At 45.5% G+C, this 72,089-nt stretch overlaps 1 protein-coding gene and 2 long non-coding RNA genes across 5 annotated transcripts; 1 reads left to right on the top strand and 2 right to left on the bottom strand.

Annotated features, from left to right (window-relative positions):
• The first annotated feature begins 13,972 nt into the window (after positions 1–13,972).
• LOC124698450 (transcription factor MYB86-like) lies at positions 13,973–15,105 on the top strand. The gene is made up of 3 exons (XM_047230936.1): positions 13,973–14,105; positions 14,238–14,367; positions 14,454–15,105. Exons 1-3 carry the CDS (start codon positions 13,973–13,975, stop codon positions 15,103–15,105), a joined length of 915 nt encoding a protein of 304 aa, XP_047086892.1.
• A 5,813-nt stretch (positions 15,106–20,918) lies between these two features.
• LOC124702549 lies at positions 20,919–21,640 on the bottom strand. Its single transcript, XR_007002545.1, has 3 exons — positions 21,586–21,640; positions 21,437–21,496; positions 20,919–20,979 (listed from the first exon to the last, which is right to left on the bottom strand). It is a non-coding gene; the product is annotated as an uncharacterized LOC124702549 (long non-coding RNA).
• Positions 21,641–43,254: 21,614 nt separating this feature from the next.
• On the bottom strand, positions 43,255–49,771 carry LOC124702522. 3 transcript variants are annotated; one of them, XR_007002528.1, is made up of 7 exons: positions 49,201–49,771; positions 47,034–47,128; positions 46,819–46,878; positions 45,174–46,668; positions 44,448–44,540; positions 43,983–44,068; positions 43,255–43,522 (listed from the first exon to the last, which is right to left on the bottom strand). It is a non-coding gene; the product is annotated as an uncharacterized LOC124702522 (long non-coding RNA). The 3 variants fall into 3 exon arrangements; XR_007002530.1 differs by having other exon boundaries at positions 43,983–44,063; XR_007002529.1 differs by having other exon boundaries at positions 46,819–46,866.
• Between the last annotated feature and the right edge of the window lie 22,318 nt (positions 49,772–72,089).

The raw sequence follows: 72,089 nt of genomic DNA, 5'->3' as shown, positions 1-72,089 counted from the left end.
TGTCAAGATTTTGTGATATCATAGGTATTCCTACTGTTGGGACAACAAGGAAGATCAAGGACACTCCAACTGCTCTGTTGGAGCTCTACCGAGAGGTGACGAATGATGATGACCGCAGAGCCCAGCGTGGCAAGATAAGGAACATTCAACTCCCAGCTATTCGATACTTTACTTATTACCTTGCCACTAGTATTCTTCGTAGGGAAAACACTAGTAATATTTCTCATTATCACTTGGCTTTTCTAGCTACTGCACTCAATAATAGTACCAAGTACAACCTTGGTGCTCTTATTGCTCGTCGCTTATCTGCTAAAGGACCCATTTATGGGGGAATTATTGCTGCACATATTATAGCTGCTTTGGATGTTTCTATTGATCCAAATGATGTGTTGTTGGCACCACAAAGACTTGATCTTTCTACTATGAAATACCATCTATTTGTTACCGCTAACTCTTATGCAGGAGGACTGGTATACATAATTCTATTTACTGATGGAGATGAAAGGGAGGTTCCCTTGCCACAATCTAGTGCGTTTGGTGTTCACATGAAGTCATGTTCACGCTAAAAGGAGGAATTGGCGAGCAACTACGACTGCTTGGATTCCATGGGTAGCACCAGGAGGAGGAGGCGGTCACTGATGACTACGCCACGCATTACACCGAGGCATCCTCAAGTTCCTATCAGGACGAATGTGCTTCTTCGTCGTATTACAGTGGCAACACTTCTTACACTTCTTAGCCTTCCTAGGAGTGATCTCCAGTTAGGCTAAAATCCTAAGCTTGTGGGGAGGTATACCGACATCTCACTCACCGATACATCATATTCTATCGGAACTTTGTATATCCATGTTTCACTTTTTTTTTGTTCTTGTTTAGTTTATTTCAGTAATTTCTATTCTACTGAATATTGGAAGTTTTTACTGCTGTAATAACCTCTCCTTAGCCTATTTATTTTGTTTTTATACCAAGGATAGCCTCTAACAGGAAGGAGGTAAGAATTGGGGAAGTTGCTGCCCAAAAACAGATTCTGTGCTGTCACCAAAAAAATTCGTACTCCCAGCCAGAATTTTGAGCTTCCAAGTTTAGAGCATATGACCCATCGTTAGTTGAGAACTTTTCGACCTGAGCTACAGAACATTTTCAAAAAAATCGATCTTTGCCTGTTGTTCTGGGTTGGCAGATTTCTGCCACTACATGCATTTGCGTGTCTATGTTAGTTTTCTTTCTTTTTATTGTTCTTACTTTTGTTTCTACTTTCCAAAAAATAAAAATAATAAAAATATTTTTGTTGTTTCTCTTCATTTTCTTCTTAGTTTGTATCATTTTCTCATTATGGTTTGCTATTCGAAAATCCAAAAGATTTTGCTCTGTGTGTTGATTAAAAATCGAAAACCTAAAAATATTTGTTGTTCTTCTTTGGTTTTGTAAAGTTGCTGCAGGATTCAATGGTCTTCCGTGATTTCATTGGAGCTTGGTTATCATTTCATATTATTCAAGTAACACAATGAAGAGCAATAATGACGGCCACGATAATTCGAGTTGTGGTGAGAAGCTGGTATGAACTCTATTTGTTATCATTTTTGTACATATACTAATTTATGTGGACATGCTTAGTTTAGTTGTGTAAGATGTATGCTACTTAATGATGCTCAGTAGTTTATGCTCTCTCATGATTAGTACCAAGTTACTAATAGTAGGTAACATGTCATATAGATGTTTGCTTGCATTGCTTTATTCATATAACGGTATGACATTATGGTATCCTCCTCTGAATATTTCATTTGAATTAACTTGGAACATGCTCAAGCATGCATAAGATAAACAAAAGTTATTTAAGCCTTGATGATTTACCTTGCTTCTGAGTTCTTGTATTACTTTTACGCTTCCGTTAATTTTTTCCGTCGCAAGCATGATTATGACAGCTACTGCTTCTTGATTGTCGCTTCCCAGTCTATTGCTAGCCTTCACTTGTACTGAGTATAAGCTCTACTCATGTATCCAACCACTAAAAACCAAAGTGCCAATTGTGTCCACCATACATATCTATATGTGGTATCTCACTGCCACTCCAAAGTAAATTGCTTGTGTGCTACCTTTAAACCTTCAAAATTACCACATGTTTTGTTTTTTGTTTTAGCTCATGAGAAAGTATTGAGTGCTTTATTGTCCTTTCATGACTTCATACCGCAACTAGCATGCATAATGTGCTGGTCCATAATATTGCAAAAAGAGCTAGGCAACCCGGTGCCCATCCCAAATAAAATATAAAATGAACAAATAAACAAACACTGCTCCGCACATTATGTACTGGAGAGATCCTAAATAATTGTGTGCAATGGATAACTACATGGGAGCCGCTCTTGAGGTCACTATATGAAGGGAGGATAAATCCTTAATGCCAGTCGTTGACATAGACATGTGTGCTTCTCAAAATATATATTTTCAACACTCCTATTGCATTTGAAATGAAAAGCTCTAGCACATGAGTAATCTTGCTTTCCTCTGCACAGGGCCAATCTTTTACTTTTATGTTGAGTCACCATCCTTTCTTCGAGCACCTTCTCAAAAGCATGGCTGTCATTCTTAGTGTAATATGCTTGTCCCGGAATAAGATTAATTGTGGTATAACTGTGATGCTTGAATATTTCGATATTTTTACTTCAAGTCTTCTCTTGAACTTCAGAGGTGTCCTGGCATTTATGTTTTGCTCCACAAATAAGGGCAAGCGAGATACCACTTTATCATATCATAATATGAGCATTGCAATCCTGCAGATACTTATGTTTCATGTTGCTTATTATTGTATTGGTATCTTTTCATAGCCTGCATAAATATTGAGTAGCCTTAGTTGCATACTCCTTATTATGAATTTTGATCATGTAATGAGAATATACACATCATATGAAGCAAATAGGTTCGTGAAAGTTTCTTTTATCGCACATAGTTGTCACTGAATTGCTTGAGGACAAGCAATAAGCTAAGTTTGGGGGAGTTGATATGTATCTACTTTCCCGAACACTTTTGCTGTTGTTTGCCGTCTATCTTGTGTGTTTTGAATGCAACTAACATGGGATGACGTTGTTTTTAGCAGAATTGCTTTGGTGTATCGTTTTTGTGCAGAAATCCAACTTTCAGGAAAATTCCCGGAAAATATCGCAAAACTCATATTTCACCCGAAGACTCACGGGGCCAGAAGACGAGACGGAGGGGGGCCACGAGGGGCCCACACCTGCCCTAGGCGCTGGCCAGGCTTGGCCATGCCTAGGGGTGGTCTGGCCGCCTCGGCCACCCCTCGGCCTCTCCCCCCGACTATATTAAGCCCCATGACCTGAAAAACTAGTGGGGTTTGACGTTTTCCAGAAAGAGTTCCACTGCTCCACCGCCACCAGAAACCCCAATATGGGAACGAGAAACTCCGTTCTGGCACCCTGCCAGGACGGGAAATTGGAGGAGATCATCGACATCGCCATCACTGATGCCTCTCCATCAACCATCCATGATTCCCTCATCCATGTGTGAGTAATTCCCCGCTGTAGGCTATAGGGGATGGTAGGGATTGGATGAGATTGTTCATGTAATAGCTATAAGATTGTTATGGGCATAGTGCCTAGTATCCGTTGTTAGTATTTTTGACATTGTTGCAACTTGTTATGCTTAATGTTTGTCACTTTGGGCCCAAATGCCATGATCTCAGATCTAAACATGTTATTGATTCAGGAAGATAATTATTGTTTTTGATCATATCTGCAAGTTGTATACACATATTGTTGTCCGAAACCCGAGGTCCCAAAGTGACAGAAATTGGAATAACCGGAGGGGATGGCTAGATCACGTGTGTTCACGGAGTATTAATGCTTTGCTCCAGTACTCTATTAAAAGGAGTACCTTAATTACCAGTAGTTTTCCTTGAGGCCCTGCTGCAACGGGCTGGTAGGACAGAGGATGTCGTGCAAGTTTTCCATTGCGAGCACGCACGACTAAATAAAACACACACCTATGGTTATTTTATACTAGGATGTTTTTATCATTATTACTTGCAATTCCCACGTCTTGCTATTATATGAACTATCTCATTCATGCAGCGCCCGTTCATATATCCTAGTGCCTACAATATTTTAATCATGCTGTCTACTGCAATCATCGCTACTGTTTTTTATTATTTCATTACTGCTGCTACTTCACTACTACGACTTCTTTAAAACTGTTACTACTGATAAAATGTAGCGAGCAAGTCTATTTCCAGGTGCAGGTGAATTGTAAAATCAACTGTTAAATCTTATAAATATTCTATGGCTCCCGTTGTGTCAAAACAATAAAGTTGGGTTTTACCTCCTCGAAGACTGTTGCGATCCCCTATACTTGTGGGTTATCACCCAGGACGAGGGACCTTTAGTCTCGGTTTGTAACATATCCCGAGACTAAAGGCAATTTCATTTATTCTTTTATCCAATTCTTTCTAATTATGTTCCACTCCCTCTTTTTTTCTTGTTTTTTTTTCCAGAATTTCTAGTGTTTCAGTTATTTGACAAGTTTAATTTCTCACTACACTTAATCTCTAGTCATATTACTTACTTTTGGTCAAATTTCCCGCTCGGTCACCCGTCCTTCCACTATTCCAGCAATAGCACGCTTAACTTCCGAGTTCCTTCCCGTCCCGCGTCCAAGTGCTTCGCGCGCATGTTATTGATATGTATCATACCAATCCTATTGATTTCACACTTCTTTATTGTTTGAATTCCAAATAAGTATTTTCATCAATAAAATAATGATGTAACATAATAATAATATTTAATAAATAAATAAATAAGAAATAAATTTTTAAAGTTTTTTAAATTAATTATCTTTTTTTGAGAAAACCTAAAACCTAAAAATTTGAAAATCTAAAAATTGGCTAACCTTTATGGTTAAGTAATAGTAATCTTTATGCAGGAATCAATTATTAATTTAAAATATTTAAAGAACTAAAAATACAAATTCCTGAATTTCTTTCAAAAATAAAATATTTCTACTTTCATATTGCCATTAGGAATTTCGAGAATCTACAAAATGCCAACCGGGTAAGCCTTAGTGAATTCAGATGTAACTTTTCCCCACGATCATTTGGATATATTATATGTTTAATGCCATTTTACCTTTTTCTACTTTTTTTTTGCAAAAAAGTAGAAATTCAAATTTGTTAATTTCCCCTATGCGTAACATACAGAAATCTCAAAAGATTTTATTTTTAAATTTTTTATCATTTTATTTTGTATTTTACAAAGCTAAAAAGGCGATCCACCGGGCGGCGGGTGTGTGGGGAGCAAAAAAACCTAGAAAGCATTTAATCCCGGTTGGTATTGGTTGCACTAGTAGGAAAAGGCTCATCGGTGGCGCACAAAAAAGAATTCTGTGGCGCATGGGCGGTGCGCCACAGAATTCTCGCCACAGAAATAAGAATTATGTGGCGCACCTGCCCATGCGCCACAGAAAGTCTTATTTCTGTGGCGCACCGGGCGGTGGTGCGCCGCATAAATAGAAAGTCTTATTTCTGTGGCGCACCGGGCTGTGGTGCGCCACAGATTTTTTTTTTTTTTTTTGAAATTCAAAAAAAAAGGCGGCCAGATCTAGATCTAGATCTGGGGCCGCAATTTTTTTTATATTTTTGTTTGAAACTTCGCTGGGAAGGTCGTCGGAGGTGGGTGGGGTCGGTGGAGGAGGAGGAGGCCTGCCGGAGGAGGAGGTGGTGGTGGAGTAGGAGGAGGAGGTGGTGGTGGTGGAGGTGGTGAAGGTGGTGGTGGTGGAGGTGGTGGTGGAGAAGGTGGTGGTGGAGGAGGAGGTGGTGGTGGTGGTGGAGGAGGAGGAGAAGGAGAAGGTGGTGGTCACCGGAGGAGGTCGCCGGAGTAGGAGGAGGCCGGCCGGAGGAGGTGGTCGCCGGAGTAGGAGGAGGAGGAGGAGGCCGGCCGGAGAAGGTGGTCGCCGGAGTAGGAGGAGGAGGAGGCCGGCCGGAGGTGGTGGTGGTGGAGGAGAGGAGGAGGGGAAGTTGAGGAGGAGGGGAAGTGGAGGAGGAGAAGTTTGCATCCAAGGAGAAGTGGAGGAGAGGAGAAGTGTGGAGAAGTGAGGAGAAGTGGAGGAGGGCGGCAGGAAATTTAAATTTTGGAGCTTAATTCTGTGGTGCATGGGCCTTTGGTGCGCCACAGATTTTTTTTTAATTTTTTTCTATTTTGCAGCAAAAAATCTTTATTTTGCCGTAACTTTTTACTCTTTTCGAATTTGGGATTCTAAAAATTGTCCAACCGGGCAAACCCCGGAGAAATCGAATGTAGAATTTTCGTAGGAACATTTTGATATATTATACGTTTTTTTTCGAGTTCGTACGCAACCAGAAATCCAGTTTGATGATTTTCCCACGCAATTTTACAAAAAAATTCGAAATTTATTTTTGTTAATTTTCAGTGGTGCTAGATGACATAATACATGGGCAAGTCGAAGGATTTTATTTTTTAAATTTTCTATCTATTTCTTTTATTTTATACAGAGGTCAAAAAGGCGATCCACGAGGGGAGGGGGGGTGGAGTTGCGTGGGGAGCCAAAAAAATCTTCTGTGACGCTTGGAGATCATGTGCGTCACAGAAATATGCGTAGTTTCTGTGGCGCACCATCCTACGTGCGCCACAGAAAGCCATAATTCCGTGGCGCACCAGGACCAGTGCGCCACAGAATACCTTATTTCTGTGGCGCACCGAGACCGGTGCGCCACAGAAATAGCGAAACCAATGATTGGGGGTGGCAGGGTGTGGGCTCCACCTTATTTTTGTGGTGCATGGAGATGAGGTTCGCCACAAAAATAAGCTATTTTTGTGGCGAACCATGCCAGGTGCACCACAAAAACTATTTCTGTGTCGCATTTTTGGCTGGTGCACCACAGAACTAAGATCTCACCTGTAAGGTTTTTCCTACTAGTGTTGGTATTATTAAACAGGACTAAAGATTGTAAACGAACTAGGACTAGAGAGTTGTCGTGGCCCGCACCGTTCGAACCGGAACTAATGTGACCCATTATTCCCAGATTGTAATTGGACTGAACTAAAGTTCATAGGGGCTTTGGACGAAATCCCTGTTTTCTACTAGTGTGATCTATTATCGCTCATCGGCACATACACGGTTCTGAATAGACTTACCCTCACAATTGGAAGCATGCTCACATACCACATGTTGGCGAGTAACACATAGGGAAGCCTATAATCAACACTGATCTCATTATGCTGGGAGTCCAAACCCCCCCCCCCCCCCCCGCTGAGCCAATAGGCAAGACACACGGACAACGTACTGCTTATATATATGCTGTTTTGTTTTAATTTGTTGAGAATGTACCCAATCTTTTAAAAAATCCTTTCGATATTGAAAAGCTTAGCTAGTCCGGTATAGTACCTCTATATTATAACTATAGAAAAGGTAAGAGAGAGCATTCAAAAATGGTTAAAAGAGCTACACAAAAAATGGGAACTTTCTTGGCCCAGTCTCGTGAAGATGCTTATATAGCGGTTAAGTGTGCGTGCATAAATTTATATGAGTGAGTGTATGTACATATTTATGAGAGTTTGCGTGTGTGTTTCGCAACAAAAGTGTGTATTGTGCGTTCCCTGTAAATATATCACATAGCAAGATCGATCAATCAAGTACGTATGCATGGCTTAGGTTCAGGGTGGGCATAAAAACCGTGAAACCGAAAATCGAACCGAAGCCGAAACCGAACTAACCGAAATCTCGGTTTTTTCCATTAACCGCTATTTTTTCGGTTTCCATTTATACTAACCGAATTAAATTTGGTAGAATTCGGTTTTTAGCCCCACCAACCGAACAAGACCGAATAGACCGAATTGAGTAACCTACCATCAATTTGTGCATAAATCGATCATTCCAAAGAAGCCAAATTGCGCTTGATGTTCCAAAAATTGTTCATTCAATGTATGACTTTGGTCTTTGATGTACTAGCTTTTTCTGAATATAGCGTGAAGCCTGCATAATAGACACGTCGCTCGAAGTCTTAGCTACCCCTTTTAATCGCTCACGAGTGATGCACCTATACCACGAGTGCCGCAGCCTACCAAATAGCATCCCTCCATGATTGGTGCTCATTTGTCGATTTCTTGCGCAGATTGATGCTTTTTGTGTTGATATGTCAATCACTATTTGCTTTCTTCGGTGATGCCTACTATTTGTTCAAGTGAGTAGGTTCATTCGGTTTTAACCGAAAACCGAACCGAATTTGTCGGTTAACCGAATCTTCGGTTTCCTAAATTTTCATGCCAATTTCGGTTACCATTTTTGAAAACCGAATTTGTTCAAAAACCGCAAAAACCGAACCGAAATTTCGGTTAAAACCGAATGCCCACCCTGAGCTTAGGTGACGAACAACTTGCACGGGATCCGATTAAAGCAACAAGTATTACCGTTCATCCCCCCTCCCCCCCTCCCCGCGTCGCCCTCCTCTGGCGACAAGGGGGGAACCCTAGCCGCCGCCACACCTCGGCCCCCACCCCGTCTCTCCCCTGCTTCGCCGCCGCCGGAGGGGACCCGGCAAAGCCGCGCGCACCCTGGGGAAGGTGGCGGCGGGGCGGCTTCTTCCCTCCCGCGGCCCCTGGTGAGAGGGAGCTCACTTGGGCGCGGCGACGGGCGGCGGGCGAGGCGACGGACGGCAGGTGCGGCGACGCGTGCTGGCTGTGCGGGGTCGATGTGCTGCTGTTGCTAGCGGCGGGCGGTGCGGGCCATTCGGGCCCGATCTGGGCCGCGTTTTGGCAGCGCGGCGGGCTGTGCAGCGGAGGGCGGGCGCGGCGGCAGGGCGTTGTGTCTGGGGCGCGATGGATGGCCTCGCGTTGTGAGGTGCTGCGTCCCTGGCTCTGGCTCTGTCCCTCTCCGGCAGCGTGCGGGGACGGCCGGTGGTGCTGCCCAGGGCCGGGGCGGGTGCGGTGGCCACGGTGGAGATGGGGGATGAGGGTTGAAGGTGGGTCTGGCCAAAAGCATGAAGCAGGATGTCGCGACAAGCTCCGGGCTAATGCCTTGTCCTCGGTGGCTGGCCGGCCGGCAGCTGGCCGAGGCCGGCGATGGCGACGGCTTCGGGCGCCGCTTCCTTTTTGAAGGCATCGCCGAGGTGATGTTTTGCCATCCTGTCTGGGCAAGCTCCGGGGAAATCCCTAGATCCGCCCTGATCGGTCGATGGCGGCGCTCTTGTGTCGTCTTCCCTCCTGAGGGCATCGATTTGGAGCTGCTTAGGTCGGAGGGACCCGTGGAAGATGGTTGGTGTTGGTGTCGTGGGCTGAGTGGCAACGATGACAATGGTGAGCGGATCGGAGCTGCGGCATGTCCTTCGTCACCCCTGCCGTGATGGTGAAGTCGGAGCTGCGAGGCGACTTGTGGCAACGATGCTACTTGATTGGTGCTTGCGTCGGTGCAAGGCGTGCAACTTTCTCCTATGAAGGTCGCGGTTGAAGTCGGAGCTGCCTCCTCCTCGACGTGCTTGGGGGTCGACTGTTTGGCATGGGCTCACATGGGCTCCGATGTCGTTAGTGGCGAGGGTCTCGGTGGCGGTCGTCTAAGGTGAAGTCGGAATCGCTGGCTCGTGGAGGAGTGACGACGATGACGCTCGATGACATCCTCAACGAGGGTCTTTCTTCTCGATGACGTGTGTGCTTCGTGTGGGTAGCTAGGTTGGCCGGGGTGCTTAGTGTGTGTTGTTGATTTTCGCCCGATTTTCTCCTAAAAATTGGGCATTTTCTTCTTAATTAATGGATGAGGCAAAGCTTTTACCTCCGTTTCAAAAAAATAATAATTAAAGCAACAATTGCGCGCTGTGCGCGTAGCAATGCGTACTAGTTGTGTACATTTGCAACAATAATACAGGACAAATTTGTACTGCCATAGACTATTAATTTGCGCACGGTCGACTTATATAGGCACAGAGGGACACTAGCGGTACGTAATAGATACCCGCATCCCACGTAAATTAATTAGCCCTTTGGCCACCACGTACGAAGGAGTGTGCGTATACTCGAAGAGATGCAAATTAATCAGTAGACAGAGCATCCATGTACTTGTGATGCGTGTGATATTTATAACTGAGATAACCGTGCATATGACTTCTGACTTCTGAGCATGCTCACTCTCCCAACTGTAGAACCGTTGGATTTGCATTGCGATTCATGCATCCAATGAGTTGCAAGTCGGGTTACAATGAGGCTTTTCAGTTGAAAGTCGGGTGACAACAAAAAAAAATTCTTGTTCTAAATCAGGTTACAACGGAGATTTTTTAAGTTGAAATTTTTTGTAATAGAAAAAAGGTGGTTCATGCAGTATAGTATAAAATCATGGGTATAATTACATCACTTAACTGAGAATTAAGCTAAAAAATGTTCTTCCAAACGTCACTGTAAACACGAACTACGCCGATGACGCGGTTATATTCTTAAAGCCCGAGGCTCGGGATGTTGCTAACCTCAAGGCACTTCTTCAAAATTTCGGGGAGGTCACTCGATTGGTGACTAATGTGACAAAAAGTTCGGTGGCTCCTATTCGGTGCGATGATATCAACCTCACAGATGTCATGACAGGCTTCCCTGCCATACTCACCAATTTCCCCATCAAGTACTTGGGCCTGCCACTGACGCTTGGACGCCTACGTCGCGTGGACCTGATGGCTTACATAGACAAAGCTGCATCGCGCCTCAACCCATGGAAAGCCAAGTTCCTCAATCGCGCAGGCTGTGCTGCTCTGGTAAAATCTGTCTTGACGGCTCTGCCCATTTTCCTGCTAACTGCTCTCAAGGCTGACAAGGCCACCCTGAAGGCCTTCGACAAAATCAGGAGAGGGATGCTTTGGGCTTGCAGCACATCTGTCAGTGGAGGAAAATGCAAAGTCTGCTGGACAAAGGTCTGTCGTCCCAAGAACCTTGGTGGTTTGGGTATCCTGGACCTCGACAAGTTTGCGCGTGCACTGCGGCTACGATGGCTTTGGCTCGAATGGGTGGCTCCGGAGAAGCCCTGGGTGGGCCTCGAAACCCCAAATGATGAAACAAACAAGATCTTATTCAATGCAGCAACTAAGGTCTCTATCGGTGATGGCCGCAAAGCTTCCTTTTGGTCCAGCTCTTGGCTTAATGGCAAAACCCTCCAATCCATCGCGACTAAAATTTGTGAGGTCTCCAAAAGAAAGAAAGATGTGTTCAAGATGCGCTTGACCATGACAAATGGATTACAGACATTTAGGTCAACAACTTCACGGTGGAGCACATGTCCCAGTTCGTCGCCCTTTGGGGACTGATACATGACATTGTCCTCACCCCAGGAATCAACGACAGCATCTCTTGGACTCTCACTCCTAGCGGCTCCTACTCCACTCAATCGGCCTACAAAGCACAGTTCAGGGGATCAATTCCTTGCTCCTTCAAGAACATTGTTTGGAAGACATGGGCCCCCCCAAAATACCATTTTTTTGCTTGGCTTGCTGTCCAAAATAGGTTGTGGACCTCCGACCGCCTTGCAATCCGTGGATGGCCTCATCAACCTACTTGCCAGCTTTGCAAATGCCAGACGGAAACCGCAAGACACATTCTTTTTGAGTGCAGATACTCCAAGAGGGTTTGGCAGCACGCGGCCAACTGGCTCTCGTGCCCATCGTATGTCGGGGAGTATGTCGGGGCTCTTCCACCTCGGCCAATTAATTGAGGTTCTTTCTCTGCCAACCCTTATACATTACGGCTAAGATGCCTAGTGCCCATGGAGCTCGGCAAATTTACAGCTCGAGCAAATAAGCTTGAAAGAAAGTGTTTTTATTTAGTTTGAAATGAAAGAGGTCAGAAGTGATGCCTTGTTTGGCATGAAAGCAAAATGGTTTTTTTTTCTTATATATGGGCAAAACTTAAAAGGGATCGATGCACGACAGCACGACATGTCCATGTATACGCATGCACACGCATGAGTACAATCAAGTACTAACCTAGCTACACAACTGTCGATCTACCTATATATTGTACTAACCTATGCAGCTAGAAAAGTGAAGATTGAGTTTTGATTCGGTTGCCTGCAGGTGCAGGTACCAATGTACCATGGTTGCTTCTAATCAGAAGCGCTCACACGTACACGCTTGCTTCCATGCACAGTGATTTGAGGCCTCTACAAACACAGTCCTAGCAGCCCGGTTTCCTGTCCCATCCATATAACTGCCCAATACGTCTTTTTTCCCCTGTCCTGGTCATGGATGCATGAGTTTCTCGCTGCGTGCGTGCACTGGCCTCTGGTGATTTTATTAATTAGCTTCTGCAAGTCTTGTTGGATGACATGTCGACATGGATGTTACATTTGTCGAGGAGGACTAATGTTGAATCACATCCATCTACTATTTCCCTGGGAAAGAAGAGAGAGAAAGAAGGGGAGAGTAGTGATAAAGCAAAGTGAATGTCGGAAGAGAAGACTGTGAGCCACAGAAGCATGATCCATATGCATGCATGCATGGTGCCTTTTGGGCCAATCCCTTTCTCCAGGGGGGCGATGGAAGGTCGGTAACTTTGCTCGGAAAAAGATTGAGAACAACCATAAACCTAGTACGTACCCCCGGGCTGCAAAATCACATGCATATATGGGGATGAAAATTTAGTGGTACCACACAAGGCATATTGTCCCCACTCCTCCACAAGTTAATGTTCCCCACTTACTCAAAGAAGGAATGATGAAAGATTGAAAGGTGGAGCAAAGTACATGAAGAAAAATGTTTTATGGTACCACACTCGCCTGCAACTTAGAAGACGTGTTTTCTTACGGTTTTGCTAGTTCCCGGTCGATCAAAAATTTGCTTACAGCTCGATCAACTCAAGAACCTTTAAATTTGTATCGTGATTTGTGTGTCTTGTGAGTTGCAACTGAGTTTTTTCCGGTTGTATGCGTTGTAACTGATGAAAAGTAGTGTCCCTAACCATTTCATTTGCTTCATTATTCGTGTTGGCTGAGTATCAAGGGAGATGCAACTGACCGAGAACTAAGCCTTATTCTCGGTTGACCGAGAACCATTCTCTCCTATTTTCTTCTATGTTTGTTGAACATGTGATCCATGAGGATGACAAGGGGTGAATCGACACTTACATGCATGATGTGATTTCCAGCTGACTGACTGCAATAGATTGAAATGTTGAATCGGAATTGCTAATTCTCTGGCATCTGAGATTTAATATCTCAGTTGACTCCTTAGCCATTGGATTTACCTCACGATTCATGTTTATACGACAATTGCGAGTGGGTTGTAGCTCACGCGGTACAAAATAATTGTTCACGCGGTACAAAACAGTTGTTCACGCAGTACAAAATATTTGTTCATGAATTAAAAAAAATGTTATACAATTTTTTTGTTCAGGAGGTTAAAAAATGTTCATATTCCTCAAATAATATAGTTGATGTCACCGGAAGAGCTAAAGCTTAGTCGACTGAGCTCTAGGTGCGCCCGTGCAATATTTGTCAACAATAAACGTTTACTTAGTTACCTAAACAAGATGATTGGTGTAAGAAGAAGCTAGGAAGGAGAAAGTCTAGATTAGAGGGAAAGGGAGAAGAAAGAGGAAGAGGTCAACTGCCCCACCACAACAACTGTGAGGCCTATGAGCATGCACCACTGAAGATTTGCCCTTATCATGATCCATGACCTACACCCTTTATTTCCCGGCCGGGCGGGGAAGCTGCATGGCTATAGCTAGCTTGCACTGCACAGCTAGCAAAGTCCTGCGCAACCGTGCGCAGCAGCCAGCAAAGGGATAGGGGAGGGGCGCCCGGGTCAGTCAGGGCACTCTCCCACGCTGCACTGTCCATCACCTACCTGAGAGCGACGGCCCGGCCTCTTCCCTCCCGCGCCTCCTCCTCTTATACCTCCGCCTCTCCCTCTCTTCGCTGCCACCATCGTGCATATCCTTGTCCGGCCGTTAGTTTTCAATATAGACTAGCTCACGGCGTACCGGCCATGGCGAAGCAGTCATGCTGCCACAAGAAGAGGCTGAGGAGAGGGCTCTGGTCCCCGGAGGAAGACGATAAGCTCATGAACCACATTGCTAAGTACGGCCATGGCTGCTGGAGCTCGGTCCCTAAGCTTGCAGGTATCATCTTATGACCAGCCTTGACACATGCATATGTATGCATTATGTGCTGAATTCTAGTACTTAAGAGGCAATTTGGGAGAAGAATGAAGAACAGTTGCATTGATAAATTTTGTTGTTCGAATTATTTAGGACTTGAGAGGTGTGGCAAGAGCTGCAGGCTGAGGTGGATAAACTACCTGAGGCCGGACCTCAAACGGGGCACATTCTCACAAGAGGAGGAGGACCTCATCATACACCTCCATTCCATGCTAGGAAACAAGTAGGTTTACTACCTGCAACCTCGATCTCCCCTGTGTTCCAGTCTACCGAATTCCTAATTAACAACGAAGAAGAATTGTAATTCAGGTGGTCGCAGATTGCGGCACAGCTGCCTGGCCGGACAGACAACGAGGTCAAGAACTTCTGGAACTCGTACATCAAGAAGAAGCTCAGGGAGCGCGGCATAGACCCAGCCACCCACAAGCCGCTCGCCGAGGCCACCACCACCGCATGCCGCGCGGTCTTCAGCGACGCTGAGCTCATCCCGACGACGGCCACGACGACGCCGGTCCAGGACCCGGTGGAGCAAATGCTGGACGGCCTGAAGATGCCAATGGACTGGTCGGTCGCCCCCGTCCCCAGCAACGAGGTGCCAGAGTACTACCAGGTACCGAGCCTCCAGTCCTTCGACATGGGCGCACTGCAGCAGCACTGCGGCGCCTTCCCGTCAGCGTCAAGCTCCAGCACGGTGACCGGCCTGAGCCCCGCGGGAGCCGACGCCGGTGCCAACCTGCCGTGGCTCGAGCTCGGGCCGACAGACGCCGGCTCCGGCCACATCGTCGACCACTACGCGGGCCCGCTGGACGAGCTCAGGTGGTCGGACTACTTCGACGGCGCCTTCCACGCCGCCGCTCCGACGTGCCAGGGCGCCCTCCAGGGCCCGTGCGTCTACGACGGCGTCAAAGTCGACGACGACGCGGCGCAGTTCGACGTCCACGGGCTAAGCAACTGGTGCTAGCTATACACACATAAATCAATCAGCTAATCCATAAAAAAAAACTCGGCGAGCTGAAACTGGTGCTAGCTATACACACATAAATCAATTAGCTAAGCAACTGGTGTTAGCTGCGACACTGCATGGAAGATTAGAAGTTGATATGTACATGCAGGACAAAGATCGATGGATGGATACTGGCTGAGCCTGACTACCAAAATTACATATACTACAACTACACTTTACGTTATACTACTACAACAACTAGTACTAGGTTTCCATTATATTTGGTTCGGTGTTGAGTACGTTTGATCGTGTAAAGGACAGGTAACGGTGGTGGTACAGGCTGCCGACAGAAATGGGCCATACATGGTTAAATAGTGGATAAATAATTGGCGAGTAGTATGAAGCTCAGCAATTATATGCATGCTCATATGTATATTTGACTTTTATTTTGGGTCGGTCCCTTGATCTTTTTCGACACGAGGAGGGGTCCTCACGTCGTCGTTTCTTGATCTGTGCATTACTCCAAATTCTGGTCCCCTTCTTGAGTGAACTGTGTAATCTTCGTTTACCATTCACTACAACTGGAATTGATTAAGGAACCGTGATGCCGGAATAATGTTAAAGGTTCTCTTGCTTCCACGGGTTTACCTATACAAATCTACATAACTTTGTACTAGATTTAGATGTGCGCCTTGGCGCACGATCCCGTGGAATTTGCACCGGTTTACAGTTTGTATAAGAATGATAAAAATCGGGTGAAAATGAAAATACGATTTTTAGATTTGACAAAACAAAGTCGATAGGATGAAATGAGGACAAAGCACACGAAATCATGAAATGGAATAGCAAAACGCTTATATACAATCAAGGAAAAAGGAAATAGAGCAATATTTTGGGGCTTCCATGGCTCACGGGCCACGGTGAACAGTTTGTGAAGTGCTAATAAAACATCAAATGGAAAAAAAATCGATAGGTGAAACACTATGTAAACTGTCATTAGTATGACATGTCAAAGGTTGTTGGTTGTATAGTCGGACTTGTCCATCGGAATGATGTTTATGACATGTTGTCGGAGAGAATGTCCCTTCGCCCTTGGTGGGTATGGTGTTGTTAATAGCTTTGGAAACTGCGGACGGTGAGGGGCGCCTTGATCATCACCCTGGAATCCTAGATGGAATCTCACCAACATCCATAGCTTAAACCTGGTAAGAATGGACGGGAGATCATATTAGCTAAGGGTCAAAGGTATCAACATTGGCATATACATAGAGAACTTTTGTGAACCAGGAGCCCGATTTGGCATGCGTTCCCGTCTTTGGTAAAAGATTTGGAAATCGCTATATTAATCGTGCATAAAAATATATAACTGACGAAGCTATAAATGAAGAACACACATGACTTAGTCATTACAAAATGAAATATGAAAACAATCGGTATCCTTGGATTCAGTTCTTCAATGGTAATTAGAAAACAAAATGTAAATGAAAATGGTACACTCTCTTATTTTACAGATAGACATGTAACAGTTAATTTGTTTGCGGCTGTGTTTCTAAACCTATTGTATTTCTCCTATGCGTCTCTGAGCTCGCCCACAAATATATAGAGCATGTAGCAATTGATACTAAAACAAAATTGTTTTCTTTAGTCCACCCAAATAAATTTTTTGCTACAGATCTACAAACTCTACCAACAAACTAATCTACATAGACAGAGAACACGTTCACATAGGCAGAGAACACGTTCACACCCATGTTATGTGAATGAAGAACTCATCAAAGTAATAAAGCATCCTTTATCGGAAAAAAAATGTGAATGAAGAACTCGTAATGGTATAACTGGTTATATTGAGCTGGACAACCTTTTTTCATTTTATATTTCTTTAACTCAAGTTCATTTTTAATCCATAGCCAGCCTATTTGCCACAAGCTTGTGGTCGACATACCACTTTCCTATGCCCATAAGATATATTGATGTCGGTAAAGGATATGGAGAAGAGAACAAACCTGCTGAAATTAAGAAACCTAAGTAAATCCAAATGACTAATTAGTTGGGCTGCCTACCTCTACATAGTTTCCTTGTCATCCACCTGAAATTTTCCAGCGACTGGCAGACAACTAACTTTTTTTTAGTTCAAAAAGAGTGTAATGAATAGAATGCTAGCAGCTAATGTTTGACCTTGCTTTCCATCTTATGCAGCAATACATACATAGCTCATAAATACAATAATATGCAACTAAATCTGAAATTAATGAGCTACAATGGTAATAGAATAAAGATAATGGATTGCTTCATATTCAAGGCTGGTATTGATTTGAGCTGCATTTTTATTATAGTCTCAATGTATATCACATCTACTAATTAGGCCTCCTTTTGGTGCTCTGCAAATAAAGAATGGTGGAGGTTTAATGGAATTTGGCAACTTCTGTTCCGAGCAATGTACAAAATGAGCTTCATGGTGAAAAATCATGATTAGATTCTTGTAAAATTAGTGAATTATGGAGAAAACTAGGGGCAGAAATAACCAAGAATAATTAGAAAATATTGTAAAACATAAAAATTTAAAAGTTTAATATTTAGAAAATCTTGTAAAACATAAAAATTTAAAACTTTACTCTGTTGTTTTGATCTTAATAGAAGCTCATCAGGTTCTGATATCGTCAGAAACTTTACTTCATGTGTTTTGGAAAGTTTTTTGAATACCTCTTCATTGTATGAGGTACATAATGCCTTGACGGAAATATAATTTCACACCGATGCTGCACGAAACATCATTGAACTCTAATTAGCCAAACTTTATATCATCAAGAAGAAGGGAAGGCTTATTAAAGAACGCATGGCTAGTGTAGGCGTTGGTATTAACCAGATTAGATTCAGCCCAGCTTCTGCATTAGTTCAGAGAATGTAAAGTGATAGTTCAGGAGTGTAGGGGTGGTTGTTGGTGAACATCCTAATTTCATGCCAGCTTCAGGATTGCAAAGGACATCCTAGAAAATGTAATACACATCCCTGTTGCAGTGATTTTGTGTTGCTATTGTAGGCTACGCAGACCAAATCTTTTTTTCTCCCTGTTACTACATAAAACATCATGTATCCATCCTGTAGAGAGTAGTACATCAATGAGAAAAATTCCTAACTACTCGAAGCTTGCAAGAAACTAATAGTCAGACTTTCAGGTCAAGCATGTAATTAAGCTACCTAGACCTACTTGATACCATTATGTAAGTAGTTGATGACCAAAGATGTAACTGGTGTGCATGGGGGTCTCATCCAGCCGGTGTTACTCGCCTCATGTCTCTCAGCATCAGCCTCCACACCGCTTCAAGTTTTGTCTGGTAAAGATTTAAGATGTTCGAGGTTTACTTATAGGATTCACTAACAGTGTTGTGTAGACTATGTGTGCTTAACAACTAAATGGTACAAAAACATACTAATTTATTAAAATGCAATAAAGACTATTAACAGGGAAATGTGGTTCAGATGCAACCTGTGCCGTCGTCGGTACCAGCAGAGGAGGCTGCTGTCTCGGTATCCATCGATGGTCGCTTGGCAGTGATGATGTCAACAATTCCCGGTTCATTCTCCATGACATCTTGTGCAGAAAAAAATACAAAAGGAAGTGCAATATTTTCAATTCTGATTCAAGGACATAGAAACACGAATTCAGTTTGATTGATGAAATATTGGTGAAACTAAGAGAAAAAAATGCAGACTCAAATCACAGTGGAAGAGATTATTTAGGTAAGCGCTTCGTTAGTAAAGAAATGAAGATAATTAGATAAGCAGATGAAAAGAAAATTCATAGCTGAAACCACAATGTCCCAGAGAGCAAAATAAAAATTAGTTACTTCCTTTAAGTATGGACCTACTACACGGCCGCAAGTTCAAAGCAGGTCCTCCTAGAACTCCTACACTCCAAGCAATAGCATGCTCACGCCCACCGCAGAAATAGCAGATGCATGTGCTATGATTACAGATATGCAGAGCATGCCCAGAAAAAGGAACACATGCTCATCACATTGATCCAGAATTGCAGACAAAACACACACATATGTATACAACTTTCTATCTAACTGATTTCGACATTCACACACACGTATAACTTATCTGCAGACACATGCCTCGGAATCTAAGGCATACATCTCAGATGTTAATGGTACTACTGTAATATCAAGCAATATCCAGATGTTAGAAAGCAAGAGCAAGATCTTTTGCAAAGCTGGGAGCCCACAACAGACTATAGAGGGTCGTACAACTCATATAGCCATGGAAGACTTTTAAGCAGCATATTCCTCATGGAAAGAATATGCTGGTGGATAAGAATGAGACCCCTAAATCATTTATCATGGATAGGAATAAAATTCTCGGACGCATAATGCCTAGCTTGGCTGCTCTGCAGGCTGCAGCAACCTCTCTACCCTTACATGGTGCAATATCTCTTGAACAAAAACATCCCAAACATGCTAAATCAGTAAACTCCAGTTGTGGAGATAATTTAAAGAGCTTGATTTACACCAGCTATTACAGGCTAGGCTAAAGTGAAAAAAATAGCTCAGAATACTTGACACAGATAAAAAAAATAGTAGGGGCCATGTGTTGTAAGGTTCAACTTAGAAAAAGGTACGCATAAGATCTATGTTCGATAGACAAATAGAAATTCCTATCTATTAAGCAATGTTAAAGTCACAAAGAAGAAAATGTGAACGAACCAGCTATCAATCTTAAGGGGCAAATAAGAAACACCCTATTTGTCTGTTTGTTTATCTGGCTAATTACATCCAAAGCATAAGGAGTGGAACCAACTAATGTGAATACTGGATGCAAACAGAATACAATCACAGATCTAAATAAGTTGATATACGCCAGAACAGAGCCAAGATAAAAAAAAATGAACCTACACTCTTTGCACACATCTGGTCCATGTCAAAAGACCTATATCGTGACTTGCTCAGAACAAATCAGAAATTGTTTGTACTGACACAACAGGGCTCATATATATTGAACCCAAACTGTTTAAGTAAGAGAACAAGTCAAAGCCCATCACTGTAACCGAGAAAACACTCAAGTTCTTAATAGCACTCTGAATCCTAAAACGTTCTTCTGATGTGCAACAACATGGCACACCATGACCAAGACATGCCAGATTGCTTCAAGTAGGCGGCAAGAAAAACTTATCAGGCATGTTATGTCTTAAACCATTCATTAATTTGTCTGCCTAGAAATATTCACTTCCTCACTATTTTAATTTTTCTTTGACAAACATTCATTTATAGTGTTCTTATTTTCTTCAGAAAAATTCACTTAATCAAAATATTGTATACTTATTAGACGGGTGAAAAAGCTAACCTACACAAGAGTGGATCAATACCTTTAAACATCAATTATTCATTGTCTCTGAGGCAAATACAATCACAACCAAAATTATAGGCAGCGATACATCCAAGCCTCAAAGGACAGGTGAAATACAAAAAGATAACTAAAGCGTATTATAGATTTGAAGTTCCAATAATCAGAATCTATCACAAACATCTGCCAAAACAACTCGATACAGATCATAAACTTGCCTCACCTGATATGCACACTAATGTTTTGATCTTTTTCTCAAAAATCGGAAACACATACTCAGCTCATTTTCTTGAACCCACGAACCTGAAACATGAAACATCATGAGGTAAAACTGTATAGCTCAAATATAGATGATTGATGTTGCAAGCTGATGAAGAGAGAGATGATTCTACAAGCTCCTCTTTAGCAAATATTCATAGGTATACACATGAAGAAAATTGGGAAAAGACAGCTCAGTCTGTAGCGAATACAACATTCTTTACATAGGTACCTGATGGTGATGAGACCGCCATGCCAACAGCGATAGCCCGAGATGCCAGGGAGCAGGACCTGGACAAGTAACTCATCAACACGTGACTGAAAATTACAACCCAAATTGAATCTCACAAATCAAAATTAAAAACAGTACATGACGGGAGTAATAGAAACTGAACAACCATATGCATTGGAACATAGGTGTTGATAATTATATACAGTATCAATCGGTCACTGGCATCGCTTAGAGCCTTAGCACCATCTACAATGCCCATTAATAAATCTGATACTTCCTTGACAATTGATAAAGAAATGCATAATACTTTAATCAATAGCTTCATCCTAAGCATGGTATTCCTCATTCAAAATTATTGTTTGCAGCTTATACTTAATTTCAGTCAACTAATTACATTTTACTAAAAAGACAGACAAACATTAACATAGATATCAGGCTGCTCATTCCATATGAATTAACTGAAAAAATTATGGAAAAAGCGAACTGGCGATACACCCATGGGTTGGGAAAACTCACCTGCACAAATATCTAGCCAACTTCAATGCAGCTTCAAGTTCAAAGCTTAGAGGTGAAACTCTAGATAACACATACAGGTGTAGTGTCAGTGCATTAAGTAAATCCACCAAGTTGAGAGCTCAATCTAAGTCTTTGCTCGAGTCTATTACCGGGCAAGCCACCGTTGTGATCTTCTTTCCCAAGATTATGCAGCAAGATGGGATCTTGAGAGAGAAGCAGAGAACCTGGGAGGAGGAACCTGAATGATTTAAGCCTTCTAGTGATCATTTTCCTTCTTCTCTGCAATAAAAAAATGCTACTGATAAGCTTAATCATGCAACTAGATGCATCAAGCAGCACCGCGAAATATTAAGGACTTCATGAACATAAATGAACACACAGTTCAATCACTTGACAAATTAACCAAAAAAAATATGGCTCATTAAAATAACCTTTGTCTTGTGTGTATATCATGGAGACACTACAAATCCTAGCACGAACAGAATATAACTGGTTAGGAAGAGATGCACACCTAAAAGGGAACACAAGATGTATAAAACATCCATGCCCACCTTAATTGCAAAACTACGAACAGCTAGCTAGATGGAATATAGATCTTACATACATTACTTTTATGTAGGATTTTAGTCAAACACGTTGTACTCAAAGGAAAAAATGGATCTTGCACACCTATATGAAATATTTTGGGAGCAAAATCAAACATGAAGAGTCTGTCTCCACTATTACCTCTGTCCCGATGGAAACTCATATGCAGTCATCGTTGTACCATTCCTTTTTTTTTTCCAAGTCCTTGCACAACCACACAGAGAGAGAGAGAGAACCTGTGCTATGGCAGCTGCCATTTCTTATTCTCTGCCTCCTCCGTCGCCTCACAGCTCGCCGGCCGACCCTGTCCTTGCCGCTACACGCCCACCACAGCCCCACTGCCTTCTTCCCCGGCCCATCTCCCTCGCGGATCCACCGCGCGCTCGATGGCCTGTGGAGGTCGCCCACGCTGCCCTCCCATGTCTTCCTTGCGGGGGACGATCGCGCCGCCCGTCGCCCGCGCCGGCGGTTCCAGAGAGGGACGTGTGGAGGCAGAGAGGTTGGCTGCGGGGATGGAGCCGGCGGCCGCCGCACGCGCAAGGAGAAGGAGGGGTGGAGACGGGGACGGCCAGAGGAGTGGTTATTGGGGAGAGAGGACGAACGCGGGGATTGGTGGAGAGGCGCTGCCGTCGTCGCCAGGCGCGCCTTCGCCGCCGCCATCTCCAGGCGCGTGCTCGTCACCGCAGTCGCCGCCGTCGCCCAGGCGCGGCGCTCGCTGCCGCCGTCTTCAGGCGCACGCTCGGCTCCGTCGCCCAGGCGCGTTCTCGGCGCCGCCGCCGCTGCCATGCCAGAGAACGAGATGGGATTGGGGAGGAGGTGGGTGCGAGGCGATTGGATGGGGGAGGTAGGGTTTCGGTTCCACCTTTTTCGCGCGGTGCACGTTAGCACCACCCCCGAAACGAGCCGTAGAGACTGATGTGCGGACCCGCCGAACCGTAGGACCCAAACGCAGCCAGATGCGGGTAGAAAACAGCCAGTGCATGACTTTCGCTAGTGTGCTGCTGCCAGAAACGGACGGCTGAGATCGAGTGTTGACCAGGCACAGTAAAAATCCGACAGTTCACATGCTCTAATCGTTGTAAGACCCCCTATGGGGGGCATCTATTATACTTTTAGATGAGTTGCTACAAGCTCAGCCTGGTTGAGATATGGCCCATTGTGTAGAAGAGATCTGCACACACAATTTCACCACCATTAGAGCATCTCCAAGAGGCGCGCAAAAATTCGGCGCGCTATACCTTCCTTCCGTTGCGCTGTAAACGGTTGCCCCGCGCGCGGCCGAAGTTTGCCCCACCGGACGCGCCAAACTGCAGCGCGTGCGTGTAAGGGTATATTGCCCCTATGTGTGGTTTTGGTAATTAATGACAACCCCTATGGACTAATGTTTTCATTGAGTTTATATGAAGGAATACTCCATAGGTACTACTTGTACTCCATGTGTTGGATTCAAGTATGGATGCCATGAAGATAAAGGTATACCTTGTGTATTGGCATCAAGATCATCGATATGAAGATATATATGTGATATGATCAAGAAGAAGAAATGAAGATGGAGTTCTTATGTGGAACTCAATATTAGCCATGCTCTATCTTAAGTGAGTATGAGAAGATACAAGGTTGAGTCGGGCAAGTTCAAGATGAGCATCTCAAGTGAATCACATGCTTGAAGCTTGCCGTCCATTTGGTGATAATGGACATGTGAAGATGTGCATCAATAGAGCTTTCCCATCATGGTGTATGGGGGAGCATTTGTGAGTCTACACGAAGCGACGATGATCAAGTGAGGCATTCCGGCTTGAGTGGAGTGTGAAGAGCTATCATCAAGCTCAAGCGGGATGCGCAAGGAAAAGGTATGGCCGTACTAGGTTTTCCTTTTACCGGTCTCAAGGTGGTTGTTGGGAGACCGGATTATAGGATAGATAGCCGCACTATCAAGAGGGGCTTACGGTTGGGTAACTTGATCACATCATCTCAGGGAGCTCAATCCTTTGCATATTCTTGTTGCTTCTTGGTGTTTCTCTGTGTGAGGTTCTTGAGCTTGTTGCTAGCTTTACAACAAGCCCAAGTTCATCGAAAACGGAATCCGCATGCATCTTCTATTGCGTTTTCGGGTTTGGACGTCTTCACCGTTTCTTGACGGTGGGAGACTCCCTCTCTAAAATAATCTAAAATGTTCTGTGACGTTGGGGTTCTATTCGTCATTATCTTTCCAACAAAATTGGTTTCATGTCAATCGGGATCCGAACACAAAAGTTATCACAGTTTTTGTAGAACATGTTTTCCTGCTCTCCCGGTCAGGGACCCGGTCGGACCGGCCCGTGCGCTGGACTGGCTCCGGCCTGCCGCCCGGTCAGCCGGCCTACCAACCGGCCTGGCCGGCGTGCCGACCGGTCAACCGGTCGCCAACCGGGAACCAACCATGCGCGGAGCTGATCCGGTCTGCTGCCCGGTCAGCCGACCTACTGACCGGCGGGCTCGGCGTGCCGTCCGGTCGACCGGTCGCCAACCGGGCGCCAACCGGATGAGCTCCTGGAAGACGCAAAGTGACCCCCGGTCGGGGTCCGGCCTGCCGCCCGGTTTGGACCGGCTGGTCCGGTCTGTGGCCCGGTCTGACCGAGTCCTGGACCGGACGGCCCGGCTCTAGGCCCAGTTGACCGGCCTCCTCGACGGTTTACTCAGCCCAACTTTTCCCCAACGGTTATATTTGCTCTTGGGCTATAAATAGCCCTTCTTCCCCCTTGGGCTGAGTTAGTTCGTCTATTCTCTCACCTCCATTGTTGCCTTTGAAGAACTTGCTCTCTCTCTTGTCCCCCCCATGATTCTTGCTCATTCTTGAGGGATCTAAGAGAGGAGATCTAGATCTACACTTCCACCAATCCATTTCTCCTCTAAGTGAGGGGAACTCTTGGGATCTAGATCTTGGAGTCTTTTGTTGACTTTCCTCATTGTTCTTCCTCTCCAATCTCATCTTAGCATTTGTTGCTTGGGTGGGATTTGAGAGTGAAGGATTTGAACACATCTAGTGTTCTTGCTTTGCATCATTGCATAGTGTTGAGCTCTCCACCACGATTAGTTCGAGTGAGAGACCGTGAGCTTGTTACTCTTGGAGGGAGACCTCCTAGTTGGCTTGGTGGTTGGTGCTCCGGTGATCTCTTCAAGAAGATTGTGAAGAGACCCGGGCTTCTCCTTCGTGGAGCTTGTGAAGTGGTTGTGGAGCTTGCCATCTCCGGAGCGGAGGAAAAGCTAACCATAAGGAAAGGGCCATTATCCTTCCTGGGTGTTGTTCGGAGAATAGGGTGAGCCTTCGTGGCGCGGGAATCCTTCGTGGGACCTCCACTCCTCCAAACGTGACGTACCTTCTTGCAAAGGAAGGGAACACGGGAATACATCCTCGTCTCCGCGTGCCTCGGTTATTTCTATACCCGAGCTCTCTTTCCTTGTGATAGCCATCGTGCTTGAAGTACATATATCTTGCTATCACTTGTGCAACATATATCTTGTGCCTATCTTGCCTAGCTCTAGTTGTTATTTTTACACTTAGTTGAGCTTAGCATATCTAGGTTTTGTGCTTGTAAACTAAACGATAGTTTAATTCCGCATTCTTACAAGACAAATCCGTAAGAGTTTGTAATTGCCTATTCACCCCCCCTCTAGGCGACATCTCGATCTTTCAGTGCGCGGGCGGTAAAATTGGACCTCCGTCGGATGCGGCAAAATACAGCGCGCGCGGCCACACGAACGGCTAGTTTAATCGTATATCGTTTCAAACGGATCAAACAAATCAAATAAATTACGAAAATTTAACTGAAAATTAAGAAATATATTAAAATTTCGACAAACACCGACATTTTATTTAAACTAAACTAATCTACTCGGAATCCTCCTAGTCGTAGTCCGACGATCCGCTAGTCGGAGTCGTGTCGGAGACCGGAGTGCTCGTCCACTCGAACGAGGAGGAGGAGGAGGTGGGCATGAGAGTCGATGGTCCGGCGCCTCTCTTATTCTCCTCCGCCCTCTTCGCCCTCCGCGCCGCCTTCTCCGCCCTCTCCGCCTTCCTCGCCGTGGACTCAGCGCGGCGCCTGTCGCGGTCGGCCTTCTTCTTCGCCGCCGCCTTCGCCTTCTGCTCCTTTTTCTGAGCGTAGAAAGCTTCCATGGCGGCGACGTCCTCCGGGAACGCGCGCACCCACTCCAGGCGGAGGCGCTCGTCCTGCTCCGCCACGCACAGGCGCTGCTCGAGCTCGTGGGCGCGCCGTCGCTGCTCGGTCGTGACGGCCGGCGATGGCGGCGCGAGCATCTCCGCCTGCTCGCGCGTCCAAACGTCGCGAAGTTCATTTGCCGGCGGGGGCGGCCGAGGCGCCAGGCGACGGCGTCGTAGGCCCGCGCCGCCTCGTGCGCGGTGTCGAACGTTCCGAGCCGGATATGCTCCTCGCCGGAACGGATCTCCGCGTCGAAGCGGCCGCTCGGCCCCGCGCGGACGCCCTGGTAGCCGGAGGCGGAGCGGCGGCGTGGGAGATTGAGCGGTGGACAGAGGGAGAGAGAGAGAGAGAGGCGGAGGCGGAGACACGTGGAAAGTTTAGAGGTTGGCGTCCGCGCGTCGCTTCGCCTTTATAGCGCGCGCGGCAGCCGACGTGCCAATTCTCCCGCGCGGGATTGCGCGAAAGCGCGGGCGCGGCAAATATTTTACCGCGCGCGCCTTTTTCCCGCGTCTGCTGGGGGTTCGCGCGGGCGCCCGCGCGCGCCAAACTGGCGATTTTTTGCCGCTCGCGCGTTTTGCCGCGCCTGTTGGAGATGCTCTTATTTATTAGACGGCAACTATTAAGACCACTTTCACATTTCTAAGGGAATTTGCAAGAGTATGATGATGAATGATATCTGTATGTTCTGGTCGGAGATGATGATAATAGCACGAACATGCGTTGGTTTGCCTGGTGAAAACTTTGCTACACAAGTATGAGGGAGGTATGGGCTCTAGAGACTTTGATTCTTTTAATCTTCCTATGCTCGCCAAACAGGTGTAGAGGTTGCTCAAGGAACTTGAATCTTTGTGTGGACGTGTTCTCGGGCCAAATACTATCCTCGACGGCGATATTTTGAAGGCTGGACCAAAGGTGGGTTCCTCGTTTACTTGGTAGAGCATTGTAGCGGGTTTAACCATGTTTAAAAGAGGGTAAGTATGAAGAGTTGGGAATGGAGAAAGTATCAACATTTAGCAAGATCCTTGGATCCCTTCTAGCCCATATATGAGAATCATTACCCCGGGAGGAGATGTTTATGCCGAAGTTGTAGAGTTGCTTGATCCAGTGACATGAAGTTGGGATGAGTATCTTATTAAGAGCTTGTTATTTGATGTGGATGTGAAACTTATATTACAAATTCATCTCCATAGTTAAGGTTTTGAAGAATTTGTTGCTTGGGGCTTCACCAAGAATTTACAATATAGCATTATCTTGTAGTGGAGACATAAGTTTGGGCCATAGAAGGGCCAACTTGCTCTCTCGGGCAGTTCAACAGTCAACAAAGTTTGGAAGATTTCGAGGAAACTTATCAAAGTCAAAATCTTTATGTGATGTATGGATGGTATCGATTCTTCAAATATGCATATTGCCACATCGCGGGAATGCCCAGTTTGCAATTTTGGCCCAAAAGATATTTGTTACCTCCTCTTCCAGTGCCCCACTGCTTTGGGTACTTAAAATAATCGGTGTCTTGCTTGTATTATCGAAAGAAGCAATACGGATAAATCGGTACGGGTTGGCTGCACTCAAGTTTCTACTTCAACGGAGTCACAATGTTTTCCAAGATTTTACATAGGACTAAAACAAACTCTGTGGTAGCTCGCTAGTACCTGATGCATCTATGTTATTTGTGGTTTGTTGTGCTATATTCCATCATAATTCATCCATATTAGTGGTTATAATCATGATTTAGAATGATTTTGGGTATTTTCCTAAAACATCCCTTTTATTTGTATTATAACCCTACAGGGCAGAAAAACCTTGTTTTTGTATTTTTGACTTTCAGGAACCTTCACGGAATCAAAAGGACATGGGGTTTTTTCTAAAAAAAATTTTTATAGAAAATGAAGTCATGTAGCTTTAACCTCACCTGGACCGGCCAGAGGGCCGAAAAGGGTAGATAGTGCGGCCTGATACCATGGCACCCCACCATGCCCACTCTGATGTCGTTTGTCTTCGTGTCGATCTCTTCGTCTTGACCTAAAGACATGTATATATAAAAGGGTTTCCGGTCGCGATCTGATGAGGCATATGGATGCGGAGATTGAAAACACATAAATGGAGAGTATGTAGTCCGCCCCTTACAAAGGCTGAAGGGGTAACTGATGTCAGAATTGCCTCCGGGTGGTCCACCCCGGTCCTGCGTGGTCATCATCATCATCATCATCATCATCATCATCATCATTGTCTACAAACAACACCCCCTTCATCCTCTCCATATCCCGTTGTAATCTCTTGATAAACATGTTGTATGAGGTGGCATATCGTTTTGCCATGATGTATTGGATCTTTTTGTCTAGGTTTGAGTAGTATATGTTCATGCTTACGGTGATATGGTTTTTATGGTTGAATACAAGTTTGTTATCTTCTATGATGGTCTTATGTATCGATGTATGAGTTCACACATATGTTGGGGAAATGCAAAAGGTTATCACAACGTTGTGTGTGTTTAGATGTTTGGAATGGCAGGAGATGATAGAAACCATGTCCTGCTTTTTAGATGCATGACCATTGATTACATGTTAATCAACAAACGGATAAACTAATGGGGACCTTGAAACTTACGGTTGTAGTTGAACTTTATCTCTTAATAACTCCCTTCATGCTCGCAAACTGCATTGTGGTCAATCACTAGAGGTGTATTTGCTTGTGCTCACAGCTGCACCTATTTATGGCTCCTGTTCAGAAAAAATAGATTATCTTTTAAAAGTTATATGTGATGGTTATGTGTGTTGATGCTAGACACGTTTACTTAATTAATTGACCCACTGTGAGCTAGATTCTAGGCCCTGGGAATTAATGATCTAGTTCTTTAGAACTTATGCTAGTTGGAATAAAATATTTGCTCCACTAACTGTGACAAGCAAAACAAATGAAACAACCATATGCCTAAAACGTTTGCTCCCTTTACCTTCATCTAGCTCCGCCTTGCATGAGCTTTCTTTGCATCTTTACTTTCAACACTTAGCTCTTTTAGTTTGTCGCTTTCTAGTTAGTAACATCAACAAATCATAACCTTGCATATTGTGATTTATTGCATTGCAAGTGGGTTATAGGGCTTTATAGAGAATAGATAGTTATCATCGGATCCTCTGGCTTCGACACTCAATTTTTTTCGAATTGTGCTAAAGTGATTCCCTTTGGTTGGTCAAGCGTCATCGAACTCATAGTGAAGATGTACCCATGATGCACTAATGCAAGTTACGTGTGAATGACTCGTCGGGTACTCACCATTAACATACATGTTGCAACACAATTGGAGGCCCACCTAATGATCTGCTAAAGACCATGAATCACATGATAATCTGGCAACTATGAAGCATTCAAATCCCATATTCCTGATGTGTGGAACAAGGACGAGCCCAAGATTAGGGAACCCTAGAGTTCTTCCGTACCATGTAACTGACCCAGTCATGGTACCTGAGACCTAGCCTCCTATACAAAGCCTAGGAGGGACTGCCGAGTAGATAGCCTCGTATAGACTGAGAGAGTCTCAATCTTCATCACCATAGCCATCACGACAACGTTGTAATCATGATCAATAATTAAGATCAGGCAATCAGGAAGTAGAGTATTATCCTCCGGGGGAATTCCCTTGAGTAACAAGTGACTCCGCACCTAAATTTGAGTATTGTACTCGAGATTCAAATGCATGCTACATGGGCATGGTATTTCATCATTCTCACTAAATCTATCTCGAGCAAAGTTCAAATATCCATCCACACCTACCAAGTATTCCCACGTAAAATGCAAATCACACAACACCCATGTTCTATCCATTCGGTCAACACTTATATGCATAATATTTGGAGGCTTCAAATTTCAGAAAATTATCCATACTTCCACCATTCAAAAATTGTACATCTTTCGGAGACAATTATTTTAGGACGGAGGTAGTAATATATGCAAGAGACTTTTATTCAAAAAAAAATATGCCAGAGTCTTACCGTGGCTGCAACATGTTGGCCTGAAGAAGTGGTTATTCGGGGCAGGCTGGACACTGCAGAATATAGTGAGGTGCAAGCAATGACAGACGACAGTGATGGATCCACTTGGGTGCCGGTGACTGCAGGCCGATGACAGCAATGTACGGGACCGTAGGGAGTCTCGCAAACGTCGAGCATGAGCATGGCGAGGTTGTACAACATGCGAGAGGTAATGGATCTTCCTTGCGTCCCCGTGCTAGCTTGTTGCGGGTGGCATGGCAGATCCCGCACCCCCGGCCCGCATGAATTTGGTAATTCAATATTTGGCTGAAATGCTCCTGGCAAATACTGTTTGCAAGGCGCGAACACTCTTTTTTTGACAAGGTCTTGGGTTTATCTCTCGCAGATCCCAAGCTTTCACGAGGCACATAACTAAACAAATGTTTGGAGTGAGGCCTAGTACTGAGAAACAAGACAAAATTAACATGCCGTGAGAAGATTCCGAGTTGGGCCCAATAGAGCTTGTTTTGTTTATCCCGCCTATACAAAAGGGCCCCATGAAGTGAACTAGAGCACTGGAGCTATATGCAAGGCCCCGAACATAATTTTCCACGAATAGATCTTGGCCCCTTCCAACTATGAGTATAAGTTAGCCTCCTCTGTGGATCTTGTTTCAAACTGAATAAATATGATTTGGCCTTTATCCAACCAATATGACCCAAAGATTCCTCGATGCATAACTGATAAGTGGGACCCCTAATAAATTCAGTGGGTCACTAATGACGTTGGGACTCCAAGTGGTTCAGTGTTGTGTCAGCGGAGTATTTTTCCCACAAGGGTGACTCGAGGGTTATATCGAACTCTCGGGGAATTGAGTAAAGAGTTTTCTCTCTTCCTCTTCTTCTAGCAATCTTGTAAATAAAATTAAAACCTTGTGTCCCCAACTCCACCGTGTGGTTGCCAAGCACAAGGTTTCGTATTACTAATAGTAAATAATAGTTGTAGAACAAGTAAAGTAAACTAGACAAGTAAAGTAAACTAAGTAATAACAATAAAAGGATGATTGTTTTTGGGTTTTGTGTGCAATTAAGATACTAAATATTTTTGTATTTTCAGATTAAAATAGTGCTGCAAATAGAAAGTAAGAAAATTCAATGGAAAGGTTTTTCTTATGATTAAAATTGGACCGGGATTCATGGGTTCACTTGTCTACTCTCTCTTTAAAGTTGTAGTGGATAATAGAAATTCGTCAATGAGATAATAAAAATATAACAGCTGGGGAACCCCAAGAGGAAGGTGTGATGAGCACAACAACAAGTTTTCCCTCAGTAAGAAACCAAGGTTTAATCGACCAGTAGGAGAAAGGCTTGAGTTCTGAAGGTGTTGCTAGCTAACTATTGGCAGGACGCACTACCTACGTCAGCAACAACCTGGAACTTGCACACAACACAACCAAAATACTTTGCCCCAACTTACAGTGAGGTTGTCAATCTCACCGGTTTTGCTGAACACAAAGGATTAGACGTATCGAGTGGAGAGAGATGTTTGCAATAATTAAAGAGAATAAGATTGCAGAAAGTAAACAGAGCAGGATTGCAGCGGTTGAATTTATCAGTGTAAAGGAAAGGACCGGGGTCCACAGTTCACTAGAGGTGTCTCTCCATGAAGATAAATAACATGCTGGGTGAACAAATTACAGCTGGGCAATTGACAGAATATCGACCATACATGACAAGATGATTTTATTATGAGATTCGTTTGGGCATTACAACATAATACATAGACCGTAATCCAACCGCGCCTATGACTAATAATCCACCTTCCGGTTATCGTCTGAACCCCTTCCAGTATTAAGTTGCAAGCAGCAGATTATCGCATTAAGCAATGTGTGTAAAGTAAACAATAGAATTACCCTTGGATAAAATATTTTTGTTTTCTCCCTAGTAGCAACATCACATCTACAATTTTAGAAGTTATTATCACTCTTCCAGAAAACTAGAGGCATGAACCTACTATCGAGCATAAAATACCCCCTCTTGGAGTCACAAGCATCTACTTGGCCAGAGTATCTACTAGCAACGGAGAGCATGCAAGATCACAAATAACATATGACAAGAATATATAATTGACCTCAACATATTATACAATATTCATCGGATCCCAGCAAACACAACATGTAGCATTACATAAGGATGATCTTGATCATGTAGGGCAGCTCACAAGATCTAAACATGAGGCACAAATTGGAGAAGACAACCATCTAGCTACTGCTATGGATCCATAGTCTAGGGATGAACTACTCACGCATCACTTCGGAGGCAGGCATGGCAATGTAGATGCCTCCGGCGACGATTTCCTCCTCCGGCAGGGTGCTTCAGAACCCTCCCGAGATGGGTTCTGCAATGGCGGCCGCGGCAAAACTTTTCATGGATGGAGGATCGGGTATTCATGATTTTCCTGAGATCGTCATTAAATAGGCGGAGGGGCAATGTCGGTGGCCACCTGGGTGGGCCACACCATACCTTGGCGCGGGCCCAGGCCTGGCCGTGCGAAGAGGTGACTTGGCCCCCCTGTGGATCCTCTTCGTCTCCCCTTCGGACTTCGTCTTTGTTACGGTAAAATATTGACTTTGGCTTTTGTTTCGTCCAATTCCGAGAATATTTCCTGTACAACTTTTCTGAAATACAAAACAGCAGAAAACATGGAACTGACACTGTGGCATCTTGTTAATAGGTTAGTGCCGGAAAATGTATAAAAGTGCTACGAAGTATGAGCAAAACATATATAAATTGGTGTTAAACAAGCATGGAGCATCAAAAATTATAGATACGTTTGAGACGTATCAGAGCCTGAATGGTGGCGAGTAGCATAGTGTTGCGACCCTCATGAGGCAACAACTGAGAGCACATATCATGCAAAGTGGTGGTATGAACAACACGGATAGCAGCAACAAGAGAATTGAATGTGCCATCAAGACCATTGAGAATATAATCCTCCAGCTCATCATCATCAACTGGTTTTTCAGCAGTAGCAAGTGATGATGCAACCCTTTCATCTTTGTGATGTATTGTTGAGCAGTCAGATCAACCTTCTTTGTCTTGGTGAGACTTCCCCGAAGAGTAGAGACTCTGGACTTGGACTAAGTAGAGTACATGGCATGAAGCTCACACCACACATCGACAGCATGGGGAAGGCCGAAGACATGGGGGAGCACATCCTCGGGAGGGAATTCACTAGATAGCTGACCACCTCTTGGTCTCTGGTGATCCAGGTATCATAAGACAGATTAGAGAGAGTAACCGAATTTTTGTTATCATCCTCATCCTGAACCGTCTCTGGCGGAGTGAGTTCAGTCCCCTCAAGGAGGCCCATGACGCGAGCACCGCGAAGAGTGGGCAACACCTGAGCCTGTCAGTAGAGGAAGTTTTCCCTAGTTAGCTTTGTTGTAGGAGGCGCACCAATGGTGGGCGACACTGATGGGGTTGAAGAAGATGCCATATGTTCTTAGTTCCTGTCGCGGCAGATAAAAGACACGAAGTCCTACCGTGGTTCCTATCGTGGCAAAGAAAAGATGTGAAGTACTGCCTCGGTAGAAAAGGCAGTAGCAATGAGGTTTCCTTGGGGTTGGAGGCGATCGGATCTTGGGGAAAAAGACGATCTGTTTGAGGCCTGACTTGTGTGGTTGTTGATTGAATGAAACCGAGGCGGGGAAAAGTTTCCCGACGTCGAGGCGAAGCAGATCCTAGTGCTGAGCCGAGAATGCATCGAGGTCCTTGCGACGGACGGATTTGAACCCGCGGCGGCAGTTAGACCGGAAGAGCCTCATCTGATACCATGTGAAACCTGGGAGAACGATCATTACCCTCTGGGTAGATCGGTTTCGTGTAAGTAGATTGGGAAAAGCCCCCAAAGTGACAGATACAAAGTCCTCTACGTATACATGTGTGGTGTACTACACCATCACATATACATATATAATTACATGTCTAATATGGCACCCCTACAACTATCGGAAGAAGAAGTGGGATTTTTTTCTAATATGTAGGGGAGCGATTAGAGAGGGATGTGAGATTGGCTCTAGCGTCAAACAAAGCCATCAAACTTTCATCTCCTACCCTCTATAATGGAGTTACCCTAGTCATTTTGTTTCCTCCATGGACTGACTAGCTAGATATGGTCGACTCAAGTGTTCCGAGCGGCCCTTGATAAGAGATGCTTGATATGGTCGACTCAAGTTCCCTCCAAACCAGACCTAGCTCCACATGCATACATCCAAACACACGCTTTTGAATCTCTTGTGCCCGGTTCACTTGCATGCATGCAAGCAAACATGTCCTCAGTGTCGGATTGAGCGTGTGAATAATGGGTGTACAATGTCACAGTTTTACTCATATTTCTGCTCATTTACTTGATGTTTATTGCTCTACATGTAAACTATACACAGATATACAAGCTTTTGTTTGTATACCCATGTACTGATCTCCCTTCGCCTATGCATGTCCTAGAACATTTTTTGCCCATTATAACTGCACAATTTCACACTTCGAAGTTCAATTGCTTCGGATAATAATTTTATTTTGTTGGTAAATTATAAACTATGTCTATGTGATGCAATCAGAGAGAAAAAATCTGTGTACATACCTTGCTCTGCGGATTGTCGAAATACCCGCAAATGAAGATGGCAATGAAGTATGTTGATTCCTTGTCAAAGGTGGCTGGGTACACCTTGACGCAGGCCTTGGGCCATGGGAGTGCGAATGCAAAAGGCCCCAATTCCCAAATATTTGGGGTCCCCAAAATTCCGAGTTTGCGTTATATGGCATGTACTCACAAAACCATTTCAGCCAAATTGGTACTAATTAAATCAATGGAGATTAGAAGTTCGATTCCTACATGCATCTATATCTATACTATTATTGACATTCCTATTGCATTCTATGACACAATTTATTTTGTTTAGTTTCTCCATTTCCTTTTGATACTACCTCCATGTTGGTTTAAAGGGGTATTACATATTTCAAGGAATTTTTTTGACCAGTAATTTGGTTAATAAATTGTAAACCGGATGGAGGGGTACGTATTCCTGTAGCCTATTGCTTTACTATGCATTTGATTAGCATTATTTCACATTAATTATGTTTACTTTCTCTGACTTTTTGCTATTCCCATTGCAGGGTATAATGCAACTTGTTCTGTTTATTTTCTTCGATGGTGTTATTCCGGTTCTGAGCTATGATGCAAACACTTGACTATGCATTTGATTAGCATTGGCGGAAACTCATACACACTATTATGAAACTGTCCTGCATGCATAAAACACACTATCTACTCTTGAAACAAATTTCTAGTTCCAAATCTTAAACATGTCAGAAAAGTTGCGCTGAGATATTATGACTTCTCAGCTTCAAACTAAATAATTATTCAATGCAATTTTAATTCATAAAATGTGAGGTGAATTTGTATGGTGTTATTTTATTCCACTAACGGGATAGTTCTTATAATTTTCTTATGTATGTACATGCACTTGTTAGGATACCTTTATATGCAAAGCCATTGAGATTCTAGAAGTATTTTCCTAGTTTTTAAAACCCAAACAATTCAAATTTGTCGAAACAATTAGATATACTCCCTCCGTCTCATCAAAGTTGTCTTAAATTTTTTAAAATTTAGATGAATGTATCTAGTTACTATTTAATGTCTAGATACATTTAAATTTTAAGAAAGTCAAGACAAATTTCATGATGTTGAGGGAGTAAATATTTTCGATCATCTACAACCGCTAAGAGTAGTTTTCGGTTAAGCATGTCAGTCTAAACCGTATACTTTCTCTGTTAGAAAATATAAGACGTTTAGTGAGCTAACATAGCCTACTAAAACATCTAATATTTTGGAATGGAGGTAGTACATTATAACGGTTCATTAATCGTTAATTATATTTTGCTAATGAGACAAGGCTTATTTTAGAGTTTCCCACATCTTCCCAATTTTGGTGGCTCGGCCCTTGAGGTGGCAGCCTTGGAAGCCGAGGTGAAGCTAGTTAGTTAGTTATTGGGGTGGTAAGCGACCCGCACGTTTGGAACCTGGCAACGGGCGAGGTCGAAATCGCGTCCAGACATGCATGCGCGGCGATTAGCACCTAATATAGCAATTATCTTATACAGTCTTCCCTATAATTTGATAAGATGTATACGGATGCTTGTACATACCGTGGCGCCCCATGCATGCGGTACAAGGTGTTACTACTCTGCACACGGGTCATTTATTGCTACCGAATGCAGCAGCAGAAAATTAAGCCTTTACATAACTTACGTAACAATTAGCATGATAGGAATGGATATTTTGGATATTTTTCCATCGGAGGAACTCCAAAAACAAAATTTTCCTACTGATTACTCCATTTGGAAGTAATTTGGATTTGTAATATTAACTTTTAGCTCGTAGAATATTACCAAAATGGACATTTTGTACTAATAGTTTCTATTGTAAAAATATTTTTGAAACATTATTTTTAAAATATGGAAATAGCCATTGATAGTTCTCCCAATTAATCATTGATGGAAAATAGTCAAAATCAACAAACTGAGGGTGCAGATGTGGAAGATCCGTCATGGAACACAAAGATTTGAACACAAAATCTCCAATCAATGATGCAGATAGTAAAAATTACTAATCATAAATTATATCAACAAATGATATCATACACCATTGATATTGGAGACATCTGTTTACAAATAAAGTTTGTGCTAAAAAAAATGATTTTCTGATCTGAAGTCTGGACCGGTGCGATGGAGGAACTGAACATGCTCAGGATTAAAACTTGCAAGCCATCGATACATTAGCACAAAAGGTAAGATGAATCTCTGCTGCACCGTTTGATAATCACATGATCCAAACCCAGAAAAAAAACGCACGGGGAGGGACCTCACCCTGATTCTGTTCTCAAAATTTCCTGCTAAGTAAATCTTAATTTCACAGAGCATTCGAGAGCAGAGCACGTTCAGATATCCAATTTCCATGGAACAATAAAACAACATCCGGCTGGAGCACGAACCAAGGCGAAATTCGCGTCGATCCAAGAACCAGGCAGACACAGAATGACAGAAATCTGCAAAAGCGACGAAACAGGCCACGGCACAAGGCTAAACCACCAAGAGAGATCCATCATGGGAAGGGAAAAAAACACCAATGCTGTGTTTGGATGCATAGAATTTGAGTGTGGAATTGAATTGGACTAAAATTCCAAATCCAAGATGGAAATGAATTGACTTCTAATTCAATTCTGTTGTTTGGATGTGTTCGGAAATTGTTGTTGGAATCAAATTTTATAACCAATTCTAAATCTTGTTTGGATGAACAAACTATAGAATTTGCGGAATTTAGTCCACAGCATGCTCCGCCATGGATCGAGCCGGCGGTGGTTGGGGCACGCGTCGCCGGTTGTGGGGGAGGGACGACGGCGGCCGGTGGCCCCCGGCGGCGTGGTTGGGGTACGGAGTCCGCGGCGGCGGCGCTCGGCTGCGAGGGGGAGGACAGCGGTGTGGCCGTGGTGGCGCCCCGCGGCGGTGGTTGGGCACGACGCCCGCGGCGGCGGCGCCGTCGCGTGGGGAGGACGCGCGGCGGTTGCGAGCACCCCCGGCGGGAGGTGGTTGGGGCACGAGTCCACGCGCGGCGGCGCCGGTTGCAGCGAGACGGCGGGGAAACCGGGTGGGCGGGGCCGTGCGGCGACGGCGGTGGAACCGGTGGCGGGGCCGGGCGGCGGCGCGGCCGGCGGCGGAGCCGGTGGCGCGGGGCCCGCGGCGGCGGTCGATGGGGAGGCTGGTGGCGCGGCGGCCGCGGCGGCGGCCGACGGGGAGCCGGTGGCGGGGCCGAGCGGCGGCGACGGCGGGGGACCGGTGGCGGCGTGCGGCGGCCGGCGGGGGAGCCGGTGGCGCGCGGCGCGGCGGCGGCCGCGGTGGCAGCCGGTGGCGCGGGGCCGTGCGGCGGTCGGCGGGTGACTCGGGAGAGAGGCAGCGAGGGAGAGGGGTGGAGCGTACGCTTTCGCAGCGTTTCCGAGCGAAGGAGCTCGAAACTTTGGCCCGCTCTTTGCACTACGGGATTCGGAGCGTGGAATTTGGTTACATTTCCATGCAAAGATTCCGAGCGCACACCAAACGGTAGAATTGGCCCATTTGGCCCAAATTCCAATTCCATGCCCCAATTCTATGCAACCAAACACAGCACAAGAGAGATCCTTCAAGGCACCACCGCGCGCTGTAGCTCGAGGGCTCGGGGCGGGAGCAGGTGTTGGGGGGCGGTGAGCATCTGCAGGGAGGTCGTCGCGTTTCCCAGACGCCGCGCCTTGGTCCACCCCCCCGTGCTCCTAGTACTCCTCATGTGAGGAGGACGCCGCTGACCTCGCCATGGAGGCGAACGGGATCTGGTGAGGGCTCCCTTGGCCGCGCAAGGATGGCACATGCCAGCGACCACGGGATCCAAGTGTTGAGGAGGACGAGATCCGGTGGGGTTCGACGATGGAGCTCTCCTGCTTGAAGGAGTCTTTGTTGGCCTGGAGATGATTTTGGGGAACGGAGATGGACGAGGTGGAGAGGAAGGGGCGTTGGGAGGAGTTAATGTGAGTCAGTTTGTCAGACAGTTGCAAATACGAGACAAATACATATGGAAATACGTGTGGTGTCAGACACGTGGTGCTGTTCTATTGGGTTTCTTTTCATCCTCGCCCGTACCCGGGTTCCATTAGGTATTTTCGGGGTGGTAAGGCACTATCGCTGGTGGCTCAGCCGTTTGTGTGCTCTCTTTTTTTTTGTTGGACGACGGTGGTCGAAGTTCGACCTGCTTGAGTCACGGAAAGGAAAATAGACCAAACAATATTTTTATTAGATTGATATGCACTAGTCAATTTTTTTAAAAGTCCAAACCGTAGGAAAGGACTATGCTATATATTTTAACACTAAATGGAAAGACACCAAACGGAAAAACACTAGACGTGGGTAATCGGAGACCGCAATTATTTGGAGTAAATTAAATAGTGCTTTCGGTAGGATTTGATCCCAAGACATTTTAGCTCGGATATCATATTAAATTGATGCACTAGACAAGTTTTTTATAAGTCCGAACTATTGGAAATGACTATGCTATATATTTTAACAATTTTCACTTACCAGTGTTGGTGAGGGTAATTTTCTTCAACTTGAGAGGCGATTTCAATAACGTACTGCAAGAAGCCTTCCTTGTTTTTTATTAGGTTTCGATAAGAAGGTGGTATTAATAAATAAAAGTATTCAAAATGAACAAGCTTCCCTAAATCTAAAGAATAGTTTCTACCATGTGGTATACGAGTGGTGAGCAACTAAGTAATTGTTATATGAATAGTTTCTAGCTCCAGGAGGATCAAAACTAAAACAAACACGATAACTAAAGGGTTCAGCAAACCGTCGATGATGCCGTTGCTTTGGGTCAGCCCCCTAATCCAGTTCAACAATTGCAATCTCATAAGCAGAAGACATCCCCACGACCTAACCCTCTCACCCACGCGCGGCGGCGCCGCGCCGCGCCAGGGCGGCCGCCGGCGCCCCTCCTCGTCTTCCCCTCGGCACCCTCCTCTCCCGCCGCCGCCGCCCGAGGCGCTGCCAGGCAAAACCTTGGTGGCGTGGCGGTGGACTCTCCTCGGTTGTGGACCGGCGGGCACGGCGGCGGTGATCCGACAGGCCTTCCCTAATGCAGCGGTGCGGGGAGGCGGCGGCCATGGCGCGGATCTACAGGTGGCGACGCCGTCGGCGGGGAGGCGCTATCGGGCCTCTCTTGCATCATGAGGAATCCTAGTGCAGCTGCTCTAGGCATGGCGGTGGTTCCCATCTTCTCGTCGGAGGTGGTCGGCCGGATTGGGGCTGGTTGTGACGATCTACTGATCTCACATCTAGTCCTAGCAGCGAGTTGGGGATGTGCGGCTGCAGGTCAAAACCGTGCTCCGACCCTCGTCGTGGCGGGCGATGGTGACGTCATGCGTCATTACCTTCTTGAAGGCATCGCCATCGCAGTCTGTGTCTACTCACTTGTGCTGCTCCGGGGGAAACCCTAGATCTGGGTCTCCCGGATCGGACGATGGCGGCGCTCTATGCGTCGCTCTACCTATTGAGGCATCTTTTTTGGAGCAGCTGATGGATGGTGGTGGGCTGCGGTGGTGTGGTGTTCATCTACCGCGTATGCGATGGTGAGACTCGGTGGCGTGGCGCAGCGGAGTATCGGTGTTGGATGCGGGATGAAGATCATGCACATGATGGTGGTGTTGTTAGGCGTCATGGTGGCGTCGATGGTAGGTCTGGCAGAGTCAATGCGGTGATCCCTCCTAGAGATGGGTGCGAGGAAGACAGAGGTAGCAACTTCTGTGACGTGTGCAATGGTGTGCGCTCAGGATCTGCTTGACTGGTTGTGCTTCTCACCTGCTAATGGGCGGCTTGAGAAGACATTCAGTTTTAGATGATGTGTGTTGGTGTATGGTCAGGGTAATGACCCGGTTCATGGTCACCCCCTTCATCGCTCTTGTAGGTATAGCGAGTTGTCGCTGTAAAGATGGCTTCGAGTTGATCTTTGTATCTTGCTTGTAAGACTTTACGAATAATTTAATAAAGAAAAGCTGTGTCCATCCTTTAGATGCAGAGGATGGGGCGATGCTGCCAGTTCAAAAAAAAAAAATGAAGCATGCACGTGAGAGCTCTAAGTGAAGCAGGCACGTGAGAGAAAGTACCGGGAAGGAGAGGAGATTGCAAGTTTGCAACGGCACATATACCTGGCGTTCTGCTTTCAGGAGGGCTCGATCCTGGAAGGTAATGATCATGTGCGAGCAGGCGGATAAAGAAGCATCTTGAAAAAAGAAGCATCTTGCTAGTGTCGAGCACGTACAGGTACAACTTGCAACGAACCAACTAACCGATCGGCTCGATATCTTGTCCTTTGACTTTTGGCCCATCGGCCGTTGAACCAGAGCAACCATGCATGCATAGCTGCAAAATTTTATATGTAGAGTGTGTGCATGTCCCTTTACAAGGTGAAGGAGAAAAGATCAGACTATCGAGATTTTATGGTTTTGTTTGTCCTGTGCTCACAGTCACAGGTATAGATGCATCTATAACCTACTTATTTTTAAAAAATTAAAAATATCAATATATCTGGATGTACATCCAAAAATCTGGATGCACATAGATTTCACCAAAAAAGATATTGTGATCTATGTAAAAAAAACCAATTCTTGGTGCTCTAAAATAGGTTTTAGTGACACATTTGTTTTTGCCTTTTTACTTATGTCATAAAAAATATATTTTTTGTAAATTTTTGTGTGTGAACATAGAATGTTCGAAAGGAGAAGGACAGGGGTCGCTAGTCAGAAAAGCGTACACCTTGTATTTTATATATTTTTTACATTTTCACTAGTAGAAAAAGGGCCTTTAGTCCCGGTTCATAACGGGCTTTAGTCTCGGTTGTGCAACCGGGACTAAAGGGTCGAGAACAAAGGCCCCCCTTTAGTCCCGGTTGCTTACGAACCGGGACTAAAGGTCCATCCACGTGGGTTTCGTGCGTCTGGGCAAAAATGTCTCCAGGTGAATTTTTCTAATTTTTTTTCACTCTATTTTTTTTCTATTTTTTCAGAATTTCTATTATTTCAGTTATTTGCATAGTTTAGTCTATATCTCTAACTGTACTTATCTCTAGTCAAATTACTTACTCGTGGTCAAACTTCCCGCTCGGTCACCCATCCCCTTACTACTCTAGCACTAGCACGCTTAACTTTCGAGTTCCATTCCGTCCCGCATCCAAGTGCTTCGCGCGCATATATGTGGTACTAGTATCATATCAATCCAAGTTAATGCGGTTTTACCATTTTTTAAACTTTTTTTACAAAAAAAGTGAAAATTCGAATTTCTTAATTTCACCGAATAGTAGGTTGCATAACATACAAGAATCTGAAAACATTTTATTTTAAAATTTTCTATCATTTCACCGAATATATTTTAAAATTTTCACTAGTAAAAAACGGGAAAAAACCTTTAGTCCCGGTTAGGGACACCAACCGGAACTAAATGGTACCCTTTAGTCCCGATTCGTAACACCAACCGGAACTAAAGAGGCCTGCGCCGGCTGTACCAACCGGGACTAAAGGGTACCCTTTAGTCCCGGCCGGAGCATTAGTCTCGGTTCACCAGCAGAACCGGGACTAAATACCACATTAGTCCCGGGTCAAAGTATTTGGGGACTAATAGTTTATGATGGAAGGCATTTTTTCTACTAGTGTTTAAAATATATTTTTTCTGCAATTGGGATTGAGCCCCGGCTTCTGCTTCGAATGGATGCATTTTCTCTACTGGGTGCATTTAGACTTATATGCACAAACACAATGTCTTTTCTCTCGTGCGCTTGTGAACATTTGTATTGCACTGGTCAGCAAACTGAGTACCTTACCTAGCAAAAGGTAATGTAATGTAATGTAGCAGGAGAAAGACGCAATATATCTTTTAACAAGCTCTTTTGCATCCCTAACGAATCTACCCGGTGAACAAGGCTGATCATCGACCGACACTGCGTCAGGTACCTAGATTGCCGGCACAAAAAAGTGCCGGCAAAAGCACCAAAAGTACCGGCAAAGATTTTTCCAGGCACAAAAAAAAGTGTTGCGTTTATTCCAGTCGAGGTAGGTTTTTACCGGCATTTTTAGAAAAGTGCTGTTAATTGTATTTTAAGGCACTTCCAAAAATGCCGCTAGTTAGTATTGCCGGCACTTTTGAAAAATGCCATGGAATCTTTTTGCTGGCACTTTCCGAAAATGCCATAGAATGTTTTTGCCGGCACTTTTCGAAAAATGTCACAAAATCTTTTTACTGGCACTTTTCTAGGGATACCATCTAAACTTTTTGCCGGCACTTTTAAAGGATGCCTACAATTACTTTTTTAGGCTTTTAATTCTGGTGCCGCTGATTATTTTCTTAGGCATTTTTAAGGTTGCTATACTGCCTGCAAACATTCAAGCAATCTACAATCAAGCATACATCAAACTCAATAAGTTAAACAATGTTTAAAAATAATATTTCCAAGCAGTCTAGGTCTCAAACCAACATTCTGAAACATTCAAGGGTTCACAATCGAGGCATCTAACTTACATGACCAATAGGGTTCATCTCCACATCATGAACAACATGGTTTGAAACCATTAGATAAAATACACAACAAGGTTCATCTAATAGGGTTCATCTAACTGGCTTCCATCTTACTTGTCTGACCAAAGGTTCTCAATTTTCCTCATTTGTTCCCGATTCGCTGCTTGTTCCTCCAATGTCAGCACAGTACCATCATATCTAGAATAAACAGACCAAACATGACAAAAGTAGCAATGTTTCTTATATCAGGGAAGTACACATATTACCCATTGCGGAAATAAAATCAAATTGCAGCAACTAGTAAGTAGTAACACATTAAATTTATCAAGTACATAGGTACCTTGTATACAGAATAGAAAGTATACACATTTATAGTAAAAACCAGTGAGCTCAGGCACTAGTTGGTACTCGATGACCCTGTTTATTGGGCCTCATGTTTTAGCTTGTGGCGCTTCTAGTCCTCGGAAGCACCAACTCAACAAACATCAAGTGATTTTGAGGTATAAGCATTTCATTACAGGAAAGATATTACAGCAAATTCTATTACACTACACAAAAAAATCATTTGCAGCAACTAAATATCAGTTGGTTCTACACAGGTAATAGGCCAAAACTGAACATAATGGCTTGAAGAATTATTTTTTTCCTCTAACAATACCTTGTATCGAAATATCGATATTGTTTCAAAGCTAACTTTTTTCACCCAGGTCTTGACATAAGAATTTGAAAAGACCAGGAGCTGACCTGGAGGATAGGGATAAGGTTAGTTTTTCTATAAGCGTTTCAATGCAAGCTATTTATTAAATTGATAATTTCGAACCAACTAATCAATACCCATGGCAAATCGGAGATTAAATATCTAGCAACTACACTAGTTACAGTAGCTTCATGAATAAGTAAAGAAGAAAACTTACACCCAACAATCTACAGAGATAAAAGGGAAGTCAATTTCCTAAGTTCTAACTCTAGACACTACCATGAACTATAAACCGATAACAAGCATTCTGTAGGGCAAAAAAAATAGTGAAAAAGACAAAGACATAACCTTGTTCTGTAATAAGCAACATTAATACACACCTAAAGTATTGACGCAGAAGATCCAGTGTCTCTTAATATTACTTACACGTATGCAGTGCCGGCAATACCGGTATGTGAGGTAGTGTATGAGGCCGGTTACTTTGGAATTTTCCCAGTCAGTTTATGTCATTGAATGGACCTACGAAACAACAATGAAAACATTAAGAATAAGTCTGAACATGAATAGAACACTTCTATTTCTAGAGTACAAATAAGCTAGTGTACAAAAGATTTTGCAAGGTATTTCCAGTGTGAATACTTGAAGGAGATAGATGTTGTAAGGTATTTCTCTAGAGATTTGGTTATATGAAATGTTCATGTAATAAAATTATGTGCTGCAGTATCTAAGAATGTGTTACTCCAAGCAACCAAAACAAACCCAGTTCAAGACATATTTGTCCACATCATCTAATTAGTTAGCAAATTAAAAACTAACTGTTCAAATTAACTCTTGATCATGAGAAATAAGAAATAGTGCAAAGCCATAAATCTCATAATATTGGCGAACATTGACATGGCAGCCACCAATTTGAAAAAATGTGAGAAGGAGACCTTATGTGAAAATGAGACAGTGAACGAAATATATGCACTTCTCATAAGAACAATTTCTAGAACTTTTGTGCTCTATTCCCTCCATCTTACTAAAAGCTAACGAGATGCTAACAAAAGAAAAGGTAGATAACAGTTTCATCATGATGAGTGAGTGGTGCTAATGATCCCTTATGATTTCATCTAACCCCTGATGGCACAGAGAGAGAGAGAGAGAGCTCACCGAAATCAGTGAACCGTCGCTTGGGCATATGAAGGCACTGGGAGTAACCCTGCTCCCCTTCCTCCGTCTTGTGCAGGTGCAGAACTAATGGGCTCCTCGTCACGATCCCTTCAAATCAAAACGCAGAACCCAAAATTAGCCATCAAAAATGCAGAATCCTGCTCCCCATCATCCGTCTTCATACCAGAACTCACCATGTGGCCATGGATGGATGAAGGAGGGGTTAGTGTTTTGTATACCTTGGAGATGGAGAGCATGGTAAACAAAACACTGAAGTTCCAAATAAATATGTTTTTTTATGAAGAAACATAGATTGATCATGGCTGATAGGAGATACTGTGGAAAGAAATGGTGCGCCCCCATACTATGTATCTCAGCTGGAGAAGGCTGAGTAAGGAAAAGGCAATAGCAACTTGAAGATAAAGAATGCATACTTCAGATTCTTTCTGCAGATATTGCCAGTGATTCATTGCCATTTTGTTATATACCAAACAATCTCACACAAAGAATTATCGAGCAACTATAACACAAAACATATCGACTGCGAGCCTTGCTACCCTAATATGCATCAAGATTCATTTGAAGCCACTTGCCTCAACCCTCAAGTACCAGGCTGACAGAAGCTCTCTGATATTAACACAGTCATAAATTATCCACATTTACTTCAAGAAAATCTGAAAAAATAAACTAGCCTAACGTTTGACATTTAGCAAGACTACGTACAACGACATTCAGCTAGCCTAATGGTCAAGTCTTCCCTTTGCTTGAATTTGCAGTGAAGGACCAAGGAACACTACAATTTCTAAAACACTAAGAAAGTGCAAAAATAGCCTACACCAACTTGCTTGCCAAAAAAGGCTTCGATGTCGTTGTTGTAAGAAAATGCAAAAATAAGGCAGACCAGACAATTATCACACCAAGGGAGAGAATAAATTTATAAATCTGGATGTATCCTGCTACATCGTAGAAATTCTAACCCTTGCTACATAGATGTAAACTGTTCATTCTGATTATATCAATTAGGCAAGTAAAGAATATCAAATAATCTGAATATAACAGCCTTAGGGCTTAGGGTAAATTTGATCGGTGCGATGTTTTGCCAAAACAGTATGCCGAATATGTTACAAACCACAATCTGGTGAGGAGCAAGTTACTGGCCGTAAGTGTGACAAGATTTGGCAAGATATTCAATCTAGAGCTCAGGGTAGCGTGCTATAAAAGTGGCGTTTGTGACAAGTTTGCGATAAAATGAACACTCGCCTGAGAAAGTAAAGCCTGGCTAGCTCATCTGTGGCGGATAACCAACAACCCATTAGTTAACCCATTACCCTAACAATATACATAAATCCAGGGGCCCAAGACTTGCTATACATATGGTACAGGTCACAAAATCTGGGGGCTAGTTACCTCACCAGAATGACTTGGGTAACTCCAGAGAGAAAGTATCACCAATCGTAACAACTATATGTCAGTGCATATCTTATACAAGTCCAAACTGGTAAGCATAGAAACAACATGATAATGAACCAGTTAGTAACTTAGTGTTTCCAGACAGAGGACAAATTACAAGATTAGGCACATGGAATATTGTTATTATACAAATTTCAGAACAGTACACAAATTGAAAATGGGGTTGCTTCTTCACCTGTTTATTTGCATATATAAGGACAACCCCACCTTTCAGCTCAACCTCCTGCGAGATACACTGCACCCAATCAGGAAGCATATTCAATTCATGAGCAATCAAGTAACGTATCATGAGAAAATGTTATAGACTTTCCCACACATGAAAAGTTTCAGTCAAGTTATGCACACAATTCTCCAAGGAAATATTTAATTGGATATTCATGGCAACCTTACCTGTTGTATTAGCAACAAGAGAGCAAGGGGAGGAGAATGGATAAATATGCTATCAACTCTCCAAATGTGCTACCAATCCACCTCCATTTAGTGAGCTGCAAGAAAATATACAGGTTCAGGATCTGAGAAATGAAGGAAACTTACCATTATTTATCACTCTGAGTATGCAACTGACCATTATTTAAGCACACTAGTAAATCTGACCATTATTTAAGCACACTAGTAAATCTGACCATTCTTTAGTGCCTGTTTGTTTGGGCTTAGGCTTGAGCTTGTGGTGCTTCTAGGTCTCTAAAAGTACAAGCTCAGTCAAACACCTAACTTCTACCCATGGGCTTCTACAAGTGCTTCTCAATTTTCTACTACAAGCCCACAAGCACGTTGGGAGGGACTTCCCACAGCTTCTTGGCGCTTCCCGCAAAACAACCGAATCGGTATAACGTGCTACCCCTAGAGTTCGATTTATTTTCAGAAAACTGCCATCACGTGACCAATCCACAAGACCAAGCCTGGCCATCCGCAGATCACCATTCCCCATCAGCTCCTGAAAACGGCGGCTAGGGTTTCACGCCGCCAACCGTGCCTCCACCAGCCAGCTCTCCCCTACCTCGTCGCCTCGCCCTCCCTCACACCGCTCATCTCCTTCCTCGTCGCCTCGCCTCTCTGTCTGACCTCGTCCAGCACAGCATGACATCAACGCCGAGGAGCTCTACCGCCGGCAAAGAAGTCGACCATGACTTCCATGACGGTGCCGGCAACGTCCGCCTACCCCCGCTCTCCTCTGTGCCGCATGCCTATATTGCTGATGCGGACAAGTTCTTGATCATCCGGCCGCTTCTAAAAGCAGGTTGCCAAACACCATTATATATTTCACAAGCTGACCAGCTCCAGCCGCTTCTCAGACTCTACAAGCTCCAGCCGCTTGTCGTTCAGCCGCAGCCCAAACAAACAGGCCCTTAAGCACATATCAAAAACAGGTAGAGCTATACTGAACCTACTAATTAGAGCATTAACAACATACCATAATTAGAGCACTTAATTGAATAAGAAGACCGATGCATATACAAAATCTGACACGCTCTAATCTGAAGATTATATGTGTAAAAGCTGAATTCAGGTTTACTGTATATAGTTTACTCTAAGACCAAGAACAGCACATTTTTTCAGAGCATATATGGAATTTCTTCAGAACAGCTGCCACAGGTTCAGAGCAGCAATTGGAATGGTGAACACCTATGTAACAACATCACATTTATCTAAGAATATGGAACTCAAAGCAGACACAAACTGCATTCATTATCAAAATATTAAGCAGTATTTCCTAACATTAAGAATCATGGAACTTACACAATTGTAAAGTACAGACATAAGAGTCAAGAAAAAGGGTTTAGGGTTTTCCGTGGGTGCAATGCACACGCACGTCTCTTCTATATATAAGGGTGATCATACAAATACATGCGTATATACGCGTACATATACATGACAGATATACATCTACTAGACCTATCTTAACAATAAGAACAACTATGTATAGTTAAGAAAGCATCAAAACACCACGTGATAAACGTGGTATGCAAAAATAAAAAATAAAAAGCATCAAAACAGCAAGGATTTCAATCCCTTTAATGGGTATTACGAGTAGGCATATTTAAGCTACAAGTAAACATGCTTTCAATGAGTCTTTTGTAGAGTACACTATTTTCCTGCAAAAATGTATTTCAAATAGTGAAGTAAGCACGAGAAATAGCTTAAACAATAAGGCAGTATCATGATGCAAATAAATGGTTAAATAAAACAACTATCTACATATGAACGTCATGTGCTCAGTAAAAGAAAAAATTGATACCGAAACAACAGTTCTAAACATAGTCCAACTACATCTGAACAATAAGAATCCCTGAGCCTTACGCAAGCATAAGGACAAACACATGGTCTGCATGAAACTACACACAAATCAGACTTGATGAAAACTAAGCATACATGCTACCACAGAGCAGCTGCTCTCATCAAAGACTAGTCGATGATAACTCAAATAATCATCTTCCAGAAAAGTTGAAAATCTAAATTGAGGATCAAATCATGCTTGCATATCAAGTTCGTTCGATCAGATCAAAATCAAGCAAAAAATTATGTTGTGCCCAACAAATGAATCAAAAACAGGAGTCACCTTCCCGTTGAAAAGCAGCATCAGCGCCTGCTCCAGTAGTCATGAAGGCAGCACGTGGACATTGGTGCCGAGCAGGCCCGAAATATGGTCGGCCAGATCGGCAAGGTCCTCTGGATAGAAGCGTGCAAGTTAGTTGAGGAACAACACGAGGTTGCCGAACTCCTTAGCTGTCTCCCCTCCGGTGCCTCCGCTCGAGGAGAAGAACGCGGAGGAGAGCGCCGCCTTCTGCCGGAAGAGGAACACGGGGGACTCACGACCTAGCTGATGGAGCTCCGTACCAAGCATGTCCATGCTCTTCGCACCACCGGAACCTCCTCCCAAGTGCGGGAGACTACGGCAGCACTATCAAAGCCGCACCACCGCATCAGCCACACACGTCCATGGCGCCGCCACGTTGGAACCAGATGCGGCTAGGGTTAGCCTAAGCAGAGCGGGGATGCAGGGGATGACGTGGGGACGAGAGAGGAGAGCAAGAAGGAGCGAGCGCAGTGCTCGGTGGCGGGGGAGATGGCCGGAATAACCTGCGGTGGCGGCGGCGGCGGCGGCGGAGAGTGGGCTCGGGAGAGGACGGGAGAATTTCGTTTTTTGTTGAAGGACTGGAGTTGTTAAGAAGATTAGTCGATTTCTATTTTTGCGCGAGAGGTGGAAGGACTATTTTGTAATTTAAATATGATGAGGGTTTTTATGTATATTTTACACTTTTACCAAACGACCCTATACTTCTATTTTCCCGGCAGTTCACCGAAATGCCGTTAATGGATCATCAACTGCCGGCACTTTCACCGAAATGCCGTTAATGGATCAGCAATTGCCGGCACTTTTGCGGAATGCCGCGAATCAACACAGGATTAGCGGCAGTTTTCGCGCAGTACCGCGAATCATCGCAGGATTAGCGGCATTTTTTTAGCAGTGCCGTGAATTAGATCAGAATTAGCGATATCTAGCAGAAATATGCCGCTAAACATACTTTTACAGGCAATTCGCAGAAGCGCCGGCTCCAAAGTGCCGCTGTTCCTGGGATGTGACGTAGTGCGAACCAACAGCGCATTTCGTGGTCCAGCCAAAGAAACCTCATCCAATTGGATTCACGCTAGCAATCGGACACGTACCAGCAGCACCTCATCGATGCGGGTCTCCATCTCATTCACATGCACATGAGCAGGAGCACACCGGCCGCCTGACAAGTGGACATGCCAGGTGCATGTGTGAGCTTCCCTGCAGTGATCACGGCATCCTTCCTATACTATTGCTCATACATATACAGCTGGAAACGAAAGGGCCTACTAAATTTCAAATTCAGGGCCTAGCTTAGTAGCTTTGTGCAGACCTCTTCTTGCATTCCTTCATTGCGGTGATTCTAACCTAGGTCCCATGTATATTTCTACCGCCGATTTGATGCTTTGTGATTCATGTTGCACAGTTTCTTCGAGTTTTGTCGCAATTCATAAATGCGTGTCGGATTAGAATGCGTTGAAAATAATATATCAGCAACTCATGGTGCCACACTAATAACCTATGTATTTATATCGGTATGGTGTACATATAAACCTATCATATCGGCTAGTATCTGTACATGTACAAGTAACTTGCATGTAACCTACCATACTATCAATGCCATACGCTGGCCATAGTTTGTTCTGTGTGATTCCCCTCTAAACACTACCCTCTCTCGGTTAACTCGAGTTCATAGTATCCGAGAACATATCGATCTCATGCTAGTTGATGGCTACCTCCCACTCGATCTGTACGGGTTCCTCCGCCTCCCTCAACTCTAGTACTACCTCCTCGCTCAGCTCATTTGCCTTGACCGTCCTCGGCGCAACCTCGAGCGCATGAACCATGCAACCTTGCCAACCAGATTACGATCAACCTTAGTTCTGAAAACTACCTCTACTGGCGTACCCAGGTAGTACCAATCCTCCAGAATAACCTCATGTTTCGGTTCGTCGATGGGTCATTTCCGTGCTCATCGGCTCGGCTTCCCAACCCAGTTGTGGCACAAGAAGGTAGAGATCCCCCTACCCTCGCCAATCCACTCTACTCGGCCTGACATCAGCATGATCAGGCTATCCTCTCTGCCTTAGTCTGCTCGCTTTCCGAAGGCGTACTTGGTACGATAATGATGGTGACCATGTCGAATGAGGCGTGGGAAACCCTAGCATCTAGCTTCGCCTCTCCCTCCACAGTAACTACCATACCGGTCAACACGTCGAAGGAGGCGTGGGAAACCCTAGCATCTTGCTTCGCCTCTCACTCCATAGTTACTACCGATGGTAATCGACCCACTTGTCAGATTTGCAAGAACGTTGGGCATGTTTCATCTTGTTGCTTTAACCTCTTTCAATGCAATTTCTTTGGAGTGGGTAACGGTGGGCACTATATGGATAAGAAAATTCCAGGGTCTACTTCGTCCTACCATGTCGATCCTAGATGGTATGTTGATACTGGTGCGACTGATCATCTAACCAATGAACTAGACAAGCAGACCATGAAGGAGCAGTATCATGGCAAGGACCACGTCCATACGGCCAATGGAGCAGATATGCACATTACTCATGATGGCCAATCCATTCTTCCTACTCAATCACATCCTTTACACTTGGAAAAATGTTCTCTATGTTCCTTCAGTTACACGCAATCTTATGTGTGCTAAAAGATTTCCTTGTACAATAATGTGGTCTTTGAGTTTTACTCTCGTGATATTTCTTTGTCAAGAAGGATGTGGTGGAGGTTTCTATAAAATTTATGTCTCTTCGGTCAAACAAGTTTTCAGTCGTGTCAGACGTGTAGGTCATCTAGCTACATAAATAGTCCGATATATTTTGCGTCGTCATAAACTATCTTCCGGATAAAAAAAATTGTAATTTGTAGTACTTGTTAACAAGGCAAAAGTCATCAGTTGCCATTTTCACTTTCTACTAGAGTTAATACTTCACCAATTGAGATCATTTATTTGAATTTTTGATGTATGGGGCTCTGCTTAAACCTCTCTTGGTGGACGTCAGTTTGATGTTAATTTTATTGATGCTTATAGTAATTTTGCATCCTTCTATCTCCTTAAGTATGAAATCTGCTGTGTCCAAAATTTACTTGAGTTTCAACATGTAGAACGTGGTCTGAGTAAAAAAGACCATACATATACAAATCGATTGGAGGGTAAATCCACATGTCGTATGAACAAAATGGTACCGCGCTGACATTTCGAAACGTACGGATAGACATATGGTACCGTTGACTACTTGACTTCTAGAACATATATGTATATGGTTCGGTGAACTAATTTGGTTGGCCGTAGACTTACATACTGCACGCACAAATATTTCAGGAGTAGATAGCAATCGCAAGTGTACAACTCGTAAGATACGAGTCGAGTGGTCACCTCTTTTACATTTGTCAGGTAATAGCTGTCAGGCTCACCATGTTTACACACCCTACCGGGACATCGAAGTGGAAAATTTACCTGCATTATTATGGTCCCAGCCTCCCAGGGGCAGTCCTGTATCGACAGGAATATATTAATTGCCGGTGCGTACCGACGTACGTACGGCACGTACGTACGAGGTCGATCTCGGTTTGTATATTTATCGGGCCTGCAGTTAATTATCAGGATTCAGGAGCGCTGCAGCCTGCAGCAGCATATATCACCGGATGCACAAGCAAGGAAAGAAATCGTCCGTGCATGTACCTTTTTAGCCAGGGGTCTCTGATCTCCAGCTGGTAGCTGCGCAATGCTGCAGAAGATAGCTCATGCAGGCAGCGATGTTCGATGATCATTGCTCCACCAGGTACCAGGTGGATAGATAATCAAAGCCTCAAAAGTATGTGGCAAGAAAAAATGTGAGCATAGATACACACGCACACAGCTATTCTTTGGGAGAGAAGCAAACAGGTAGTACTCACTTGGGGAAAAAGACGTTGTGCTGATGGCATTTTATCGGGCCGTCGGCACGGGGGCTCTTCCCACCAGCCTGCCAGACGGATCATCGACACAACTTAGCCATCGGCACAACACGCCTCGTCGACATATAGACCTGCGCGCAGGCCCAGGAGCTGCACCGTGACGGCTGGGGGACGACATTACAGGTGTGTTGATGGCCACAAGCCCTGAGTTTTTTCCCTCCATGCACTCCCCCTCTCAGTGGATCGCATTTTTAAATTTCAAATGAACGGCATAAATGATAAAAAAAATTCAAAAAATAAAATCTTTTGAGATTCCTATATGTTAAACAAACTACTATTATGGGAAATTAAAAATTTTGATTTTTTAATTCTTTTGCATCAAAAATTTATTTCTGGGTAAAATGGCATTATCTTTTGCATACAACGTCAGAAAAAAGTATAACCGATCAGAATGATCGTATCAAAAACTTACATCCGATTTCAACGTCCTTTGGCCGTTTGCAATTTTTTAAGATTGTTAAAATTCCAAAGGAAAATGTGAAAGCATGAAGATTTTAGTGTTTGCCAAAAAATCTTTATTTTATTTTTTAAAATAAAATTAGTAATTGAATTCTACATAAAGATTATTATTACTTAATCATTGATGTTATTTTAAATAATTATTTAAAATTTAAAATTACAAAGAGTTGTGATATCACGGTCTAAGGGTTAATAGGATTGATATCGTAGTATTATCAACAAGGTTTGGTTTATTTCATGAAAGCTCAACCGGAAGGAATAGAGAAGTAAAACGTGCTAGGGCTGAAGTAGTGTTGACGATGGGTAACCAATTGGGAAGTTTGACCAGGAGTATAATTTAACTTAAGAATAAGTGTAGTGAGAGTTAAAATGATCCATATGAGAGATTAAAAAAATGAAATTTTTTTGTTGAAAAAATTCGAGCCAGAATTGCCAAACGGCCGTTAGTTCTATGCCGATGGCTTTGCCGTCCGCACAGGACGGCCAGCCTGTGCCGACGGCAAATGAACCTGTGCCGAGGACATATTGTGCTAATGACAAGGTGCTAACGGCCAAAATGACCTGTGCCAATGGCTTCTGGCCGTTGTCACCTTGACTAGTTCCCGTAGTGACCTCAATGTTGTTGAGGTCTAGGAGAGGCTACTCGTGTAATGTTGTGGCATGCATGCTAGCAGGGGATGACGAGGCGCAGTGGCGGAGGCATGATGTCTACGGGTGCTTCTATTCTTGTAGACAGTGTTGGGCCTCCAAGAGCAGAGATTTGTAGAACAGCAGCAAGTTTCCCTTAAGTGGATCACCCAAGGTTTATCGAACTCAGGGATGAAGAGGTCAAAGATACCCCTCTCATGCAACCCTGCAACCACAAAGCAAGAAGTCTCTTGTGTCCCCAACGCACCTAATAGGTGCACTAGTTCGGCGAAGAGATAGTGAAATACAAGTGGTATGAATGAATATGAGCAGTAGTAACGGCGCATGAAAAGTGCTTGCTGGCGTGCAGTTGATGGTAGTAAAATTGCAGGAAGTATAGATGCAGTAAAACAGTAAACAAACAGTGATAGCAGTATTTAGGAACAAGGCCTAGGGATCATACTTTCACTAGTGGACACTCTCAATATTGATCACATAACAGAATAAATAGATAGATGCTAGACTCTACACCCTCTTGTTGGATGATGAACACTACTAACTGTGTAGGATTACACGAACCTTCAATGCCGGAGTTAACAAGCTCCACAATATTCAATGTTCATATTTAAATAACCTTAGAGTGCATAACAGATCAACATAACCAAACCAAGTACTAACATAGCATGCACACTGTCACCTTCACGCTACGAAAGGAGGAATAGATCACATCAATACTATCATAGCAATAGTTAACTTCATAATCTACAAGAGATCACAATCATAGCCTACGCCAAGTACTACACGATGCACACACTGTCACCATTACACCGTGCACGAGGAATAAACTACTTTAATAACATCACTAAAGTAGCACACAGATAAATTGTGATACAAAACACATTGCAATCATAAAGAGATATAAATAAGCACTTCACTATGCCATTCATAACAGCGAATAGTATTCTGTGAAATATAGTCTAAGAGACCCACACGGTGCACACACTGTCACCTTTACACACGTGGGACAAGGAGTCTCCGGAGATCACATAAGTAAAACCCACTTGACTAGCATAATGACATCTAGATTACAAGCATCATCATATGAATCTCAATCATGTAGGGCAGCTCATGAGATTATTGTATTGAAGTACATAGGAGAGAGATGAACCACATAGCTACCGGTATAGCCCCGAGCCTCGATGGAGAACTACTCCCTCCTCATGGGAGACAGCAGCGTTGATGAAGATGGCGGTGGTGTCGATGGAGAAGCCTTCCGGGGCACTTCCCCGTCCCGGCGGCGTGCCGGAACGGAGACTCCTGTCCCCCGGATCTTGGCTTCGCGATGGCGGCGGCTCTGGAAGGTTTTCTCTGGTTTCGTCGAACGTGTCAGGGTTTTCGCGACGGAGGCTTTAAATAGGCGGAAGGGCAAGGTCAGAAGGGGTCTGGGGCCACCAGACACTAGGGCGAGCTGTAAGGGTATTTTACCCTTATCCATTATTTTGGTAACAATGACACCGCGCTAGAGTATTTGACCTAATATGTTTATAAGGATAATCTCAGGTATTAGGCAATGAGGCATAAATGGTGTATCAAAGGAACAAGAAGGCTAAAGGAGACCCCCCACTTCAACAACAATCAAAAAGGGGTCTACAGCAGGAATCCGGTCTGCAGCCCGGTCCAACCGGGCCAGCAACCGGACTGTCCGGCGCTCAGCCCGGTCAACCGGTCGCCAACCGGGGAAGTCCGGCGCATGACCCGGTCGACCGGCCGCCAACCGGAGTCTCCAGCAGAACACAAGATATCCGGTTGCCGACCGGTCAACCGGCCTACTGACCGGCGGGTCCGGCGCACGGCCCGGTCGACCGGTCGCCAACCGGCCGCCAACCGGAGGAGCTCCAGAACCAGCAAATGGAGTCCGGTCACTGGTCCGGTCTGACCGGCCTCACCACCGGGCTGTCCGGTCTGTGGCCCGGTCAAACCGGGTTTCTCGAGGAAAATGCTGAGGTGGCAAGTGACCAACGGCCATATTTCGAAGAACACTATAAATAGGTCTTCTCCTACCTCTGAACAGTTAGGCACTACACTACAAGCTGTTCTTGAGTTCTCTCTCTCTTCTCCATTGCTAGAAACACCAAAAGCCTCAGATCTCCCTCCTCCTCCACCCAAACTCAAATCCCTCCGGGGAATCGTTAGAGGAGGACCCGATCTACCGTTCTACCAAGCCAAATCTAATTCCCCCTTGTATTCATTGAGAAGCTTGCTTCCTAGGGTTCCTTGGAAACCCTAGGTGGGCAAGAGGAGTCCGGAAGCATCCGGGATGTGGATTTGCTCCGGGCAAGATTGTGAAGGTTTGGAGGCTACCTCAAAGTCTACCACAAGTGAGTGAGCTATTCCTTCGTGGGATAGGCTCCGGAGAATAGGGTGAGCCTTCGTGGTGCGGGGAATCCTTCGTGGGACCTCCACTCCTCCAAACGTGACGTACCTTGTTGCAAAGCAAGGGAACTAGGGAATACATCCTCGTCTCCGCGTGCTATCGGTTATCTCTAACCGAACTCCTTACTTGTGATTTAATCGCTCTGTGAGAGCCTTCGTGCTCGAGTTAGTTGTATCCTCATATAGGTTGCTTCACCTAGTTTGCATTAGGCTCACCTTTATATTCCGCAAAGCCTAATATTGCAAAGAAAGAATTAAAATCTGTAGAAACCTATTCACCCCCCTCTAGGTTTACCATCTCTATACTTTCAATTGGTATCGAGCCTGGACTCTTATTAAGGGCTTCACCGCCTTAAGAGTGAGATGGATAAACTCTTCGAGGGTCTAGATGACGACTCTAACCTTTCGGTTAAAGAGATGAAATCTAGATTCTTGGCATATGATGCCGAGAAGAAGAAAAAGGAGGATGAGCTACAAAACCAAATGACGAAATGATCGCCATGCTTAAGAACCTAGCTGCGGGTGGAACTCCTAGTGGGGCTTCGGCCTCTAAGGAAACCTACCATGAAGCTAACCATGACTATCCCAAAAACACTTCACCCATGCCTCATATAAACCATAGTGGGACCGTTCCCCATTTTGATGGAACTCACTTTCCACATTGAAAATCTGCTATGGAATCTCATATTCGCAGCTGCAGGTGTGGAGCTATGGGAGCTCATTGTTCATGGACATCGGGAGCCACAAGATCCTACTCGGTTGACCTCCACCGAGTTCTACAACCGTCAACTCAATGCCTCCGCACGTGACAAGATTAGAAGTGGCATCAACCGCAAGCTCCATGATCAAGTCGATGACATTGTCTCCGCTAAAGAGTTGTGGGATCGGATCATAGTACTCCAAGAGGGAACCGATTTGATCCAATCAGCTCTCTATGAGACCGCAAAGCAAGAGGCCCACCAGTTCATGATTCGAGATGGAGAATCCGTATCCGATGCCTATGCTAGGCTTGGTGCTCTTAGAGTAAGGGTCAAGGGACTTGGTGTTGAGAAGTACAATGATGGCTTCGAGATGAATGAAGCATTCTGTTATCACCAGAATTTGACCGGATCAGAGGTGGGCCGCAATTGGAGATGGGCTTGAAGAATATATATATAGAAGAAATGCATGAATCGGCCTTGTGTACCAAGTTTGGGCTAATTGCCCGTGTATCTGTACCATAGTAGGATACGTGTCGGTCAGAAGTTAGAGTTTTACCCGTGCACGGTTAGGTGCACGCCTGAATTAGAAAGTCCCCCGGACTATAAATATGTATCTAGGGTTTATGAGATAAACAACAACCAACGTTCAACACAACAAATCTCGGCGCATCGCCAACTCCTTCGTCTCGAGGGTTTCTCCGGTAAGCACCATGCTGCCTAGATCGCATCTTGCGATCTAGGAAGCACAAGCCTACCTACGTTGTTCATGCGTTGCTCGTGCTGAAGCCTTTTTGATGGCGAGCAACGTAGTTATCTTAGATGTGTTAGGGTTAGCATTGTTCTTCGTATCATATGCTTGTCGTAGTGCAACCCTTATACATCTAGCCGCCCTTACACCTATCTTAGGTGTAGGGGCGGCACCCGCTTGATCATTGTTTAGTAGATCCGATCCGTTACGGTTGCTCCTTGTTCTTCAAGGATTAGTTTAATATCCGCAATAGTTAGGCCTTACAAAGGGTTGGAGGATCCGGCGGCGTGTAGGGTGTAGTTTGCTAGCCCTAGACAGGATGTTCCGGGGATCAACCTCGTGTTGGTTTTTAGGCCCTGTCTAGGATCGGCTTACGATCACCGTACGCGAGCGCGAGGCCCAATCGTGAGTAGGATGATCCGATTATGCGGTGAAAACCCTAAATCGTCGTAGATCGTTTTAGCTTTATCTTGATCAAGCAGGACCACCATATATTCGGACACCTTGTACGAATCATGGGTGGATCGGCTCTTTGAGCCGATTCACAGGATAACCTGAGAGCCGATCGAGGCTCGTATTTAACGTTTACATGTATGCCTCGGCAGAAACTAAGCGAGGCATCATCCAACACCTTCCCGACCGGGTATAGGTCAGGTGGCACGCCCTTGCGACAACGATCGGACGTGTGACCGGAAGGCTTTGCGGGCCGTCGCTCCGAGGGACCGGGGCCAGCCGCAGCCCTAGTTGTTCCCAGCTCTACGGTGTTGCCGGTCGCTGCCCGCCGGTGGGTTTCGACCGCAACACATTCCGCACGCCCGGTGGGACAATCTTCGACATCCACCGCTTCGCCGTCTACATCCGAGATGGCGGAAAGCACTCCGGTCAAGTACGAGGATCTGCCTGACGAGCTCAAGAAGAAGCATGACGAGATCAAGGCAGTCCTCGAAGCCGACCTCATCGGCTCTTTCCACGGAACCCGCTCCCATGGCGTCAGGTGGAAGGGGTTCTCACCGAAGGCGCGCTCGATGGAATGGACCTGTCCGCCCCGTCAGAAGAACGCACCAGGTCGCTGCGTCAGGAGATCAACTTCATGGTGGCTCATTCGCTGCACCGCCACTCTGAGAACCTGGTGAACACTTTGGAGCGTGTCGCTCTGCGCGTGATCCAGGAAATCATGAGCCATCAGTATTCTCCGTCGGGACCGGCTCTGGGGACTTACAAAGGGGAGATGCCACTCCAGTCCCATCCACCGCTGCCGTTCGCGTTGGCAGCACCCGAAGTGCCGAACTCATCGGCATACGTCGTCTACAAGATTGGTGGTGACCCTAGTGACTACCAATTCCTACCCGAGGCGCCCAAGGAGATCCCGCACGGGTACACGTGCGCATACGTGCCGGACTGCAGTACACGGGCACTCTCGAACCGAGGCTGCAGCGGCAGGGGCCTCTCGGAACAGCGGGGAGGGACGTCGGGAGCAGATCTTGAGAAGCAAACGTGGTTAGCTAAGTACGCCACTCCGACAAACCTCCGGAGCGCAGCTCCTGCAGCTTGGCTCAGAACCGGAAAAGCAAGCATGGCTGGCTAAGTATGCCACCCCGGCGAATCTTCAGGGTTCGACACCTTCAGCCATCACCGCGGATCAGATTTGTACAATTCTGAAAGATCAGTTCGGCATGATGCCGAAAAGGAAGGCGTTCGGCTATACCAAGCCGTACCCCAACGAGTACGAATTGATCCCGCTACCACCCAAATATCGGCTCCCGGACTTCACAAAGTTTAGTGGATCAGATGGTTCCAGCCTCCATCGAGCATGTGAGCCGATATTTGGCACAGCTGGGCACGATCTCAGCATCGGACGAGCTGCGTGTGAGGTTCTTCGCACAATCCCTCACAGGATCGGCTTTCGGGTGGTACACATCGCCGCCACCGAACTCAATCCGGACTTGGAAGCAGCTTGGAAGAGCGAGTTCCATGAGCAGTATCACTCGGAGGCTTCCGAGGCTGGTATTGCCGATCTAGCACAAGTACGACGAGCGCGGGGAAACAGGTGTCGGAATACATCCAGCGCTTCGAGACCATTAGGAACCGATGCTATTCGGTTCACGTAAGTGAAAAAGAAGTAGTCGAGTTGGCGGTGGTGGTTCTCTCATCATCGATCAAGGACGTGGCCTCCCAAGCAGACTACCCTTCATTGGCGCACATGGTGCAGAAGCTGTCAGCATATGAACAGCGCCACCCAGATGTTTACCAGGACAAATTTAAGCGTGCGGTGGTCCTGGTTGAGGCAGACGAGGATGAAGGTGCTGCGGGAGATCGAGAGGTAGCAGTGGCTGAGTGGACTCGAGCGGCAGGCCCCGTGTCCTGCAAATGGGTTAAGCCACAAGGTCCTCCAAAAGGGTTCGACTTCGACGTGACCAAAACTGAGCAGATTTTCGATCTCTTACTCACGGAGAAGCATATAAAGGTACCCGAAGGCCACAAAATCCCTACGGTGCAGGGAGCCGAACGGAAAGCCATACTGCAAGTGGCATAACACATTCACCCACACCACTAACGACCGCGAGGTGTGGCGTCGGCAGATCCAAATGGCGATAGAGAAAGGGCGATTAATTTTCAACCAAGTACGCCATGAAGGTCGACACACACCCCTTCCCCGCCGTTAACATGGTGGAGTATTCTTGCCATGGAGGGTGCCAGCCAGATTTCTCGTGCAATATCAACATGGTAGGACTTGGGCACCACTGCGGTAAGGACGGAGATGAGGGCAGCTGCTCTCACAGCAAAGACACGGAGGAAGCCGCTCCACGCGATCGGCTCCGCCACGACCGGCAAGCGCTACGTCACAGAGGGAGAAGTGAAGAACATAAGATATCAGCGACCTCTCTCTGATCACCTCCTCAACAAGTACGTGAGTCAGTATGACCAATGCCGACGATACAACGACGACGATGAAAAAGATCGTTTGGCTAGGGACGACAGGAGACGTCGTCGGCATGATCACGACGGGGAGCGATACGAGCGCCACGCCAAGGAAAAGTCGAGGGAGCAAGACGACGTGGATAGGCACTGGGACTGCCCCTTCTTCAGACACTGCTGGGATTCAGGAATGAGCCGATTGCCAACAATCGGTAACTGCCCAGAATGCAAACAGAAGGAGAAGGATGCAGCTAACGTGTCCGTGTTCAAACGTCTAGGCCCTCTCCCGCCTCGGAACAAGCATGCTGAGTCCGCTCGGGTGGAAAATCTCGAGGAACTAGAGGACGATGGTGAAGAAGACAAGTATCATCGGCCAAGGTGGTGCCCTGGTGGGCTCAGCCGTTCCCAGAAGCGAAGGGTTCAGCGTCTACGTGGGTTGGAAGAAGCTGAAAGGTTATACCTGCACACGTTGAGGAAGGCACGGCCTGGTCTGGCCGCCAAAATTCAGCGAACCCTGGACGAAGAAGGTCGGCCACAAAGGAAAGAGTGGCGCCCCAGACAAAAGAAAGCCGATGAGGAGACATCGGCTGGCACAAACATGGTCTCCATCCTTCCAACGGAGTTTAGTGCTCCAGGATTGGACGATCGCGAGCGCATCAACGTGACAAAGGACGGGGTTAGGTTGGTTTCATCCACCGGCCTGACCGTGTAACAAAAACAGCGTCTATGGACAAACGTGGCGATGCCGATCCAGGAGATCGGCCCCAAAGATTTATGGAGGAACATCGCAAAATCCTTCATCGAGCAAGCAACGTGGAGGCCGATTCCAGCAATCGGCCAAAATTATCCTCACCATCCATTCTGCCTGGGTTCAACATTTGATCCAATAGGGAATACCTGAAGAGCCGATACCATCAAGTCCCTTGAAAGAATTGGCTCGGGGGGCACCCAGGTGGATAAAACACGAGGATATGAAGTAGAAGTATCTTTCAAATGCCCAGCAGCCCAAGATATTCTTTGATGATGGGTATTGAAGTATGGGGGCCGATACATAAATCGGCCGTAAAAAAATTCAAATTTTTTTAAGACAGCCGATGCATGGCCATCGACTCAAGAGATACAACTGTTATGAGCAGAGGCTTAATGGAGCAGGAAGTGGGTCACGAAGAGAGACTCTACTGGAAGAACTCCTCAATAGAATGCCTTCTTGCAAGTACTCGAGTCCGCAATATCAGCTGGGGCGGTTACATCAATCCGCCAAAGGAAAGGAGCCGATCTGACCAGCAAGGCGCAAGAAGTGGACTGAAGAAGCTCGGGGGGCAGCTCACCCTGAAGGTTCTCTGCTCTGGGGAGCCAATTTTGTTGAAATCGGCTGGCTCTGCATTATGACTTGGAGGCAGATGGTGGCACATTTGGCTGGGTCATTACTTGCCTCGCCTTGACTAAGGCTCGGGGGGCAGTTTGCCCTGAAGGACCCTTTGCTATAGGGAACCGATTTTTGCTGAAATCGGCTGGCTCTGCGCCTCAATTTTATTTTACGAGATGGTTGCTGCAAGAAAACAGAGTAGGATTATGAACATCGCTGCAGACTATTGCAAGGTAATTTGTGGACAGGTGATGCCTGTTCTGCAGAAGTGGCAGCTTCGACATTCGAGTTGATTCGGCAACCATCCTAAAGTTTTCCTGAAGGCAAAGAGGATCTGGAAGAGGGAGATTCGGCAGAAAAGTGTCTGACACCTAAATTTAGTGATGAGATCAGGCATTTTTTCAGGAGTTGCCGTTAAATCTAGCACTACGCTCAGTGACTGCGGTTTGGATCTGTTCAGTTGGAAGTTTGGGGATCTGAATTCAAGTTAGGTTCGCAGCTACCGTTTGAAGGGATGACTGAATTGGCTTGTCCCGCACACTAGTAGGAAAACCCTTATAGGCGAAGCTTAGTTCTGTGGCGCACCGTTTTGAGTGCGCCACAGAAACTTATTTTGTGGCGCACAAAGCTCGGTGCGCCACAGAAATAGCTTAATTTTGTGGCGCACTACTAAACCGTGCGCCACAAAAACTTGGTGGGCCCCACACCCTGTCACCCCCAATCATTGGTTTTACAATTTCTATGGCGCACAAACCTCGGTGCGCCACAAAATACTTCTTACGTGGCGCACGGCAACGGTGCGCCACAAAAATAAGTTATTCCGTAGGCGCACTGTTTTGTGTGCGCCACGACAATAAGGTATTCCGTGGCGCACTGTGCTCGGTGCGCCACGAAATAAGCTATTACGTGGCGCACCGTGGTTGGTGCGCCACGAGTTAGCGAACCGGATCTACAAAAGTGAGCCAACCTCCCACCTACCACACTACACAAGCCATTCTTCTTCCTCCATCTAGCTCGTCCCCCTTCTCTCTCATACCATTTTGACTCTACTTTTCACTTGCTTGGGTATTTATTGCACTTACTTTGGTTGATACTTAATTGGAGTTGAGGAGAAGGCTCTCCATACTCTCTCCTCCTCTCAAAGTCATCGATCGCGGTCTCGTCTCGGTATCGAATCTAGAAGGTGAGTAGTTGGAGGAGACATACATATGCTTGGAGGAGACATGCATATGCTTGTAGATCTTGTGTGGCCGTCGTGTGTATGGATGCTTGTTGCGGGTGAAGCGCTTGTGTGTGTGCCGGTGTGGTGCATGGATGTTTGCCGAAATGTTGATTCATTTCCGTTTCGGCAAGTTTTGCACTACCCATATGTCCTACTTTGAGGAGAGGTCATGCCGAATTTTTCCACTCCATGTAATACCTTGAGGAGAGGTACGGCCCATGCATGTGTGTGCATTTGGTGCGGTTCTAATTTCCTGTTCTATGTATACCATTTGCGAGGCAAGCATGGTCCTCTCGATGAGTTCCGCTCGAATCTCTAGATACAAGATAGACGCGAAGGAGGACATGATTCGGAACAATAGGCGCCAGATAAGATGTCCGTGTCGATCATGCAAACTCGAGCGCTGGATCAACCCCCGGACAACTGGAGGAGCACCTGCTGAGGCGCGATTTCATGCAAGACAACCAGGCGCGGCCGGCCCCATCAAATGGTGCGCATGAAGACCATGTCGAGCGAGATTACTATCATCATGAAGAAGACTATCATCATGCCGACGGGGACTATCATCATGAAGAAGAAGTCGACGGAGAAGATCATCATGAAGAAGAAGATGCCGCGGAGAACATCATCATGATGAAGAAGAAGATTCCGGCGCGACCCCGCTAATTTCGGCCTTGCGGGACTCTCATGTTCAAGATCTTCTCCTCCAGGAGACGAGCAACGATAGAGTTGCGGCTAGAGAGAGAGCCAAGCTGTCGCAAATCGGAGAAAGACGGGATGACTCCGATCTTTCCTGGGTGTCGTCCGCAGGATACGCGCTTGCATGTAATGCTTGATTACCTGCGGATGAAGACGCGGAACAAGTGGACCGATTCCAGCTTCAGCAAGAGCTTAAAATTCCGGCACGATCGTCTCCCGGAGGGGAACACATTGCCAAGTAGTACCGAGGAGGCCAAGAAAGTCGTGTGTCCCCTTGACCTACCGCACGAAAAATACCACGCCTGCATTAATGATTGTGTGATTTATAGGTGCGAGTACAAGGACAGAACCACATGTCCGGTGTGTGGCCACGGACGGTACAAGGTTGGGAACAAGAAGGTACCTCGAAAGGTGGTATGGTACTTTCCTATCACTCTCCGTCTGCGAGCGGTATTTCGTGGACCCTAAGGAAGCAAAGCTCATGCAATGGCACGAGGAAAGAGCGAAGCCCGAAGAAGATCCGGAGATGGGCTATATGCTAACACACCCTTCGGACGGCCGGACGAGTGGCAAACATTGGACATCGCCTTCCCTAGGTTCGGGGGCGACGCAAGGAACATCAGGCTGGGTATGAGCACCGATGGACTCAATCCGTTCGGCAACCGGAGTAGCACGCATAGCACCTGGCTCTGTGTTTGTATGGCCTTACAACCTACCCCCGTGGTTGTGCACCAAGCAAAGGTACATACACCTGAGTATTCTCATTCGGGGGCCGAAACAACCAGGTGTCGACATGCATTTGTATCTCGGGCTGCTGAAAGAGGAGTTAGACACGTTGTGGAAGACGCCACCCCGTACGTGGGACGCCTACACTAGAACTTATTTCGATATGAGAGCCGCGTTGATCACGACGATCACGGACTATCCTGGTTACGCATATGTATCTGCCCAGGTGGGCCACGGATTCAACGGCTGTGTGAAGTGCATGGACGATACCCCGCATCTACAACTACCAAGGGATCCCGGGTCCTCGAAAACCGTCTACCCGGGTGCTCGAAGGTGGCTTCGCTTGGATCACCCGTGGAGAAAACGCGGTGATCTGTTCAATGGTAAAGATGAGCCCGATGGACCCCCACGCCCGAGGAGCGGCGCAGAAATCAATGATCTTCCGAAAAATTGGAAGGAGTGCCCAGCGCGGGAAAGAAGCGACCGAAGCAGAGCCGCTGCTCGGTGTATGGAAAGCGAGGTCCGTTTTCCACGACTTGGAGTACCTGGAAGGTCCTCCACACGCCCCACAGCCTCGATGTCATGCACATTACGAAGAACGTTACCGAGAGTCTGCTTGGCACTCTTTGCAACTCAGAAAAGTCCAAGGATGGACCGAAAGCAAGATACGATCTTAAACATTTTGGCATCAGGAAAGATCTTCAAGCCCCCGATACTAACGATGATGATGATGATGATGATGATCAGACGGAAGGGACTCAACGTCTCCGTAAAAGGGCTAAGAATAACGCGGTGCAGCTTCCCGCTGCCTGCTTCACAACGAGTCCGGAGGAGCTCGAGCGAGTTTTCGAGTGCCTCCTAGGAGTGAAAGTTCCTCACGGTTACTCGGGGAATATAAGCGAGATATCCGTACGTAGCGAAGAAGAGGTTCACCGGGATGAAGTCTCACGATTGCCACGTGCTAATGACGCAGATACTTCCCGTTGCGATCCGAGGCATAATGGACGAGCACGTCCGTGATACGCTGTTTGGCCTATGCAACTTTTTGACGTTATCACCAGGAAGTCGATCGGCGTGAGGCAGCTCAAGATGCTACAGGATGAGATTGTGGTGATACTATGTGAGCTCGAGATTTACTTCCCGCCTGCATTCTGTGATATATGCGTCCATCTCCTTCTCCATGTCGTTGAAGACATCAAGCAGCTCGGCCCAACGTTCCTCCACAACATGATGCCTTTCGAAAGGCGAACGGTGTCATGAAAGGATACGTTCGCAATAGGGCCCGTCCGGACGCAAGCATGGCCAAGGGGTTTCTAACCTACGAGTGCATCTCCTTCGCGCAGAATTATCTAAGCACCGAGGACGACGAGGATCATGTTGGTCTACCCCGGGACGCACCTCGGGAGGCTCGCCGGAGTCGGTCACCGCGAGGGCTACCGCTCGGTCCATGTCGGCATTGAAAATCGACGCGACGACTTTGACAGGGCTCACCGGGTCGCGCTACAACACTTAAAACTGACCGAACCTTTCGTGCAAGAGCACAAAAGCATGGTCGAGCAGAATTACATCGATATGGGCCGGCCGAGGAAGATGGGAGACGTAACCAAAAAGCACAACTCCAGCTTCACGCGTTGGTTCAAGCAAACTCAAGCTGGTTGAAGCACGGAGAAATACGCCTTCTACCGAAGATGAAAAACTCATATACACCTTATCACGGGGACCCGCGCATAACGTAAGGACCTATCAGGGGTACGACATCAACGGTTACAGATTCTACACCGAGGAAAAGGACAGAAATAGTGAAAATCAAAACTCAGGAGTAACTATGCTGTCATACGCCGATGATGAGACTAATGTCAAGGAAAGATTTTTTGGAAGGATCGAGGAGATATGGGAGCTCAATTACTGTGGAGAGATGGTGCCAATGTTTCGTGTGAGATGGGCCAAGAAGGTCGAAAAAGAAGGCCGATATTTCACAACCATGGTTATACCCGATGCAAAATCGAAGAACGCATCCGCGAAAAATGAGCCATGGGTACTCGGTAGCCAAGTTGACCAATGCTTCTTCATCACCGATCCGTCGAGGCCTAGCCGTGTTGTCGTGAGGAGGGGCAAGAGGAGCATCATAGGAATGCAAGGAGACGCCAACGAGGAAGACTTGGACAAGAACGGTGACCCGAAGATGGAGGAGGAATTCGACGAGCACTTCGACATGCCTACTACTAGTAAAGTAAGAAGGAAGACCTCCCTACCCTATAAAGGTTGTCCGTTCACGCGAAGAAATCTCAAGGTGGCCGGCATAAAGTATTCAACCGCCAACAACCGAGAGGGCAAGAAGATTGCGAAGAGACGCTAGAGCTCGTTGCCAGGACGAAGAAGATCTTTTTTTGGTCTATCACATGTGTGTGAGTGTGTGTGTTAGACAAGTACATGCATGTGTGTGTGAGAGAAACAAGAACATGTTTGTATGAGACAAGTAATTTATAATTCTCTCTACTAATTACTAAATAATGTTGTGTTATTTATTGAAATGTAACTAAAATATGAACAAGGAATAAAAATTGTGTGGCAGCCAGGGTTCGAACCTGGCTACTAACTGCCTAACATTGGCCTTAACCACTAGACTAGTGCTATGTATCTGTCAAGACACAACAGTAAACCGTTTTGTTTTGCTAAGTGTCTTAATTCTGTGGCGCACTCCCCGCTAGGTGCGCCACAGAAATAAGGAATTCTGTGGCGCATGTCAGTGTTGATGCGCCACAGAAAGCTTAATTCTGTGGCGCACTGAGAGGGATGCGCCACAGAATTTGGACACTTGGTGAAATAACTCGATCAACAGCAGTTTCTTCCCCACTCAGTCACTCACAACCCTAGCGCCACAGTACTTCTCTCGCGCAACCGCCACCACCGCCTAGAGCCACCGCCTAGCGCCGCCGCTGTTGAGGAGGAGGACGCCCGAGCCGCCGCCGCCACCGAGGAGGAGGAGGACGCCCGAGCCGCCGCCGCCACCGAGGAGGAGGAGGACGCCCGAGCCGCCGCCGCCACCGAGGAGGAGGACGCCCGAGCCGCCGCCGCCACCGAGGAGGAGGAGGACGCCCGAGCCGCCGCCGCCACCGAGGAGGAGGAGGACACCCGAGCCGCCGTCGCCGAGGAGGAGGAGGAGGACACCCGCCGCCGCCGCCGCCACCCGTTCGGTGAGAGAGCTCCTCTCCCCTGTCCTCCCCACTCCCCTGTCCCCTGCCCCTCTCACCTCCCCAGTGAATGCTCTCCTCGCTGCCAATGCTGTTGCTTGCGAATTCCTGCATTGCTCATGGCATAGCCTTGCAATGTTGCTATGGATTGCCAAATGTGCATCTCATTAGTTGCTAGTTGGTTCAATTGCATCGGCAAATGAATGCATCTCCTGTAGTCAAATGAATTTCAGAACACTGGATTGTCTTTGTAAGAGAGTCAAAGAGGTTAGTATGCATCGTGCCAATATGAACAAGCTAATGTTGTAGCAAATGAATCGTGAGACTTAGCAGATAAAAGGTACTGCTATCAAGAATAAGTGTAGCAAATGAATGTAGAAACAAATGACCTATATCTACTTTGGTGGCATGTCTGTAGTGTAGTATGTATATGTTATTGCTAGGATTTGTTAGCAATTCTTGGTGAAAGCTAATGATGCTACTGGTTTAAATGGAAATGATGAAATGATGCTATGATGAAATGATGAAATGTACAAGCTAGAAATTGATTTAGGTTCTCTTGTTCATGCAAATGATGCTACTGGTTTAAATGTAAATGCAAATGATGCAGTCAAATGCTATTTAATTTATTGCTTGCTATTTTTTTAATTCATTGGTTGCTGTTTTTTTTAATTCATTGCTTGCACTAGAGCTAATAAAGTTCTTGCTATTTTGTTGGCGATAGAAAATTTAGGTTTAGAAAAAGAAAATGCTTGGGTTAATAAAATGAAATGCTACTACCTAGGATTTGTTAATAAAATGAAATGCTACTGCCTAGGTTTAGAAAATGAAAATGCTTGGGTTAATTCACCTCTGGCCACCTCTGCCCTAGCAAGAATATTCCTCTGAACCAAAAATGCCTCTGCCTAGCAAGAATGGACAGGCTCTCTTGACCCATTTTGGGGAATATTCCCAATGGCTTGTCTCTGACCCATTTTGGAGAATATTCTCCCTCTTGTGGATTGACATCACAATTCAAAAAAAGAAACTGATGGCATTGTCCTATGTAACACAACTGTTCAGCTTGTGTTCTCATACCCTCTGTGCATGCCCTCCATCCTATATAAATGCCTAGTGTAGTGAACACTGAAAACCACACCAAACATGGACAACCTGTCTCGGAGTGCAAAGAGGAGGAGCACCTGGCTCCCTTGGTGCCTCCGGCTCTAGGGATGCCACTCTTTCCAAGACTTTTTCTATGGGTAGGGCGGACAAGGAGTTGCTAGTGTATCGTAGGAGAAGTGTGCAAGAGAGGGAAGCTTCGCTGCCGGGTTCGGGGAAGAAGAAGCAGCGAGATGGCTTGAACCAGCTAGGTGTGTTCACATACACTACACAAGTTCTCCCGGTTCCAAAATCCAGACCTAAGGGCAAGATCAAACTGAAAAAGTATAAGCATCGAGTTGAGGGAAGGAGGACCCACAGAGGTGTTGCCCTACTATGTAGAACCAAATCTTGAAGAAAAGGTTAAAGCTGGAGTTATCTTGTGTTTGGTGAGGAAGGGCATGAAAAAAATCAAAGATTTGCTATCCTAGTTTGTTGTAGTTAGTTGTAGTTTCAGCCATCTAGTTTTAGTGTGTCCTAGGTTGTCTGAATAATTATGTAATGTAAGGGTTGATGTAATGCTTCCATGCAATGATGAATAAAAGGGTTTATGTAATGCTTCTATGCAGATGGTAGGAAATAATGTATGTAATGTAAGGTTAAATGATGCTCATGCTCAAATGTTGGCAGTAGCTACTGGTTGGCTTGCTCTATACTGCCTTTTTAAATTTAAGTAATTATCTACTAAAATTTGATTAGCTATTGGTATAATTCTCTTTGAATTTATAAAAAATGTAAATGCAAATGATGCAGTCAAATGCTATTTCATTTATTGCTTGCTATTTTTTAATTCATTGGTTACTGTTTTTTTAATTCATTGCTTGCACTAAAGCTAATAAAGTTCTTGCAATTATTTTTAATTCATTGCTTGCTGTTTTTTAATTCATTGCTTGCAGTATAGCTAATGGTTCAATAAAATGAACAATGCAGTAGGTTTTTCAATACAATGCAGTAGGTTTTTTAATAAAATGAAATGCTACTGCCTAGTTGATTTTGAATTGATGCTAGGATTTGTTGGCGAGGTTTAGAAAATGCTACTTGTTTGAATTTTATGAAATGATCATGCTCATGCTCCCTGGTTGCAAGATGAGAATGCATAGATGGTTGATGTTCAAGCATTTTCATTTTCATTTGAAGTCACTAGCATTTCATTTTGGGGAATATTTATGAGTAATAGCATTTTCATTTGTAGTCACTAGCATTTCCATATGATGCTCAAGCTTCGCTATTTAATTATCTCTGGAATTTTATATGTTGATGTTCTTTATTGCTACTGCTAGCTAGGATTTTGGTTAGTGCTCACTGTAAGTATAAGTGGTTAGTGCTACTGTAAGTATAAGTGTAATGCTCCAGGTTTTGATGCTCCAGGTTTTGATGTAGTTGTATTCTTCAGGTTTTGATGCTTCAGATTTTGATGTAGTTGTAGCTCCAGGTTTTGATGCTTCAGGTTTTTGATGCTCCAGGTTTTGTTGTAGATGCTCTAGGTTTTGATGCTTCGGGTTTTTGATGCTCCAGGTTTTGATGTAGTAGTATTTGGATACAGTTTTGTATGATGATGAACATGGTTAGAATCTGTGAATATGGTGATGAATGTGGGCTCCGAGGTTTTGCAGGGATTTCATTGAGTTGCCCATTTCTCCCGAAGCGTTGATTAACTTCCGTTTCGGTTGAGAAATGGGCACTCCTACGTAGAAAAATTAGCAAAAGTCATGCCGAATTTTACTGGTTGACTTTTGTACTAACTTGTTGCCTCTTTTTAATGAAGTGCAAATAAACATGTCGGGCAACACTTCTAAGCCCGGGAGCCGAACGAAGAAGCGAGAGAGGCCAACAAGGACTTACGGGAGGGCTACGAGCAGCCCGGAAGGCCGCCGCCGAGTCGCCCGACGATGAGGAAGAGGGCCGGGACGCCGCCTCCGAGGGAGAGGGCCGGGACACTGCCTCCGAGGGAGAGGGCCGGGGGGCCGCCGCCGACACCGGCGACGATGACGATACCTGGGACGACGCCGCCCAGACCGGTGAAGAGACGGCCGGTGAAGAGAACGCGGCCAACCGCACGGAAGGTGATAGGCGGCAACCCTCGGGAGGGTAAGAAGAAGAGGACGGCGAGGAGGCCAAGGAGGGATCGGAGGCCGCAAGTGCTCGCCAACGTCACCGATCATTTCACGGTAGTCTCCGAAAGTGGCCTACCCTTGGAGCCTTCGTGGGTTGCCAAAGGGTACGGCATGCAACTAGGGTGCATCGTCCAGTGAAACCGTGCCGATCCTAACTCGGGACCTCGAAGCAAGGAGAACGAGGCTATCGCCCAATCCCTCCTCCGGAAGCTTCACCAACGATACACGTTCCCGGAGCCGTTAAATAAGAAGGTGGACTCTTTAGCTCTCACGAAGATGAGCACCGCCTTGAGCAGGCTGGAAGAACCGGCTGAAGGGAAAGATCGAGGCCGGTGAAAGCTGGGAGAGGATAAGTAGCAAAGACCCGTCGCTCTCCTTAGAAGACTTTAATGCATTCAAGTCTTACTTACAGAGTGACGCTGTTAAAAAATGGACCGCCTGGGGGAAGAAAATGCGGGATTTGAACTTAGGGACCCACCATTGCGGAAGCGGCGGTTACCGAGGAAAACAGCCCACTTGGGACAAGGAGGATGCCGAGATGGTACGTGCGGGAAAGAAAACCCCTGGCACAAAATCCAGGATGAACA

The sequence above is a fragment of the Lolium rigidum genome, chromosome 3 (assembly GCF_022539505.1).
Source record: "Lolium rigidum isolate FL_2022 chromosome 3, APGP_CSIRO_Lrig_0.1, whole genome shotgun sequence".
NCBI classification, from domain to species: domain Eukaryota; kingdom Viridiplantae; phylum Streptophyta; class Magnoliopsida; order Poales; family Poaceae; genus Lolium; species Lolium rigidum.
Note: the sequence above shows the minus strand (reverse complement) of the source record. Positions and strands in the feature narration are given on the sequence as shown.

Excerpts from the sequence above, each read along its gene's own strand:
- LOC124698450 (XM_047230936.1), top strand. The coding sequence starts at position 13,973 with ATGGCGAAGCAGTCATGCTGCCACAAGAAGAGGCTGAGGAGAGGGCTC. Across the intron at positions 14,106-14,237 it reads CTCGGTCCCTAAGCTTGCAG|GACTTGAGAGGTGTGGCAAG; the intron begins GTATCATCTTAT and ends CGAATTATTTAG. Across the intron at positions 14,368-14,453 it reads CATTCCATGCTAGGAAACAA|GTGGTCGCAGATTGCGGCAC; the intron begins GTAGGTTTACTA and ends ATTGTAATTCAG.